This window comes from Molothrus aeneus, chromosome 4, assembly GCF_037042795.1.
Source record: "Molothrus aeneus isolate 106 chromosome 4, BPBGC_Maene_1.0, whole genome shotgun sequence".
Taxonomy (NCBI): domain Eukaryota; kingdom Metazoa; phylum Chordata; class Aves; order Passeriformes; family Icteridae; genus Molothrus; species Molothrus aeneus.
Genome location: NC_089649.1, coordinates 63,242,191 through 63,314,279, shown reverse-complemented (window position 1 = coordinate 63,314,279; position 72,089 = coordinate 63,242,191). Strand labels below are relative to the sequence as shown.

At 42.0% G+C, this 72,089-nt stretch overlaps 2 protein-coding genes across 2 annotated transcripts; both read right to left on the bottom strand.

The window, feature by feature from the left end:
* Nucleotides 1–12,374: 12,374 nt before the first annotated feature.
* Nucleotides 12,375–47,083, bottom strand: CPZ (carboxypeptidase Z). The gene is made up of 11 exons (XM_066549211.1): nt 46,850–47,083; nt 34,529–34,552; nt 33,246–33,620; nt 32,004–32,216; nt 29,762–29,958; nt 28,664–28,825; nt 22,718–22,876; nt 18,600–18,735; nt 17,408–17,547; nt 14,671–14,770; nt 12,375–12,836 (listed from the first exon to the last, which is right to left on the bottom strand). The coding sequence occupies exons 1-11, from the start codon at nt 46,935–46,937 to the stop codon at nt 12,481–12,483; spliced, it is 1,950 nt and encodes a 649-aa protein (XP_066405308.1). The 5' UTR covers nt 46,938–47,083; the 3' UTR covers nt 12,375–12,480.
* A 14,954-nt stretch (nt 47,084–62,037) lies between these two features.
* On the bottom strand, nt 62,038–69,635 carry GPR78 (G protein-coupled receptor 78). Its single transcript, XM_066548677.1, has 3 exons — nt 68,855–69,635; nt 67,987–68,100; nt 62,038–64,154 (listed from the first exon to the last, which is right to left on the bottom strand). The coding sequence occupies exons 1-3, from the start codon at nt 69,520–69,522 to the stop codon at nt 63,917–63,919; spliced, it is 1,020 nt and encodes a 339-aa protein (XP_066404774.1). The 5' UTR covers nt 69,523–69,635; the 3' UTR covers nt 62,038–63,916.
* Between the last annotated feature and the right edge of the window lie 2,454 nt (nt 69,636–72,089).

Below are 72,089 nucleotides of genomic sequence, written 5' to 3'. Positions count from 1 at the left end.
CAAAATTATTCTTGTAAAGAACTTTCTTAATAGGAGACATCAGCTTTGTTCATTGCTACAGAAGTCTGCAGAACATTTGTGAATGTATGGAGTTCTTTACCTGAATATTTTAGTTTAAAACATCACTAGGAAATATGAGAATTCCCACCAGAGGTCCATCCCAAGAGGTTAAAGTGAAATCACAGGAGACACATTTCTATGATCCTGACCTAGGAAGAACATTGTCTAATATAGTCTGTGATGAGAAAATATTTGAAACAGGGACAAATTTCTCATTGACCTCCTCTTACCCCACTAAGCTCACATTCTTCACCTCCACTTCATAACTTTTCATGGACCCAGAAGAACAAGAAGTATTTTCTCCATATGTTTCTGCTCAAAATCTAGTTCCATTTGTGGAGAGGTTAACTTTCCAAATAAGAAGGGACAAGAGTTTTAAACTCCACATTTGTATAAGAAATAATGGGCAAGAGTATAAGCATTCAGATGCTTGCAGGAGTAGAAGGTCTGAAAAAAACCAAATATACTTTCTAGAACACACATTTCATGAGATTTCCAGGGATTCATCAGCTCCCAAAATAAAGTGAAATATTTTTGCCTATATGGAAATGTGTTACTTTATTCTACTTCTGGATGAAATTTTGGGAAGTCATGGAAATTAACATCTGGGAGGAAAAGACAATGTGGGAGGGGAAAAAAAAGCCAAAAATGTTTGTTTCACTCATGCACTAACATCCCATTAAAGGCTCATAAACAAACTTTATTATAACTCTAATTCTAAATTTTATTCAGAATTAGAGTCATAGTAATAATTATTTTGAATTATAGTAAGAATTATTTAGAATTGGTAAGCTAATTCTAAATATTATAAATGACAAATTATAGATTAAATATACTAAAATAAATCTGGGCTTCTACTGAGCACTTGAGAAGAATTTCTAAGCATTAGATATTTCTCTCTCTCTTTTTTCATCTCATTTATCTGCTAAATACCGAAAACATTAATTATGTGGTTATCATAACATGATTATGTAAAAGGAACCAAGATGAGCACTACACTCAATCATGTATAAAATAAACAAACCACAACCTGGCAGATGGCACATTTGGGACCTGACAGTGCCCTGTGAAGTCGTTTGCTGTTTTGAAACTGAAAGAGCAATGTCTGCATGGTCTTTGTCACCAGTTTAGCAACAAACATTTTAAAACTACCTTTTCACTCAAACAGGTACAAGCCTGTTTGTCATGGTCATGCTTCCCAGGCTCTCTGCATAAATTTATGAAGCACTGCCTTCAGATTTGCACTGATTTAACATTCAGGTAACTTCTTCACCTTTAATATGTTTCCTCCCAGTTCCCACCCACTGCTCTGAGGGATAAGGAATCCCATTCCACTCATTTAATATTTCATTGATTGCACTTTAAATCTGCAGCATAGCCATGCACTGCTACTGGGAGGACAAATGGAAACACTGTATTAAGATAATATTGATTCAGTTAACTAGAATAAAATTAAGAAAAGGTCAAATTGGGGCAAAGCTAGTGCAAGGAAACACATCCCTGGCAGTTAAAATGTTATGATTTAGCTTCCCACAGCTGCAGAAAGGGTATGGAAAGAGACTCCAGTGTTCACTAAATGTGCCATTACTGTGGAGTCATCAAACTGCCTCGAGTTGGGTTTTGTCCCCTAGGCAATCATCACAATTAATTGGGTGCGCAATTTATCATAGACTAATTAAGTGGCTTCTACTGCATTTATCACTGCTTGTAAAGTGAAGGAGCTCATTTTGACTTTTTATTTGTAACACTGGCAATGCAGTTTGAAACAAATTATTCATCACTTCTAGATGAGTTTTAGATTCCCAGCAACTGAGCACTCTTGTGCCCAGGAGGGAGCAGCACTTCATCCCAGTATTCTGGGGCAGATGTATTTGCATTTCCAAGAGTATTAGGCTGGTTTCTGCAGTAAAAGTCTTTGATACACATGAATTTGTGGGAGTTTGTGTGTGCATACGTGCTCACATATCTCTGCTTGCCACTTGACTTTCAGTCAATTGCAATCAAAATCTGAGAGATGGAGAAAGATCTCAAAAGGAAGAAATCCTGCTAAGGCTCCTACTGAGAAGGTGACTTCACAGTAAGTTTATCCCTGCTTGGACATGGGGGAATCTTCTTGGGAATTCTACCTTGAGTCACAAACCAATAGGACACCAAGCATCCTTGGTTCCAGTGCTCACAGATTTATGTGTACTCACCACTGCTCCTCTGTGCTGTCACAACTTTCTGCTGCCACCAGGATATTTGCTTTGCTCATACTGATCTGGGAGTCCTTTTACATTTTTCATTTACTTAAAGAAGATAGCAGTTTCAAAGGAAACCCAATTTGAACCAGACTTCATACTTAGAGCTATGTCACTTTTAAAGACAAGGCAGATCAGGGGTAGCTGTATAGTCATGGTGGTGTATAGTTCCTTCTGAAAGGTGTCTTTCACCACAAATCTCTCTCCTGGCTTATTTCTACTGATGTTGCTAGTTAAGATGAGAGCATTCATATTTGTGTGGTTTTTCTGGTGTAACACATCCAACAACTTTGAGCCAGGGTAGGCATCCCAGTCTCAACACCACTGCCTAAGGAAATAGGAACTGAGCCGATATCTTGGCCCACCACTCCAAGGCCAGTGTTGATATAGACAGTCAGATACTTGAAAAGCTCCAGGAATGTGTACAATATCTTTGAGTATTCCAGAGTATATCTGGGTGGAATTGTCTACAGAGAAATAAAATGCATAAAGTGATGAAAGATGGAGGAATTTGACTTCAAATGATTACAATAAAAAATGTGTTCAGTGTTGTTTTTGTAAATGGCATAAGAAACCAATCTATTCTCCAGCAAGACAAGGCAGCTTAGCTACTTCATTTGATTATTAGGGCATCTTAGCAAATACTCCTGAGTCCACATACGACTACTCCCATATGCTCCTGAGGGTTGTGTGGTCTCTTCTCTCAGTCTGCACACTCCAAGGTTAGCTTTACACAGAGAAAATCAAGATTGCAAAAGCATTCCTCAACAGGGAGACATTTCCCTTTTGGTTCTCAGTTCTTCATTGTATTTCCCACCCACTTAACCACAACATTGATTTTTATAAACCAAACTGTCAAGAGCATGCCTGCACCACCCTTTTGCATTTTTAGCATGGATTAAATAGAAGAAAACAGTCTTGTGCTATTCCAGCTTCAAATCTCTGCATTTACATCCCTATTCAAATAGATTATCAGTCATGGTTAAGGGTGGAGGATGTATTTAATGGCTACTATGCCAAGTGGTCATGTGTCACCCAAATTACCTTTAAGTCCAAGTACATGTGGACACTGGAAATTGTCTAGCAAAGCTGCACTGTGTTCTTCAAAGTTTTCATTCCCCCTCACTCTTTGACATGCCACAAGTTTCTCAATTTTGCAGCAGCTGAAGAGCTGGATGGATATTAGCAGCAGCAGGAGGAAAGCAGAGGAGTCCCTGACCTTTACTGAAGATGCATCTTCAAAGAAATGTAAGACTTAAGAGTTATCACATAGTCTAGTATAGCCTGAAAGCTTTCTCACAGTCTTGGGGCCAAGATGCCATACCTGCTTCGTGTCCACCTTTTGCCAAAATCCAGGATCCCATCCCTACTCAAGAAAGCATTCAAACTGACACTCAGTAACAGGCAAATGGCCAGTTCCCACTGGAAAGATTTCTGCATCACAGTTTCTGTCCCTAGACTCAGCAGTGGGGCTTAGCTTCATTTAGGTAGTAAATTATAACATCATCTTAAGAAAGCAAGCATTAAAATATCTGCAAAATATGAAAGTCACTCTCTCAAGGTAGAATTGGAGCAAAGTACTTGACAAGAGTTTAACATGAAAATTGACATTAAATAACTCATGAAGACATCCACTGCTATATAATAGTTTTATGGGTTATTTTAAAGGAGACACTGGTTTTTGTGCATCAGAACCATATGCCTCTACATAAGATCACAAGCTGAGATTTCCACCGGTATGCTTAAACTGCATTTCTTTGTGTAATGGAGAAATTCTGAGACATCCCTGAACAGACAGGTCTTTCTGAGGAATGAATGTGTGGTATCATGCTGCTGTTTCCCATCAATGAAGTGGGCAGAATCTGAATAAAAGGAGGGTGGAGAGAGTAGAAGCAGTGTGGACCTGTCTGGAAGAATATGGGGGTGGCATTACTGGACAGCAACCTATACCTATTGGGAAGTCTCTCCTCTTCCTTTAACCATATTCCACCAGTAGTAAGATACACTGGAGATTGGACTGCTGGGATATGTAGAAAGTTACACTGGTGTTCATGATTGTTCCCACAAACTTAAAGGCTAAGATCTACAGAGCAGATATTTTAGGTCAGATTATTGTCCCTGTATCTAACAGATTCACTTATCTGATTTTTCAGTCTACAATGATCATATTTCTGTGAAGAAAGCTAAGCATCTTCAGGATTCTGTCAAAGAAGAGTTGCAAAAACAGCAACCACTGTACCTCTGCTAAAAGATAACTTGGTTTTGCAAACACTAGCAATGCAATGGAAAGATTGTTTTTTACAGCTCCTTCCCTGTGTCCTTAGAACATTTCTACCTGTCAGTTTTCCGAACAGTTCTTTAGGATCCTCATGAGACATTTAAAGACATACTTCCTAATATGTAAAATTTACAGGATTCAGACTAAGTGCCAGTCAAAAATTATCGTTGTAAGTCACAGAGACTTAGGTTCATTCTCTTATTTCTTTTTTTGAGTGAAACCAGATGGAGCTGTGCTCTCTTGCACGTTCCTGCAATCTTCATACTGGCAATAGGGTTTTGGCAGAAGTTTTATAAACAAACATATATTTCTACATTATAAAGTGATATGAAAAGGACTTGAAATGGTCCTTGGTAGAATTTGCTAGTACCTTTAAAGGATGAGATCCTCAAAATTCACCTCAGTGTCTGTAAAGACTAGAGATTTATCCATTTTGTCAATGAATTTCTCCAATTAGCTACACTCATTACCAAGAGTACCAAGAATTGCAGCAGAAATTGCCACTATTTTGGAAACTTGGGGCCTGGCTAGAGTTGGTATGAAAATGATTCCATCTAAGGTAGTGCATCATTATCTGCATTAACTACAAACTGATCTTAGAGCTAATATCTTGGTTGTGTATATTTGCATTAAAGTCTAGTGAGTTGATGACTTCCACAGGTCTCTTCACATGTCCAGTCTGATAAATTTATTTAATACACTTTAGTAGTTGTAAGAAACCCTTGAAAACAGGGAGAATAACTATGGCATATTTTTTATTTCATCTTTAGAAATGGATGTGTTCAAGGCCATGTTGGTTGGGGCTTTGAAGAATCTGTTCTGTTGGAAGGTGTCCTTGCCCTTGACAGGTGGCTGGAACAAGATGAAATTTAGGGTCCTGTCCAACCCAAACCACTCTAGGATTCTCTGATACTATGATTTATTAAAAAAAAAAAGCAACCTAAGAAATATCAAATAGCTTACCCAGAAGGGCCTAATCACTAGAAAATAGTGATTAGTAAGAGAGAATATGTGGTTCCAAAGCACTTTTTATGGAGGGAAGAGCTGAGGATGTATCAGCTATACTTTAAACAGAGGGATATTGAAGGCTCTGCCTTCTCTAGCTGGGTTTTAAATGCAAATTGACACAGATACTGCAGTCTTTCAGATGAGCAACATGAGTGCTGACTGGACCAAGCCTTTCAGGGGAGGTAGCCAAAGGAAAATCCAGTTTGTGAATCCCAGCAGAGAATGAAATAGGAGCTGTACCCCTGAGCAAGCCATGACTGATGATTTTGAGTAAGCTGACAAGTAGACATTTAAGTGAGTGTTATTAACATCAGAAGAAAGGTATCCTGCATTCTTTTGGTGCACAAATTGGAATAACTGAGCAGGGGCTCTGAGATTTAAAATTTGGACTTGTCCAATTCTTTTGCCTAAGATGAAATAGCCTTCTGGTGAAAAATAGGTTTTCATGAGTCCTCTACACAAATGGGACAAATGTTTTGTTAGTGATTTCAACTGACTGCAGTGATTTATTTCCTATAGACAGATGGGTCTGCATTCAGTTTTTAAAGTTAGTTTCTCTGTTCTCCATTCATATTTTAACATTAGTGAAAAAATAAAAATTTTGTTAAAACAAACTTCTCATTTTCTGATTACCTACTGGAGGGCAGAAGATTTGCCTTGAGCATGGCATTAGTCACAAAACAATGTTGTTTTAGCTGCCATGTCTCTCCTTTTGTTTGATTCCTGGTAGTCCTAACCACTAAGCTTACTGCTGCTTTAACTTGCTCAGATTTTGCCTTTTATTTCATTAGTAATACTGTTACTGAAGGTTTGCACCTTGTGAACTGCCTAAGTCTGGTATTTCACATTAATAAAAACAGAAGAATTAACTAAATCACTTGCATTAATGTACAAGTGCTAATTTTTGGCAGAAAAATTACATATTCATATTTTGGTAATATCAACATTTCATTCAGTTTAACTGATAAAAAATTAATGAAGAAAAATACCTTAGGTTTTGTGACTCTGCTTTTGAAGATGAATTTTGAAGATATTTGATTTGAAACAATTTATTAAGTCTCCGGAAATAATAACCAAATTATATAAAGACAATATGACTTTTTTATTCCTAATGGCTTGAATATGTTTCTGATTGCAATGCAAAATAATAATTAGTATATGACATAATTTATAATCCATAATTGTTTATATACACACTCTATAAAAATATGCTTCCATGTATGTGGACGTGCATCTGTGTTTGTGTATATGAATGCACAAGTGTGTGTGTATAAATTAAGACATGTTCCAAATGAAGATTCTAATTTTTGGAGTTCTGGTTGGCAACATTTCAAATTTAATAAATATAAAAACCCTTTTCCAATATAGAGTTCACTTAGAGGATTGTCTGCATGAGTGAGAAAAAGAGTAAACTGTATTGTGGGTTAATAAAGGCCCATGGCATTTCTTAAAAACCCAGGAGAACTCACATCATGGGCACAGGGATGCAGAGACACGTGGGGACTTCCCTCAGTGCTATCCTAGCCCTGGTACAGGACATGATGACATCCCAGAACTAAGCCCTGGCAAGAGGTTGTTATATTTGTTGACAGACACAACCACTGGCTTTACTCTCCTTCCCAAAAAGAGCTTGTGATGTACCAGCACTACATGGAGGTGGCCACTGGTCTGATCCAGACCAGAATTTCCTGCATTCCACTCTGCTGCTCTGAGTGTCTCAGCCAAAGGAGCAATTTGCAGTTAGTCCAGCAAGAATTTACCCGTGAACACAGTCATATCACCTCAGAAGTGCATTTTTTTCTTCTTTCCCCAGGGAAATAGTGATGTTAGTACTTGGGCTGGTTTGTTTATTTCCCTTGGGTGGCAGTTGTGCCAGTAAAAGTCCTCAGCATCTTCCTGCCCTCAAATGACCCCCATGTCCCTGATCTCCTGATGAGCTGCCCAGACTTCTTATGGTCAATGTGAGCAGGCCTGGGTAACAAGTCTGTGCCACCTGGGTTCTTGTAAGAAAGGCTGATGAGAAGGGATAATAAGCCATAATACAACTATTCATGTCTGATAATCCTCATTAGATGGGTTTTCTTGATAAAGTTATATCATCAGCTCCCTGCAAAACAATCTCTTATCTTTTTCAGCAGCTTTTGCTGATAGGACTGCGAGCAGCTCCTTAGTTGATATCTCACACCTGGTTATGAAATAGGCAAAAAATGTTGTCCTCATCATTATAATATTTTTTATTGAAAACACTGGTGCCTAGAGAAATTCAAACCCCACTTATTGTTCTAGGCAAAGCAGACTTGAATTGGTGAAGATTTTATTGTTCATCAAAAACTGAGTAGCATAGTGAGAAAGCAAACCAAACTAAAACCACCATCCCCACTCCTTTTTCCAGGCTCTCACACTCTGATGTCAGCAGACCTGGACCCAAGATCAAAAATGTCACTAAAGAGCCACTACAGAGAAGCCCTTCTAGTGTTACCTAAGCATGAGGGATGGCTGGAGCCTCCTCACAGAGGTCTGGCTGCCCCACCAAGCAGGTCAATGAGAAGCCCTTTGCCTGCTTCAAAGCTTTGTGCATTCATATACACAACTTGAGACTGCATGATGTCAGAAAAGACAAATGTCAAAGGGAATCTCTCTTCCAAGATGCTGTGAAGACAAAGACAGCAGGGGAAGTATAGTGCAACCTCCCCATCCACTCCTTTTACTCTGTGGAAGCTTCAAAGGTGCATCTTACAGTGAAGGAAAACAGCATGAGAGTACCTCTGACAGGAGCTTTGTAAAGAGGTGTATCAGCTTCAGCTCACATTTCCATCCAAGACACTCAAACAGCTCCAGTCCCTGTTGTTCCTCCTCTCCCAAAGGTTGAATCTGCAGTGCTTCACTGCTGTGGGGTGAATGCCCACCCATGACAGATATCTCCCAGCCTGTCTGCAAGCATCACCTCAGAGACACACAGACCTGTCTCATTTTGATGGATGCTTTTGTAACCTCTAAAGACATCTCTGGCTTGTTTTTGAATTGCAGAGCAATACTAGAGTGATGGACACAGAGAAATGGCACTGGCTTGGCAAACTCTGATCGACAGCTGGTTCACAGTACTTCAGAACAGACTGCAATATTGTTTTGGAGTGCTTCCCTTTAGCTGATAAACTGAGGCATGAAAGGGAGAAAAACTGCATGAACACTGTGAAAAATGATAGCAGGAAGAGCTTCTAATACTCAGTGGTTTTGACACTTAAAGTTCTGTTTTCAGCAGTTTGCTTAGGACACCTTTCTCTTCTTTCCTGTCTTTAGGAAAACAAATACGTTCCTTCCTATATGTGGGAGGCCCAAGACTGGAATACAATTTTCTTACAGGAGATGAAGATGTAAACAGCTGCAAATTTTATGCCTTTGTTTATTATTGATATTTTTGATCTCAGAAGTTTTTATGAATGGAACAAACAGACTGAAATCTTCTTTTGTAGAATGCATGCACACAGCTTTTGATTTAACTGCTGATATTTTTTTAATGTGTTCCTGGCTTTTTTCTGGCATGTGAATGAAAGAGAAATTGCACATATGACATAATCAGAGCTTTCTCTTTGCTCTTTATGCTTGTAATGCTGTTAGTTAGATTTGCATGCTTTGACTTGGGAAGATTCATTGCTGGCAGAGCAGTGAGGTCTGGACAGTTGGCAGGTCAAAACATTTATTAGTGTGATTGTGCAGAAAAGTTTGGCTCCATGGTAGAGAAGATCCCTCTGAAATAAATATGGAGACTGGGAAATTAATTATTAAGGAGGATGTTGCAAAAACATACATCAATACTGTTCAATATGTGGTTGGAAGGTAATTGAAAAAAATTATGTAGACTCTGACTTAAAAGGAGAGGGAGTCTGATGAACACACACTATAATTTCTGACAGCACCGTCTGGCTGCTGAACCTGTCAGGATCCAAAGCAGCACTGGAAAAAAGCCAAGCCCAGTCTCCAAGGTAGGGCTCAAGCATGAAGGAGACTGCCAGAGAGCTTTGGTTATTTCTCACTTCTTCCCTATGTTACTTTCACTTCACTTGTAGGAGGGCATGTTTCATTGAAGCATTTTAATCCCTCTTTCTATTTAAAAAGTATTTAATATTCTCCTAAATTTATGTTCCATTAAACTCTGTATATGAGCCTCTTACAGAGGTGCATGAGGGAGGTGATCACTGTGTTCATTTCCACATATTAGTTACAGAGCTGCCTACAGATGCTTAAATTTCACCATCACTTAAAAATCCTTTGAACCATATTATAGTCATGGAGTGGGTTATTTTGGGTTATGTCTTTTTTTTTCTTCTTTTTTTTTTTTTTAACAAAACTGTCTGATATTAAACACACATTGCTTGATTTAAATAAATATTGGAGACAATTTTTGTAACCCAGTTCAGGATACATATCCAAGCCAATATTTTCTCTCACATATATACAGAACTAAGTCTGTGTTAATCTCAAATATAAATAGAATGGTGATAGTAATTTTGATTGCATTGTGACTTGGCTGGCTTTGACCAATTCTTTCTTTCCCCTTCTTTCCTTTCTTCTTTCCTTTTCTTTCTTTCTTTCTTTCTTTCTTTCTTTCTTTCTTTCTTTCTTTCTTTCTTTCTTTCTTTCTGAAAGAAAGAAAGAAAGAAAGAAAGAAAGAAAGAAAAGAAAAGAAGTAAGGGAAAGAAAGAGGAAGAAAATTCTTCCTCTTTCTTTCCCTTACTTCTTTCCTTTTCTTTTCTTTCTGAAAGCACCAATAAATAAGTCCTAAATCTTACCTACAGTAAAATGGTTTTTTGGACTACTTAGTCATTCTACCAGTCTTTTCCACCTCCAAGGGAACTGAAAACTGAAGAATTGCTATTATGAAAAAGATTAAATAGCTCCAGAAGACTGAAGCACACCTTTTCCCAAGAGCCTCACAGTTACTTCAATGCAGTTTAATACATCCCTTCTATACAGGCTGTTGAGTGTGAACCTGCAGAAGGTTCTGATCTTAACTTTTTCTCTGCTGGACACCTCTTCTTATGATTGAGGTGGGGAGAGAGGCTATTCTTGCTCTCTCTCTTTTCACTGCTATACCATGAGTGGCACAGTACAGCAAACTACTTTTTCAAACATAAAATGTCTTTACAATCTACTCAGAAATCATATTTCCCAAGTTTTGAGTCTCATCTACTTTTTCAACTCAGGACTGCAGAAAGAAGCAGATTTTCTGCACAGTCATCCTGTTTGGCATTTCAGTAAGCTTGGGTTTACTGTGATCACTTGAAAAAATTTCTAAATAGGTCTGTGAGAACCTAGGCAGTACTCAGAGAAAACATCTTTCTAAGCATGCAACAAATTATGTGCTTAATAAACGCAGATAATACTTAGCAATTTAGCATATTGTTCTGATTTTGTTAGCTTCACCACTGTTTTCACAGGAAGCTGGCTTTGAAAAAAATGACCAAAGAAAACAGTAGTAATACCTATTACTGGAAACAAAGTCTGGAAGTGTATCTCCTGTTCAATTTTCTTTGGCATAGTTAGGGTTCAGAGTTCCTTTAACTTGGCAAGCCTGGGCAAGGAACACTTATCCATGTGCATGCAGTACATTCACTCCCATATAATTACTTTTTGTTAATGCTCTGAAATAATTTTCTTTCATTTTAACATAGTCTCCAGTCCTGCAGACATCCAAGCACATGAATAACAGACTCTTAACTTCAATCAGATTACAACTGGGAATAAAGTACTTAGCCATGTGCAGCATCTGGTTGCAGAATTAAGATCATTCATCTCTTGGGTCTTCCTAGGAAGCTACAGAACGAGATAGGTGCATGTGGACTATGGGGCTCATGCAATGGGGCTGCTTTACCTAAGATGAGCAAAAAAAGTTTTTAGAATTCATAGCGCAATCCACACAGCGAATCCAGCAGCTGCTGCAGAAAGTAAATCAGCTCCAACAATCACACCATTCAAGCACTGTGGCATTTAGAGGAGGAAATACAGTCTGTATAGGGAGTTCATTAACAGTCCAGGCTAAAAGGAGGTGTGGGCCTGTGTGTTTCATCAAAATCAAGGACTTTTCTTTAATATATATCACCTTAAAAATACATTACATCTGATATTTGAGAGAGGACAGCATCCTGCAAGACCACTATTCACTGAGCTTTACTCAAGTATCTTGAAAAAAGGTTTGATTTCTTTGATGTCTACAAGTTTCATTAACGTGTACATAGGCTCAAAATAGTGCATGATGTTAAAAACTTCAGTGTAATATGTCACACTTGAACCTAAATTCCTCATTAATTATCTCATGTGTTTTTCTACGTCTACACACATTTACAGTATGTAAAAGCATTTTCCAGTATTTTGCTAAATACATTAAAAGCTTATTTTTAAATTTGTAAAAAAATTTAAAATTTAAAAAAAGACCCTATATTTTGAGCTGTTATTAGAAGAGGTAATGAACTTAATATGCTAAAGTAAAAAGGGAAAAGAAAAGATTTTTCTGAGTGTTTCTGAATGTTGTTTTTAGTATGTTATCATTAATGTATTAAAACATGTACAAAAATGCATTAAAGGATCAGGAATATTTTCCTGCAGGTACTTAGAACCTAATAAATAATGAATGTGATGATTAACTACATGGGCAGAAGTACAGAGCATTACCAAGAAAAAAACTGCATAAAATCTGCCCTTTGAATGGATGTGCACCGTTGTTTTTAATACTTAAAAGCCCACTTGAATATACTCAGTTGTGTGTGAAGAGAAAACAAAAGAAGCAAGCGTGCTTGAATTAATATTATATTTTCAAATGAAACATTTAAATATTGCCAAGAGCACCGCGGGTGTCTGGAAGGGCAGCGGAGCGAGCCGAGAGGAGCGCGGCGCCGTCCCTCAGCGCTGCTTGAGCAGCCACAGAGGTTTGTGCAGGTCCAGGGAGCTGAAGTACGACCACCACCACGGCTTCTCCCTGCCTGCCGCGGTCCCTCCCCGAGCCTCGGCCTGCCCGTGCTGGGCGTGAGGGTCAAAAAGTTCCAGCGGGTCCTGAGGGTCGTAGGCGTCCTCCATGGAGCGCCGGAGCAGCTTGCTGGGCCAGGCCTCGGCGGGCCGCAGCACGAAATCCACACGGCCGGCCTGCTTCATCCTGGTGGGGATGGTGACCCTCTTCATCACCCGGCTGTAGCCCGGCGCCTGGGCGCTGATGATGAACGTCCCCGGAGGCAGGAGCCGCCAGTAGTCACCATCAGCAGCTTGGGAAAGGGACAGGCACAACAAAACCCAGCTCAGTTTTTCGCCTCGCATCCCCTGTAGCTGCACGCACTACCTTAGACGGCAGCTAAGGGGTAGGCCATGGAAGCAGCTCAGATTTTGGAAAATGTTTGAAGGCAAACTCTAGATGACACAAAAGAGACTTTGCCTGTGAAAACTTGGCCCTTGGGAGGTCATGGAGTAAAATTCACATACAAAACGTCGCTACCTGCTGTTTCTATATCACAGGGAAGAGATGCTGCTTTTCTCAAGGGTACAAGGAATAACTCCCAAAGAAATCAATTTAAAACTAAGTGAAACTTAAGAAAACTTGGCCCTTGGGAAGTAATGGAGTAAAATTCACATACAAAATGTCGCTACCTGCTGTTTCTGTATCACAGGGAAGAGATGCTTTCCTTCATGCTGCTTTTCCCAAGGGTACAAGGAATAACTCCCAAAGAAATCAATTTAAAACTAAGTGAAACTTAAGAAAGCGAAATCAGAATCCAGGCTGCAATATATACACATATATATATTTAGAATGTCTAAGGAGCTAAGAAATCCCTCTTTTAATTAAATTACATTCAATTCCTTTGCAGACATTCTTGCATGTAAGACTATGGACTTGGAGCTGCAGCTGGTATAAATTGCCATTAGTGTAAAATGGGTGTAAATTTCCTCCAGCTGAAGGCAGGCAAAAGCAGGGGGCTTTAAAACTGAAAAATTTATTCCACATTTTATATTTCCTTTATTTTGAATGGCAAGTCTCTTAGCTCAGTTAGTGTTGCATTAATACTATTTTCTCATGGAATTTCCTAGTTCTTTTTAACACTAAAATCAAAAACCATTTTAACCATATGACATTTTTAACCCCACCTAACTCAGAGCAAATACTCTCTTTCCTACAGTGTAAACATATTTTTCTTTAATTCTTAATCCTTTAAAGGATTATATATGGAAAGCCATTGTCTGGGAAGAAGTTTGAAAAAGACCCTAATTCATGCCAGAGTCTCCCACTAGCCTCAATAATCTGCATCATCTCCACTATTGTATCCCCTCTAGTACTAGTTTTTTGAAAGCTGGAAAACATCCACTACATTATAAGCCATTCTGGCTTTCCAAATTGATTCAACAACGACCATTAGACCAAAATGTAACCATTCATATCTTCTATTTTGCACTTCTATGGCCTACCCTGTTCTCACTGAAATCAATAATAAAAAGAAAGCATTGATTTCAGTGACAGCCTAAGAGCTCAGAACTTTATGACTGTGAAAAATAACAGTTGTATATGCCCCAATATATGTTTATCAGCGGATGACAGGTATAAAGTGGACATAATTCAATGTTCTAATAATAATAGTTCCAAAAATTGCACATGTTTATGTGTTTCCACATGAACAGGAAAGGTTGTGGACCCTTCAATTTCTGCAATTATTCTAGTTGTGAAAATCAGAGGGGATCCTACTGCACTACTTACAACATGTTCACAATATCTCAACTAACTTATTCCATCAAGGTTCCACATCTCCTCATGCTGAGTTACAGCCTCTGAACAGAGCTGTTGCCATATTTCCCCAAACACTGGCTTTGGTGAACAGCAGACTGCTCCAGGTGAAATTTTTCACATCAAGAACTCCATCATCCCAGAGACAGAACAGACTTAGCAGTCAGCTTAACATGTCTTCTCTCTTGTTATTCCAGAAGAGAACCCCCACCTGAGCCTTCAGTTTTCCATTAAGGTGTCATTTCTACCAAACATGGCAATACTTTTGTAGGTTAAGCTCCCAGTACTTTCAATCTACCCCAGGAAAAATCTTAAACTAAAAATATTACCTGTGGTGACATCATGCTGAATGCCCCTGACTGAAATACGAGCATTTTTTATTGGGTTGCCAAACTTATCAGACACAATTCCTTTTATCCCCCGATGAACCTGGCAAAGCAAAGCAGAGTTAGATGGTAGTCACTGCAATGCCATCTCCTCATCACAAGGAAACCTTTGTAGAGAGGAAACAATTGTCAAAAAGTTCACCCCACTCAGAGGCTTTCAGGAGATAATGCCCCTTCAGATCACATTGCCTCTTTAGGGAGGTCCAAGGGGAGCGAGGGAAAGGAAAATGGAACCAGAGCTTTTTTGGGATAGGTATGTGGCTCTGCTTGGAGAGACCCTTCTCTGCACAAATCACTGGCACCTTGTGGTGTGACCACAGTATTTAAGGACTGTTCTGAATGTCTGCCCTAGACACAGAACCATAAAGAAATGGAAAGTTAAGGCTTTCAAAACCAATCTGGTGCCCTGAACACAATGAGAAGGCATCACTTCAGGTACTTGTGACTCATCATCACTCTGCTGCCTACACTTCACTGCCTGTCAGAATGTCATGACAGCAGTGTGTATGACAGCCATTTCCCCTTCTCTACAAGCACAGAACTGAGATGCTTGAGCTGTTGAGAAATGTGCTTGGTGACAAACTAAAGAGCAATGTGAATTTTTTCATACAAGGAGGTGCAATAACAGCTATACTGGAAGTTCAACAAAATAAAATAAAACAGAAAATAGTTCCAAGTATTTAAACATTAGGCCTATTAAGGTTCTCTTTTTACAACATTCCAAATTTAAAATATTTTGTATTGGGAAATGTATATGACCTTTTTAAATAAAAATAATTCCATTTTTATTTTTTCTCTGAACAGCTTAAGTTGTTCTTTACTTCCCCACCTTCTCTTTTCTCTTTCACTCACTTTCCCTTTCCCATCACCCTTGTCACAAGAGAAGAATAAAAAACCCCACAAAGCATCAAAACAATAGAAAAAGCACATTTGCTTTTCTGTTGGAATATAAAGATACTTAAAAATAACCATTAAAGTATCCAACTTTACAGTAGTTGATTATACAAAGTTTGAAAAAAAGTCTAGTCTAGTGAGACCAGTTTTTAATTTAGGGTGAGACTGTGTTGTCACTGCTCTTGTTAAGCAGCTGTTCCATGACTTAAGCTGACTTAAGCTACTCACTGGAAAGTTTAGGAGTAACTCAATATAAGGATTTGAAAACTATCCCTTATAATAAAGCACTTCAGTTTGCTTTGCAGCATGAACTTGGGGATTTATCATATGGATAGAGAGTAAATATGGTCAGAAGAGTCATCTTGGACTCAAATTCAATTTACAGTGTAGACATACTCAAAGTAGTATGACCTCATCCAGCTTCAATACTAATTTTGCAATTATAACATGACAGGATAAAAATGAAAAAACTGAAATTTCTTTCTCAGTCTTGCTTTGGTTTTCTTTAGTAAATGTACTATTTTTCATTTTTCCTCAAATCGCTGTCACATGAGTGTGGCAGGGTATTTTGATATTGCTTCTGACAGAGAGAAGAGATCAGTGTTTAGGAAAATGAATTCTACTTCTGTGTGTTGAGCCAAGTATATTTGTACACACACCAAACAGCCTGGTATATATCAGAATAAGAAAAGTTTGAATTGGTTATGGCAGACTTAATCCTTATCGTGGGTAATTCAGTCATCCTTATCTGCAAAGTTGTTTTGCTTACTGTCCTGCATTTACTCAAAAAGCTTTTCCAGCACAGACTTCTACAGTATCTCACACTATAAAATCTTTACATCTTGAAGACTTCAATTGTAATATATATGGATTTAACCCAGCTCCATTTGGATTCACTAAAACTCATTTTCATCAGACAGCTGTAAAACGAAATGAGTTTGGTGGTCTGCACTGTAGACTTTATTGAATGATAATACTTACCACAAGTAGCAAGAGGTTGCTTAGAAAGGCCATAAAAACACTCCTAACAATTTTAAATTACTGCATACTCTATCAAAATAAGGCATGACAGAAAGCTAATCTACTAATGGCTGAGAGAAAGATGAGCAACTTCGTTCTGTTTCTGTGCTCACTTACTTATTGTCAGTGAGGTATTTGTTTTTGCTGAGCTTAAACTTATTATTAAAAATGACATTTAAGTGGCACGTTTTAATGCTCAGAGACACACAATTCTTCCTTTAGAAGATTTGGCTTGAGGTTTTTAATAACTACTTTCATAAAGAAATCAAGATGGAAAGTGTGTAAATGGTATTTCTAGCAAGATTTTAGCTGAATCTAAATTTCTTGCTGTGGGACAGTAGAGTTTGGGACACAAACATGGAATATGGAAAGGAAAATTTCAGGAAGCTCTCTGGAGAGCAGATCTTGTTGCTTTAGTTTTCAAAAGGAAAGTTGATTCATACTTTTCTGAATATTAAGGTTTTCTCTAGTGCTAAAATTTTGGACAGTTGATGAATAATGCTGCCCAAAGTATTCACAGATAATGCCCTTTCTCACTATTTTCAAGGCCTTTGCAGTCCTCAATCTCAATCCCTTCTGCAGCATAGATAAAATACCACCTGTGTGTCCTGCCAGATAAACTGAGGCACTGGGGCCTCTGGAGGAGTGGGGTGTTTGATTCAGCATCGTCTCAAGAGTTAACCAGGAAAACAGCAAAGAAATTAATTTGACAAAGAATGAAAAAGAAAAACAGAAAGCAAAAAGGTATGTAAAAGCAGAGCAGTACCATTTCCATGTAATTCAGAAGGGCACCTTTGTTTTCATGCCAGATTGTAAACAGTTCTTCCTCCAAAGGAAACTTTTCACATCCTACCTCCACGGTAACTTCAAAGCAATTTGTGTGAAGGTAATTAAAATCTGCCATACCTACAGGTTTAAAAAGAAAGAGGACAGCTCATGAACAGCCATGTAGCTTTTAGCTGGAGCTTTGCTGCTGCAGTCAGCTGAATGCTGTTCCCATGGGTGTGAGTTATTATACTGTAAAAAGTGCTTGCAAATATACAAAAAGTGTTCAACAAATTCAGAATTCCATAAAAGCTAATGACAATGACACTCCTTTCAGGCAAAAAAACATAATTTTATATTATTATTCACCTGGCCAAGAAGTAGCAATAGAACAATAAAGATTGGTCAATCACAGTAACTGTATAATCAGCTGTATCAGAGGTGATTGCCAAGGGTCACCAGAACAGAAATGACCTTTTGCCATTATTATGTTCAAAATTGTTTCTGTACCAAAGACATTGGATTTAATTTTGGGAAGAAAGTAAGCCAAAGAGATCTAAACCTAATTCTCACACATGCCCTAAAGCATTCCAAATGTCTAGTTTCAACATAATTATTTGGGCATCCAGCTGAGTCCTATTGGAAAACACAAGTGAAGCGCTGCTGAAAATTTATGAACACTGATATTTTATCCATGTCAGTATTGAAGGAATTCTAAAGAAAACAAAATACTATTATTGGGGAAATCAAATTAACAGCAGAAGCACAAATGAACTGGATGTTTTCCCTGAAAAAAGAATTTATTTAAACAGATGAGAAAGCAGCACATGCATTGTCTACAAGATGGATTCAGACTCATGAGGCTAAGGAATGAGAGCATAGAATTAAGAATTTACTTCTACATGTCAGATTTGAAAATAAAAATATTATATTATATGGTATAACAAATTTGACCCTTGCATAACTTGTTAATTTTCCTCAAGTCCCATTGGGGTTGAATGCATCCCATGTTATCTGCATAAAAACATTACTAACATAGATTTTACTACTTAAATCCCCTAAAAATTATGTTTTGCATGGGTAGGACCTTAACCAAACTGAAATGAATAAAACCATTTTGTTCAAACCCTGGTGTCTTATAAAGGTCACATAGAGGTTTTACCTCACTTGATATGATGGTAAAGTGGTTTTACCTCCAGTGAAGCTGTACCACTCAGCACCATTTATAATACCTCCACGTTTCACAAAATTCCCACCACAGCGGAGCTCAGACCGGTCTGAGATGACAGGGTGTGCATCTGCATAGGCTTTAGCCAGCATCTTGAACACCTGTAACAGACATGATTGGAATATGTTTGCTTTTACAAACTGAAAACTTTGCCATTGCTGTTATTAATTATTGCTGTTGTCAGTCCAGACAATGAGCCACCCTGTGTCCTCGAGACTGAAGGAGGGGATGAACTGCTCTACAAGGAAGTTTTGCTTGTTGCTAAGAAATTTTGATTTGTCTTCTTCTCTAGAGTTCTCTTCAATCCAATATATTTATCCAGGGACAACATATTAAATAACAGCGGATTTTTTGTTACTTGGCTTCAATCTACCACCTGGGGCAAGAGCAAAGGACATTTTTGGTTGTACTTCAAGTCCCAGGTTTTAAAGTAGAAATTTAGGCCTTTTTTATGTTTTGTTTTAGTTTTTGATTTTTTTTACCCTTCACCCCAACTAAATCTTCACACTGAACGCTGCTGTTTAAAATAGTCAGTGCCAATTTGCTTTGCACTTATCACTCACACAGGAAAACCTGCCAGTTTGATCTCAGAGAGAGCTCCTTCTGTGTGGGGCAGAAACCATTCCAAAAAGTGAATGATAGGATGTGATGATGCAGGATGTCACCACTGATTTCCAAAGAGTGTTGACACTGATGAAGAGCAGAGCAGTCACCATGCAGAAAGGAACAGTGGCAGAACATGTAGTGAAGACAGAAGAAAGAGCAGTTATCTGAAGAAACCATTTATTTGAATCATGTTCCTGCCCTTCTTCTCCAATAGTTATTCCAACTTTGTATAAAAATCCTCCCTCCCCTTTTTGTCTATTTGGACCTTATCTGCTAAGACTCTCAGATTTCAACACTGAAATTACAGCAGTTATCAGGTGCTACTTGATACTACTATTCATCATCATGAGTTTCATTCCATATTGCTTAAGACAGTGTGTGCAAGAAGTTTGGTGGCTAAAATCCTAGTTTTAGAAGTGATCCTAAAGCTTTATCCTAGTGTTGTCATCAAGGATACAGACCCAAATGACCAAGCATACAACATTGATTGATATTTGTGATTGTTTCTAATAATCACATGGCTGAGCCAATTATGGGATCAGGTAGGTGAGCAAAGAAAGGTGGAAAGACAGTTTAATGTAAGTGTAGACACATTGCTGAAATACTTCTGATGACCAGAAACTAAAAATTTAGACTTAATATACAATGCTTTTGTAACTCCCTAAAGTTTCTATGTGTTTAAATATTGCTCAGACCAGAAAATTGTGTTCTTCAAAGTTTTGCTGAAAAGAAATAGATGTTAATTATATAGGTTAAGAAGAACTTTCACTGCCAATAGTTCAGTGCCAGGCACAATATCTTTAATTTCTACAGGAATTTGGGTCCCAGTTCTGAATGTTCCATGGAAGGTATTTGATAGAAAGTTTAGAAGGTGCCTATGTGAGTTACAAAGACATCTGCAGATGTCCTATTTCCAGTGACCAAGCCTCCTCTTATTTCACACCAAGAGGCATAAGGCTTTTGTCTGGCCAATAGTTCAAGTGAAGGAAGGCCAGTGGTAGTGAGAAGAGGAAAAAAGTTCCTGGATAACAATACATTTGTTATCACTTAGAAGCAAGTGATTTTTAGGTATAATATAGAGGAACAAAAAGGGGAAAAACAGAGGAATCCTTGTGACTTTGGCAGTGTGAGGTTTCACTCAGTAAAGTGAGGTCAGTGCTGTTACCTCAGCCAGCACTTTTACCCCACTGACCATCACAGGTTGGGTTTTTCAGGGGGAGGGAAGGGAATATTTCAGTTCACCAAAAGGAGTGAACTTGACTTGGTGTGGACCTTTGTGCTCTGGTGAGCAGAGTCACCAATTCAGTTTCTTGTTAAAAAAAAATAAGTTAAAACATCCATCTCCACAAACCCCGAAATATGGGAAAGTTTTTAGGTGGGCTGAACCACATGCAAGAATATGAGTGTAAGGACATGGTCCAGCTTTGAGACTCCTTGCTCTCAGCCAGTACTGCCCCAGGATGTGGTGCAGGCCAAAAAGAGACTTGAAATCTGCATCATCTTGGAGCAGAGGAGAGGATCCTTGTGCTTCCATGCATGCACCATGATGGACACAGGGAGGTGGAAGCACAGATGCTTTTTCAAATAGGGAAACGTGGTTTGAATATATTTCCCAAAATTTGATTTTTTTAATATCTGGCTTTCATCTGCTCTGCAGCATTTCACCCTGGTCTGCAAGTTTCCCCTTGCAGAGCAAATGTAGCAGATCAGCATTCAGAACAATGGTTATGGCCAATGTATGGCAGATAACCAAACTGCTGTATTTTGGGATGAAGGTTCCCTGACAACAGCAGCTGTATTCACATTACTTAAATGCAGATCACTTCACTGGTGCAGTTTTATATATATCTGTGAAAAATTTCAAGTGATGCTAACAGGGCTGTTAAAGTTTCTTGTGCTGAGTAATTTGAAAAATCGGTTTTTCACTGAAGACATACCCAGCCCTCCCCTGCATGTTCTAAACTTCCAGATTTGCAGCCAAATTCCCAGATTTCGCAGTGACAGACTATGCAGCAGTCACCTGTATAGGGTTCCCTGTCCTTGTGCTGCAAGCCAGGAGTGCCATTAGGGTTTGTCCAGCTGTGCACTACACTGGGATAGAGACCTTGTCTGTGTGGCTGCATACTTCCACTCAAAATACACGTGCTGTGCCTGAGTGGAAATGATAGAAGTACTGCTGTACTTCCATTCCAGGGGTGAACTGCTTGATAAAGCACACATGGCAATATGCCTTCACCACCTCTGCATAGGATAGCCCTAGCCCAGGCAGTGGGATGTAAAAGCACAATTTGATGATTTCCCCCAGTCCTCAGCAAGAGGTTCTGCAGCTTGCATTAGCACCCAACAGATATTTCTTACACAGGCTTGTTGCTGTGCAGTGCCTGGTTAATTATACTGCTAAATCATTTTCATACACACATAGTCATTAGGCATTGTACAGCTCAGAAGAAATGGATACAGAAAATGTTTAACAACCATACATCTTTAATATGTGTTAGTGAGAACTGCCACTTCAGAAGAAGTCAGCCTAGAGATATGCTCAAAGATAAAGGATGCTTCAAGTCAAAGATCAACTTCTGACTATTTTCAACTGTTCGTTGTTTATATAAAGAACCACTATTCTTCAGAGGCCACAGACATTTTTAGCTCAGCTAGAAGGCTGAAAAGCTAGCTGTTCTCCTGGTGGGCATGTCAGCAATGAATACTAGATTGAGGAAACCAAAGGGAAATAGGAAAGATGGCAAAAAATTTCACAGAAGATTTACAGTGAGTCCCAAATGAGGAACTTTCCAGGGACAAGAGGGGGAAACCAATCCCATTCATCTGACCTGGAATAAATGTTACAAGGCTGCCACCATATGGCAACAAGTCTTTTTTTCCCCTCACTCCTTATGGATTCCACAGGAAAATAACACTGCTGGTCAGGCTTGTTCCTTTTCTTCTGGAAACCACTGGTAAAAATATCACAGCCTACTCCCTTTAAAAATTAAAACCTGGATTTTCCTAATCTGTGCTTTATGAAACCTTATCTGGCCTCACAAAAGATAGGTCAATCTTTCCAGACTAAGCTGATAGAGTATTAACAATCCTATATTTGAAAGTACATTAAGTTAGTGTATAAATTAGAGTCACACAATATTCTGAGTTGGAAGGAATCCACAAGGATCATCAAGTCCAAATCTTAAGTGAAAGGCCTCTGTGGGAATTGAGCACTTGACCTTGGCATTATTAGCATCAGCTCTACCCAAATGAGCTGTATCATGTTGTATACATACATACATATATACATATTTATATATATATACACACACTTGGGTTATGTATATAAATATGTTATTTATACATATTTAATACATAAATGCATACATATACCCACATATGTACATGATCTAAATTAATTAAAGTTTGTTATTTATTAAAAGTAAATGTTTCCATAGTTTCACAAATGGAATCAACATCCTGCAAAAGCAACATTACCTTCTCATCAGGTGTAGGAGAGAACATTTTTTCTTCCATAGGATGCCTTGAATAGTCATAAGGATAGGTCACCACCAGCTCACCCCCATGCAGGCTGGCAGAGAGCACAAATGGGATAGACCTCAACCACTTCATGACTGCTTTTGTCTCAGGTGCCACCTGAAATCCAGGAGAAAAAAAAAAAAAAAAAAAAAAAAAAAAAAAAAAAAGCTGTGACTAGCCATGCAATTCCAAGGGTAAAAAAACACAATTCCAAAGGGATTTGGTCCTCTGCAGGATGAAGCCCCATGGAGAAGAGACTGTGTCAAAAAGAGAATGTTGAAGCTCTTTGGCTCTTCCAGCCTAAAAGATACTGGGGGAAGAAAATCAGTTTTCTCCAGGGAATGGATGATACACATTGTTCACTGTGGAAAAACTGGAACAAAAAAGGGAAAAGAACATTTGACAGAAGAAGAAACTTTTCATTACAGTGACATTTTCAGATGATGATGGCAGTACTTTAGGCTGGAAAACTTGTGGCATTTATCACTACTTACCTAACTCCCTATCTAATTTCATTTCTGAATCAGCAGGATTGACTTTGAATTGATAAACTGGAATAGGGGGACAAATTTGCAATTCTCATCACTTGTTGAAAAGCATTTGCTATCCTTAGGTGCAGGTTAATCTGTAAATAAACGAAAACTAATATGTATAAAGCACAGCAATGCCTGCAGTTTGCCTGCAGTGAACTGTGGCAGATAAGTCACCAAATGCAGGTGTTTTTGACAGTCCCCCCTCAGTAACAGCGGCCAAGGGAGAGGGCAGCAGACTCCAGGAGATGTTCAGGCAGCCGGCATGCAGGAGGCTCCTTCACCCCGTTTCTGAGTGATTTCCGGGACCTGCTCCGGTGTTCGTTCATTCTTAGGGATAACAGTGGCATCTGGTGGCCGGTCCCTGCAAGCCCAGACTGACGCCAGTGCCCTGGAGAGCTGAGGTTCCTTTCCTGGCAGCTGGGGGAAATTACCTGGGGAAAGCCTGAGGAGGGCACAGGCTGCTTATCTGGACCCCGCACCACTGCAGGTATGCGGGTTTCATAAAAATGAGATATACCTGTGATGATGAAGTTAATCCAGCATCTATTTAGGGCTGCTTTAGGGATTGCTTATCAGCCTTTGCTTTGACTCAGCTGTCAGAAAACCAGGCAGCCAGGGCTCCAGAGCACTAGTGACTAACAGTGTGCAGGGAAAAAACATCCAAAACAAACAAGAAAAAAACTACCAAACCAACTGAATAAAGCCCCTAAAGACCTATATACTTGTGTTTCAACAATAGTAATTCCTGTTTTCTTTGGATCAGTCCCTAATCTACTGTTGTTAAAAAACCTTTGGGGATCTACAAACCCAGGTGTGGAGCACAGAAAAACACTGTGAAGGTGCACAATACATGTATTATAGTTCCATCAACGAGGCAGAAAGCCAGGGAAAAAGCCATGTCTAAACATAGCTTTACCTGGAATGATTTAAGAAGATATTGCCCTGTCTGCTCCTGACCAAAGTAGGAGATTACTTCCCTATAGATGCCATGGTTTTTAAATTAGTCCTTCTAGTGTTTGGGTTCCCTTAAAATGCCCTTCTGTAGCTATTGAGATAAATGCTACTCTGTTGATTTCAACTTTGGCATTTTAAAGAGGCAATTTAAAAAATGGGATGTAACAGGTAGTCTGATCAACTAAGGAACACAGAATGCACTTTCCACACCAGAAGCCTAATCAAAGTTTTTTTACATAATATGGAAGATTAAATACAGAGTTTCCAGGAAGGGCATGACATGGAAAAAAAATTATTAAAAATGCAGATAAAGGGCACTCCAAAAGGAAAGGACTTTTAGCAGTCTCTCACACCCACTCACACAATACAGAAGTGGGAGAAGAAAGCAGCCCCCAGGCTTCCTGACAAGAAACATGTCAGTGTCCAAAGAATGCTATCTGCACCAAAGGATTTGTTTTTCTGGCCTTTGTACAGTGCCCTGGGATGAGCTGATCATGACCTTTATCCCAGCAGTGCTTTGGACTGAACCTGCCACTTCCATCTGCACCCTGGAAGTTCATCCTCTGAGCCCATCTCTTCTGAAGAGAAGACCCCAGAGGGCTTGTAAGAGGCTGTGTCACTGCCTGCCCCATGGACTGGGCAGTTTGGGAGTTTCTCAGGGTGGTTGGGCACCTGGAACAAGCTCACACCTTCCAAGTCCATAGCACCAGCCCTTCTGAGGAGGTTGCTGTCCCAAAATCCCATCAGCTCCCTGCCCTTCTGCAGCTGCCCCAGCTCCTGCTGCCCAGCCAGAGAGGCCATGCCTGACACAGCATCAGCCCTGCTTTCAAACTGCAGCCTTGGGCCTTGACAGGATTTCTAAGTTGCTTCTGCAATTCAGTGAACAAGGGTAAAAAACACACAATTTTATTTGAGAGCTCCTGGTTTCAGTCCTTCAGCCTGATCAGCCAACTGGCTAAGCAGATACCTGCATAAGCCCCAAGACAGTGCTGTCTCACAGAGCCAGTGTCTTGCTGAAGTGAATTTTGTGAAAAACCAGGACTTTCAATGACACTATTTTTATGCTAATAACATTTCAGTGACATGAAATTAGTATATTCTGGTTCAGCTCCACTGCATGATAGCAGGTGTTATCTCTGCCACTCTGGCCTTTGACTTTTCCTTTAATGTGGGTTTTGTGGAGTGTAATTTTTTTTTCCACCAGAGCTTTTGCTTTTAAGTTAGATGAGATAAATTTTAAAGTATCCATCTCACAAGAACAATTCAGAGCACAACTAGAAAACAGGGAAATTATTTCTGCATGAGCACAGAGAAGAGCTACTACCCTTTCTAAACCCGAATCTCATTTCTTCAATTATACTGCAATTAGTCACTGTCTCCATGGCTTTCAAAGATTTTTTTTCTCCCTTTAAAAAGCAGCCAGACTAATTTTCTTAAAGAGTATGCCAGCCTCCACTGGCATAGACTTCCGAATTCTGTTTGAACCAAGACAATTGAGCTATACTTGAGATGTAGCCTGAGGTCTGTCTGTCTGAGCCCTCAGACCACTTATTACAATCATTCATAAAAGAGGGGAACAAAACACTCTGAATGATGCCAGGCTTTTGGGGAGCAGGAGCCCTGGCTGAGAGCTCACTTTCTGCTTCCTGATCTTTACACAATGCCCTGCAGCACTCAGGTAATTACTTTAATAAGGCAGGTAACAAACACTGTTAAGTAAATGAAAGAGGAGAGGCTGGTGTTGAAACATTCAACCTAATGCTCCTGCATGCACAAAGCACCACTGAAAGAGCCATGGGCTCATCTGCCTGACAAAACTGAAGGTCAAAACTGAAGGGACAGCTGATTTGGCAGTCCCATGGTACCATCAGCAGAGGAGACACAGGGCTGGGAGAGCACTTTCTGCCAGGTTTGTGAACCATAGGAAACTACAGTCAGAAAGGAGATTTTGTGGTGCCACTAAGGCCACAGGCCTGGTTCCCTCATATGTTCTGTAAAGCATGTGGATTTGGAGATGTTTTTAGTGTAGTTTATGTGAGGACCAGCTTTGGGGCCAGGAGAGCACCTAGAAGTTCCCTGAGTTTTGGTATTCTGAAGGGTACCTTGGATGACCATCTTATTTCTTCTTTAAAAACAAAAGCTTTTCAGGAGAAGTGACGTATTTGTAACCCCAGGTCCACACCCACTGAAGCAGAGGTGGGGTGGTGGTGTGCCAAGGTTGTCCCTCCCTTGTCTGTGACAGATAACCCAGGGTGATGCTGCAGCTGGGGCAGAGCTGTGGTGGTAGCTGTGAGAGCAATGTTGGGCTGCCTCCACCCTTCCCTCTGTAAGCTGCTACGATGTTACACAGTGTTAAAGAAAGATAAATACATGGTTGTAAAGATGGCTTCTGCAAGTGGCTGCCTGCCACTACCACCTCTCTCACAGGTCAGCAGAAGAACCAGGGCAGAAGCAGGACTTGGAGAGGGAGGAGGTTAGAGCTGGAAATGCAGAGTTACAGGGAGAAGGTCACAGTTTGCACCTGGCACTGGCAAAAAAATGGGGGTCAAAGACAGGTTTGTCCTTCCTCAGTGCTGCCTAGGTCCTCAACCCATCACCTCTGTACAGAGAGAGAGAGGGAGCACATGGCTGAAGAAAGATCTCCATCCTTTCCTTCCCATGTTGGAGCAGGGGAAGGTACTCCCTCAGATGGAAGGAGTACCACAGATAAAGTGGGATGAACTGACCACAGCTCCCATTTCCAGTTCCTCTGCACCACAGTGGGGAAGCAGGTATGTGCAAAATTAAGCCTAGGAAGATGGCAAAGGTGGGGGCAAAGTGTTTTTAAGATTTCTCATTATTCTACTCTGATTTGACTCATAATAAATAAAATAGATATGAATAATTTTCCTCAAGTTGAGTCTGGTTTGCTTCTGATGTTAATTAGTGACTAATCTCTCCCTGTCTTTATCTTGACCAATGACCTTTCAGTTATATTTTCTGTCCCCTGTCCATCTGAGGAGGAGAGTGATAGAGTGGCTTTGGTGGGCACCTGGCATCCCACTAGGGAAACTCACCACAGGGATAAATCAAAATCTCTCTGAATTTTTTTCTAAAATCCCTTTTTTTCCCTCTCAGTTATTTTCATTTGGCCTCAGGGTCTGTTCCACAGCTCTCAACCTTTCTTTACCATCTGAGGCTCTGAACTCCACTTACATTTACACAGCTTGCTGTTATCTGTTATTATTCAGTCATAAATTGAAAACTTCTAAGCTTGTGCCAGAAATTCAGTGCCATAATCTGCAGAAATTCAATGCCATAATCTGGAATCTGTGATTACATGCAAAAATAAACTACTTGAGCTTAATTAGGGCAGAAATTAGTGGTCTAATACACTGCATTACTGAGCCTCTTACAGCCTTGGGTCTTCATCTGCACATTATCTTGATGAAGTGAGGTGCTTTTATCTAGATTTTAGTACTGTGAAATGGGGTACCAGAACACTGGGGTAGCATCAGGGATGCCTTTGGGATTCAGACCTGGCTTTACATAAGACCACCTGCAGCAGAGTAGGAACATGGAGTATGATCTCTCAAATCTTCTGCTGACACCAGATGAAGCAATCCTGTTCCCCACCTGTCTGAGGCTTTGTGCCAGCAATAAATATTGAATCAGAATATAATTAGTTTAAAAGTAGAAGAAAAGCAGAGCTCCCAATATCTGAACTACTGATTTAGCTTCCCGTGATTCTTCTTTCAAGGGCAGCTAAGGTCCACTTAGAGTTGTGCTGGGGGCTGCTGGTCTGCCAGCAACACAGGTAGGGCTGAGCTTTGCACTCCTGACATAACATCACACAGAGCTTAGTGATGATGACTGTGAGGCCCTGTAGTGCTGCCTCCATCCTGCTCTGACCTCTGCAGCAGCAACTTTCCCTCCCAGCACCTCTGCAGCTCAACTGGCTGTTTCCACTGCTCCATATGGTTACAGTCATTTATAAACATCCTCTCTTAATGGAAGATGACACCACACAGCTTTACATGCAGCCTTGGTACATTTTCTGTGGCAGAAACTCCTATTGCATCAGATCTGTGCAGGGCTTGGTGTAATGAGAACCAAATCCACAAAGGCTTTAACAGGCACCACAGTTTAAAGCACTAATGATGAATTATTACACACTTGTGACCCCCTCATAACAGTCATTATTCTTAATCTAAACCAGCAAAGTTCAAATTGTCCACAAATTTTCCAAATTATTTGTGACACCTGCCTCTTTGGCCAGACCTACACCATGATTTTCATGCCAATTCTGAGTCTGTCCACTTCAGTCCTACTTATAAAATCTGATTACAAGCAAATAACTTGAGAACAAGCAATCTCAGTCTCTTAACTCCTGAGTTGCTCTGCAGTAGAAATGATTTATAAAATGTGTAATTCATACCTTACCCCACCAGTAGGACTGTGGAATGGGGATGTGGTCCAGACGGGCCCCACGAATCCCAGCTCTTCTGTAAGCCTCAGATGTCAAATCTGGGAAATTTCTGTTCAGGTCCAAGTTCTGAGCTGTCTGTCGGCCGATGACCCATCCATTGTAACCAGCCCCCTATTTTGTCACACAGAAGCCAATTTCAGAATAACTCCCTGTCTCAAAATAGCACTTTGTGGAAATTGATTAATCAAAGGGAAGTTTTAAAAGAAATAAACTGAAAATGTCTGTACTGTTAAAAAACCCACGCTTATTAATTAATCACATTTTGTCCCCATGAATATTAATGCACTAACTAGCATTCAGGAAGTGTTTCACTCACCAGTGATGTGACTCATGAGAGGAACACAGGAGCCTCTTGCTCAGAGCAGCATGCAGAGTCGGTTAGAGGAGAAAAAGAAAATACAGCTGATGCCCCAAGACAGGATGAGGCAGAGTGCAATAACCCCAGACTCATACAATGGACAGAGCTCACCACATGAGCAAAAACAGAGAAAAAAGGTCTAATTTCATGCTAGTGGTGGTAGAGAAAACAGAGAGGGGGAAATGAGAATGTCAGGTAACAAATAATAGAAACTTAGTTTTCACAGGTCTCCATCAGACATGAGCTGATCTCTGAAAACTGCCATCCATTTTGAAACTTTGACAGTACAGAAAACATTCACATTTCATTATGCCTACAGATTTAAAAGAGGGGGAACATGAGTATGTTATTAGACTGCATTTCCTTATAAAACAATGTAAGTCATTATAGTGAGTCAGGCATTTTGTTCTAGAACTGATAGCAGAGAGTGCTAAGTGTGTGAAAAAGTAACACAGTCATTCCTACATCATCACATGCAGGCAGCAAAACTGACAAATATGGCTCTGATTTCCTCTTAGTTCTGTTCACATCATCTTTGGAAAGCAATGCACCACCAATGCTACCTGGGATTCTGGCAGTCAATTATTAGTGTTCCCCCTTTACATGACATCCCCTCCCAGTTTGTTCTTTCCCATGGAGAATTATAGAAACACGAAGGTCTGAACATCTCCTTATAATAAAACTTTTACCTCTTCTGCAGCCAGTTCATAGCCATCAGGATTGAGTGAGGGCAGGAGATGAATTCTGGTGTTGTTGATCAGGGCCTGGATGCGAGGGTTCCCAAGAAGATATTCTGAGCACAGATACTGTGCAAGGTATATCAGCAGCTCCTTCCCCACAACTTCATTTCCGTGCATGTTGCCAATGTACTTAAATTCTGGCTTGACTGTGGAATGTCAAATAATGAGATGCTATAATTTGATTATACATGAGTGGCTTCCAAAATCAGACTAATCCAGTTTGCTTACTGATTAGTCAAAGTTTTATTTACGCTAAATACATGCACAGGTTCCTGCAAATAGCACAGCAGTTCTAGGTGAGTTTCTCGTCATTAAACATCAGTTCAGCAACAGTTTAAGTAGTGTGAAATAAAGTTAACTCCAAACTATTAGGATTCCATACCATAAGAGGTGATCATTGCTCTCAGCTTTTGCTAGAGTCATCATTAATTGTGTGCAAAGGATGCTGAAAACAAAAACATCAAGCCATGGCTGGGGAGGAACAAAACACAACCCTGGCACTCTGACCTACCTTGGGGGGCTTCAATGCCTTATTTTGTCACAGATCCTAGAAACCACCTGCAGATATGTAATATATTACCCCTTTATTTAGGAAAGAAGTTGGGTTATGCATAAAAAGGGGCTTTCAGGCTAAATAGCCCTGGAATAAGCCCATTAGAAACACATAACTTTGCAATTCCCTGTAGTTATTCTCTCAATTTCCATCCTTCCTTAGAGACTAATGGAAAGTAGAAAATAGGTGCACTTTGGAGACACCCTTTCCTGTCTATCCCTTCATCTTTGTCTTTGATCCTGGCCAGCCATGAGCACTAGACACTGGAGGGAGCCTGGCACAGAGCTATTATGCCACTTGCTCAGGCTGGTAAAATCTCCAGCTCTGGACCTATTTCTACCTCCTTTTATGGTGTCCCGAGCAGCATAAAGCAATAGATTTAGAGAAAAATGCTAGGAAATGTGTTAAACTACCATCTTTTATCATGCCATATCACAGTTTTCATTTAAAAGTCTGATTCATAGGCTTTGTGTTTTCCTAGAAAATGGAGTACAAGATTAAAAAGACACCTGCAACTTATTATCTTTGAAAAAGAGACAAAGGGTGATAGGCCAGGAAAATGTAACATAGATCTTTGCTCTGTTAATGACATCTACTGGGACCTGATTAAGTTTAAAGGCACCTCAAAATACCTCTAGACCACACAGGGCAGCACAGCTGAGAGTAAACAAAGTGACCAGTCTTTTCTGTCCTCTCTGAGTCCCCTCTGTGGGCAGCACAGCACACAGAGGACACAGCAGTCTGACCTGAGACCATAATCTCAATAAAGTATTAGGTCAGATGTAGTTCAGTTCAGCCACACTGCTGAGGCTATGCTGATGCTGGAACTCTTCTGATGAGAAGCAATCTGAGGCTCTCAGCAATGGCCATAGCAATCCACCAAATCTAGACAAGTATAATTTTTGACCTGGGAGCTGGTAACTGGAAAACAATACCTAATTCTGCCCTACAAAGTTATCTGCTTTGTGAAGAATTTAAAACACTTAAAAATCTGGCCCTTGCTCTCTTAGTGACGAAACTACAAAATAGAGATTTGTAGAGTTCCCCTCTACAGAAAATTCGTGAGGACTCATGTCCTAATTTATATATTAGCACCTATAAATGGTATAATAACATCTGTTCAGGGGCTATGATAACATAAATTCCAGTTATCACCAACTGACAGGTATAGTACTGACTGAATCTCTGTTCAGGTGGATTGTTTTCTGTGCTGAATCATCCCTTTTTAGTGTCAATGTCCTTCTCTATCTGAGGTCTTCTCAGAAGATTTGTGTACTTTAGGATGTGTAGGAGAGTGAGGAAGTGGTAGATGATAGGGAGGGCAAGTCAATGTATCCCAAATTTGTGCATTGGGCACAAATAAATAACAGTGATATCACTGCAACCAAATACACAGTGATACAAGGAACAGCATTACCAAGTATGGTCCTGCACAGAGAGAGCCCATAACAGTAAGAAATTACTGCTGGGTTGTAATTGCTACAAGGAATCATCAGCTATGGGTGCAACTCAGGAACCCAAGGGAGGAGAAATATTTTGGAGTCAAGGCTTTTTACAATTTAGGAGATGTCCCAGTAACAGGGCCTGTTTTCACTTGGATAATCTGCTCTCCCCTGCAGCAGCACTGATCAAACTCACGCAGTTCGTGGTGTCCAGGCTTGGTTGAAAACTCAATCACAAAAAGATCCTTCCCCTCAAAGCTGCGGCCGATGCTGTAAGTGGTGGCAATGTGGGAGCACCTCGAGGCTGTCTTCTTCAGCGTGCTCACCATTTGGGAATAGGAGTGGTGTTTGAACTGAATAAAAGTTGCTGGCAAGTCTGAAGGCAAATCTTCCTCAGCATCTACTTCTCCTGCAATGAAAAATCATAACAGTGTTTAAAACCATAGTGCTCAGAGGATTGTAAGGAAACCTGCACTTTTTCTCAAATTATCTTTATAAGTAAAAGAATCATAGAAAATAAAGCTGCAATCAAAACCTTAAATGTATGTGGTACATCCTATACTTTATTGTGACATGTTTTTTTTTTTTAAATTCCACTAATGCATATGCACACTAACAAATATTTGTGCAATCTCCAGTTAAATTTGACCTTTGGCATGCTAGCTCACTTCAGTAACAAATTGTGCAGATTTTTCCCTTTAAATTTGGTGAATCTTTTTTTTTATGAGATTCATCTATCTTCAGCTATCTATATCTTCATCCAAACAAAAATCTGTGACAATCATTAATGAGAATATTTTAATGAGCCGTTAAGCTTGACAGGTAGTCATAGATTTATAAGTGCACTAAAGTTTCAGTTTTTAAGTAAAATATTTCAAATATATAGACAGCTATCACACAGGACAGGGATTATCTAAATGCATCCAAATATCTTGCTCTGACCTGCCTGTCCTGATGCTCTTTTTAAATGAGGGGGAGAAATAGATACTTCTTCAGCACAGTTTAATTAAGTCTTTAAAAGAGGTTGAGCAAAATTAATGACACATTAGAGGTCTCTACAAAGACAGCAGGCTGACACGACAAGCGAAGAGGTTGTGTGCCATGGATAAGTCAAGCTGAGTGAGACAAGACCCTCTCCATGCAGACAAGGTGTGCCAGCAGACCCTTCCTTCCTTCCTTCCTTCCTTCCTTCCTTCCTTCCTTCCTTCCTTCCTTCCTTCCTTCCTTCCTTCCTTCCTTCCTTCCTTCCTTCCTTCCTTCCTTCCTTCCTTCCTTCCTTCCTTCCTTCCTTCCTTCCTTCCTTCCTTCCTTCCTTCCTTCCTTCCTTCCTTCCTTCCTTCCTTCCTTCCTTCCTTCCTTCCTTCCTTCCTTCCTTCCTTCCCTCCCTCCCTGTCTCCCTCCCTGTCTCCCTCCCTGTCTCCCTCCCTGTCTCCCTCACCTCTCAGCTTGGCCAGTGGGTCGAAGCATCCCTCTTCCTCCCCAGCGAAGAAGCGGTCACAGTCCAAGAAGTAGGGCCAGGCCATGTCTATTGCATCAAAGGCAGGGAGGCAATTCTTTTTGAGGTTTTCACAGACGTGCCTGCAGGGCTTTATGACTTTGTCCTTTTCACACTGTGGGGCCAGCACTGAACAGCCCAGGAGCCTCAGGTCGGGGTTGCATTCCCCCTGGAGCAGGTTGTGCAGCACGCTGATGAGCAGGTACTCGGAGCTGTACTCAATCACTTCTCGAGACTTCTGATCCAGAAAGTTGGGATACACCATTTGAGTGTAGGCAACATCAGTACAAGAACTCAGGGCAATATCCACGCACTTTGCTATGAAAAGGAGGTGAACACAGGAAAAATAACTTTCTTCACTGATATTCTGAGTAGACAAAGAGAACATAACAAATACCGTGTCAAATGAACTTATTTCTTTAGCTGTCAAGTAGGCTGGGAATAGTTTGCAAACTGAACTGCATGTTTAAAACCACTTATAGAAAGATGATGAGAAGCATGCTTAGTTCTGGAGATATAAGTTGAGCTTAGAAATTTGACCAGAGAATCACTAAGAGAAAGGTGGGAATCTGCTGGTGAGAAAAACTTAGATTCCTGAATAAAAGTGTATTTGTGATATGACTCTCTCCCCGCCCTTGAATAGTCATATGGATTCCCTGAGTAGGTGTGACATCCTATAGGTTTTCTTCTTTAGTGGGGAATGTACCATGAAGTTACCTCTTTTCTCTGCTTGGCCCCACAAAATTTGTAGAGTTTAATATCTCTGAAATTACAGACCCTCCACGAAGTTTGATTGAAATTGCCCAGAAATAAAAAGTCATTCTGGTGCTTAACTCACAGGCAAGCAGACCCATAATATGATTACATGTATATTCTCATAAACCCAAAACATTTTAATGAATCAGGTTAGGAGGTCTTAGGAAAGATAAGTGTTGATAAAACCCTCAATCCATTTAGAAGTGGAAAAGAGTAATAGAAAGACATATCTTCATAAAATTACTGGCTGTTAAAGTAATGGGTCTACATTTGAGTGTCCTTCTCTTGGTAATGATTCTGGCTGGTAAGAAACACTGTTGTCACAGCAGCAAAATACTGCACTGCATGAAAGAGCACATTTTTCTTGTGAGCAAGCCCACCGTAGCACCAAAATGAGTATACTTATCAGGAAATTATGAAGGAATACTTATGGTTTTGAGGTTCTCCAAGAACAGCAAGACACTTCATACCTTTCTGTACAGTTTGACATTGACCTGTAAATTAAGAGGAAAAGAAAAATCATTACAGAGTGGGTACACATTGTTCCTCCTTTGTGTTAAGAGTTGTCTGATCTGGTATCTGCTGCAGCTCAGACTGAGCCATACCAGCCATACCAGGAACAAGCACATATTCCCAGCAGGCACATATCACAGAATCACAAAATAGGCTGAGTTGAGAAACCCCATTGCCCCTCATCCACACACAGTTAGGTGCCTAGGAAATTTCACTAATCAAAACCTAGGTATTTTTTAATCTGGTTAGTCTAAAAATCCATATGAGTCCTGTACATATCAAGGTGTTTTATCAATCTCCTCTAAAAGATATGTTTGTCCCTTGTAATGCCGTGGATACCTTTCATGTTAAAGCAATTCAGCCTTTGGTAGATATGAGGGGACTTCATTCATTCCTCATCCTACTTAATTGTATCTCTAGCAGTTGGGTTTTGTCACACTTTTAATAATATCTTAAAGCTAATTATTTCCCTCCCCAACTACTCTCACAGGAAAGCTTTTCCAAAAGATCACTCTTCTAACGACCAGAAATTGCCTTTTAATTTCCTGTTTAAAAGTATTTGTGGCCAGTTTATTTCCATTGTTGTTGTGCCAGCATTGTCCTTTAGCTTAAGTAGCTCTCTCATTCCCTGGTGCATTCCTTCACACTGTGTTAGCAAAGAGCCAACAGATCTCCTCTGCCTTCTGTTTACTGGGTCAAATAAATGATGCTCTCTTGATTTTGAAGGAGCATGGTTTGGTGACCATCAATTGGTCATCAGTTGCTTCTTTTGCTCCTGTAGCCAATAATTCTGTCCTGTCCTTCTCCAATACTGGCAGCTAAAGAAACATTTCTGCCAAGGTATTTGAGCTGGTTTCACCAGTGCCTCATAGGAGCTAAATCACTCTGTGCCAGCCTGAACACCACCAGGTTCACCCTTCTTGAGGTGTACTGGGGATCTCTTCTGTTGCTATTTCTTCTTGCTCTCACTGGGGGGACGGGCATCCCAGCTTCTTGGTCAGTAAATTGAGCATTTATCCTCACAAGACCAAATTAATTACGTTTTCCTTTTTTCCTGCTAAAGAGGTTAAACTTCTACTCCCGGCATATTTGTTTAAACGTAATCATCTGCATATGTGTTGCTAATGAGTTGATCATTCTTAAGCCAAAATAAAGTCATTGTAATGAGAACAAAATTAACCCTGGGATTTTATATTGGAGGGAGACATTTAATTGGAAATCAGTCTGGTTCTATATTATGGATTGTAATTGAACCACATTACCTCATAAAATAAATGAGGCATCAGAACTAGCAGAAGTAGCCCATCCCCAACACCAACAAGTTCTGTTAAGCAGCAAGCTAGAAAAAAATTATATCCATACAAACTCCTTTCCTGGCTCAGTACATTATGATAATTGCATTAAATAATACCTGGTTCATCAACAGTGATGAATCCATTATAGGATTTCATTGTTTCCCCTAGCTAGACACAATCCCCTCTGTGAGTTACTTATTAAGGTCAAGGCATTTCTAAAAAAGCTTCATCTCAGCAGATACTGCATACAGTGCTACATCTGGGGATAATCAAGGAATAGCATTTCGTACAATGCCAGTTCAGAGAGAGAAAGAAATGATCTCTTGTTCCAGCAATTAATCCTGCTAATAAAATTGGATGTTACTGCCCCCTGAATCTGGATGGTCTTATATACTAACATCAACACACTCACATTTGAGAGACCTTGGACATAAGTCTGGAGCCAGCCAAACATTCCTTACAGAGGGGAAAATGTAGTGTGGGGAGGACTGGCTTGAGTTTAGCCACGTCCCAACGAGGAGAGTAACAGTGACACTATCTCCATTTATCACCAGGGTTATTAGCAATGAATCCCCTTTGTTACCTTGAGGGGTGGATGAGAAATATTTGACACCTTTTTTTTTCCTCTTCTGAGCAGAAAATTAATGTATTGTAGCTATTATTTTAGACTAGAGGGTTGTATGTGCTGAGCACAGTTCTTTGTGGGGTATTTGGGGAGTATGAATGGTCTTTCTACAGCTGCTCACATTTCCTCAAAGGTAAGAGGTATTTCCCCCTCTGCTGGCTCCAGGACCAACCTACAAATGTCCTGTTAGTTTCTGTCTCTGACCTGCAATGATCAAATAATGAAACTGAGGCACACACAGTCTCCCCAAATACTTTGACTGTGCAGGAGTGCTATTAGCCATCAGTCAGTTTGAGATGTGGCATAGCCCTGTTCTCAATGCATCTCAGAATTCTGCCTATTCAGCTGGGGCAAAAAGGTGTTCTGGCAACACACTGGAGCAAGCAGAGGAAACCAAAGGGAAAATGCAGCAGGCAGGGTCTGGAGGTGGTGCTGCCTCTGCCTGCCCCAGCTCCCCAAGCAGCAGCAGACTTACTGCCTTCAGCTGATGCCTCTTTCTGCCCAGCTGGCCAGGAGAGGCATCAGGAAGCAATGGATAGCTGATGGAAGAGATGTGAAATTCCACTGATATGCTGTCCCAGGGTTCACCTGAGGACTGGCTCCTTTTGTGAACAGGAGGAGATGGTAGCACAGGAAAGGGAAAGACAGCTCTGGTTTCAGACTGTGCTACATGTCATCCACACTTTGATATTTTTATTATATCTATATAGGGAGAGGAAATCTATTAAGCAACATGGCCAGTGCTCATTAACAAAGATGCTGACTGAAGAGGATAAATCTATTTTTTAGATGAGGTACCAAATCCATATAAATCTTTTCCATTGCAACTGAAATCATTCATCTCAGTATGTAATAAGCAGAGGTAATTCTGCAACACCTCTGCTTAGTGGGTAAAGCTTTTCCACTACCTGTGATCCAGGATCCCCCTTACAAACTCAAAGCTACCAAGACTCACTCACTGATTAGCAAAAGCAGCTCCTTGCTGCTGGATCCTAAACCTGGATGTGTCACCCTGTTCTTCTAAGTTCTTCTAAGCTTTCAGATGTTCTTGTAATGAACTTTCTCATACACTTTTCTCTAAATAATTATTGTTTTGCATTCTTTTCTGGAGAAGGAGAAATTTGATGGACTGATGGTTTGTCCAGTGTCATTGGAGAGGTGGCACTGTCATCCTCCAAGCCACTGTCACTTTTGAAAATCTATAAATGCTGGAGTCAGAAATTAAACGTCCTTCTTTTTACTTTGGAGATTCCAGTGTCCGCGTAGTTTTGTTTCGTGTCCTATAGTGACATGGATCTAAACCTACATCTAGATCTAAGCTAAAATTAGATTTAAGCCTCACACTATTGCAGCATACTGTGGCATTTTCTCTCTGTCTCTCCTTATTAAAGACATCCCCATCTCCATGATGGGGAGAGGTGGCCATTGTTCTGGCCACCTCTCCCCATCATGCAAGCTGCTGTATGACCCATGTATACATATAAACATGACCCATGTATATATATAAACACCCAGGACTGAAACAGCTTGAGATTGCAGGTCACCAGGAGTCAGTATACATAAATCAAGAGAGAAAAGGTCTGGTTTATACCAAACCTTGCTTTATAGCCAGCCTTAAATATGTGTGCTGATGTGGTGTTTGGACCTTCCCAGTGTTTCCTAACACCAATGCTTACATATGTTTTGGAGGGTGCAGCTCTGCAGGGGCCAAGGATAATTCTGCAGAATGTGTGCTTACATAAATAAGTGTGGATACACGTAGCTGGGCCAGAGCCTGCCTGCCTGGAGAGCCAGCAGCAGGAAGCTCCCAAGGCCAGCTCCAGGGTGCAGCTGTACGATCTGTTCCTGCAACCTTGCACCCACTGGCCTGGGTCTGCACAGAGAAATCACCAGAAAATCCCCATCCCTGCCCATGACAGCTCATTTTCTCTAAGCTCTGGCAATGCCAGAAGAGTTCAGCCACTCCTTTCTTCATTTTCATAAGAGAAATGACAGGGGCTGATATACAAAGAGTTTCTCAGGTTTCCCAATTCACTTGGCAGGCTTCAATTGCTGCTTCTTCTGTGCTTGAAAGAATCCAAAATTTTTCAATTTTTTTGTGTAAAGGTTTCCCTGGGCTCAAAGGAAGACAGTGTCACCTCCTCTCAAAGTCCCATCCACCGACAGGTTGGTACAGAGGGACCTTTTTCTTCCTGACCCAGAACAGCCTTTTCAATTTTTTATGTTTATTTTTGTACTCTAACTATTCCACTAGAGCTACAAAAGTCCTTTCAGTAGCACAGCTTCTATTTAAGATTATGGATAAAATAGCTTATTGAAGAGGAGAAAAGCCATTTCAAGCTTTCTGAGCTCTCTCTATAAAATACGCTTCTGGTTTTAATTTGCAAAGGCAAGCTTGAAAATCTACAATGCAGCACATACATATTTTACTGCCAAGCTTACATTTTTTCCCCTTGATGACTCAGCACCAAAGGAAGAAAGCTGCTGTGATTAACCCTAACCCAGACAACAGAGCTCAACAGCTACTTCTAGTACCCCATGGGCTGGCCAGTTGCCTTTTCAAGAGCAAAGCCAACAGGAGACTTGTGCAATTGATGATCTGGAATAAGCCCAAGGGCAAGTTTTAATCTGAAATATCTAAGTCATCCAGTGAGGCAGATGGGTGGGGGGGGGGGGTGTTGGTCAGTACAGATCAAAATAGATCAGATAATTTATATTGTAAAGACCAGCATACACCCTCACAGCTTTCTGGACTTCTTATAAATCTTTTATAAACTAGAAGAACATATGTATTCATTTTAGTCTGTTTATAGTGAACGCCTCCACTTTACACTTCCAAACAAAGCAGTTCAGTTCCTTATCACATTACTATTACTCTCCTGGCTGTTTCACATGGTTCATCAAGTCAGTCTTTCAGTGATATTCTGCCTTTTTCACTAAAGAGACAAAACTTAGTATCAGTAGAAAGATACAAACACGGGAAAAGCACTCAAATGGCAAAGCATAACCTTCCAGAGCAGCTCCTAGCTACAGCAAAAAGACCAAGGGCAGGACAAGATCCATTATATAACACTTAAATGGATCAGAAACATCAGGAGAAGGGTGTGGAAGAAGTGGAGATGTAAGGGGGACTAGGGGCAGAGTAATGAGAGAGCTGAGCAGCTCAGGCAGGGGGAAAATGATTGAGCAGAAAGCCCAGAAGAGAGGGCAGCCACACACCCAAGGCACACATGCAGAGGCAGAAGTGAGGAAGATTCCCAGCCACAGAGAAGAAATTCCAGGAAAGCTGGAGGAGAGAGGAGTGCTTGAAATAAGCAGCCACGTGGTTCACTCCATTTTCTGAGTACATCAAATGTTTTGTGAGAAGAGGACTGAATAGATGTTATTAACCCTCCAGTAATTGCAGTAACTGCCTGGGGGAGGGATGTGTTCAAAACAGGCAGAAGCAGTACCTAAGAGCTCTGTGCAGCCCTCCTTTAACCCTGCTGCCTCATTTGAAGAAGCCTGAAAGCACCTGAAAGAGATTAATGCCTCCTCTGCCTTTATTTTGCAGAGCAAGATCACAGCAGGAAGATCCAAGCCAGTGTTCATTGCCTATCACCCTCCTTTCTAACCCACCTGCTGCCTGGCATTTGGTTAAACATCCATTTTTATTGAATTACTGAAGGTGTGCCCACAGCTGACACTGCAATGACACTGCAATCAGCTCTTTTGGGATTGTTTCTCTCTCAGGACTGCTCTGGAGCCAGTGAGAAGGTGCTGCAGCTTTTCCATGGGTGATGTAAGGTCACAGCCTGCAGACCACAGGTCAAAATCTGTGCAGATGCACACCAAGACCTGCCACATGGCAAGGGCACAAAGACAGCCTTAGTGGGCACCCTTGTTTCTAGTTCAGATGTAACTTAAACATGTCTGCAGTTGTAGGTGGTGCCTAAAAGAACTGATGAAGAGTATTTCTATCTGTCTGTCTGTCTCCACCACTGCCTCGGTGCCTCTAGTGACTCTGATATCACCCCAGCTGTGTCTCTGGCTGGTAAGTGCTGCTCCAAGGAGTCCTTCAGGAGTTGAAAATCCTGAATATAAACACAGTTCCCTAACCAAAACCTACTAAATGCCTTTTTCTGACCTCAGTTGAGATATTTTCCAAGTTGCAAGGGAAAAATTACCCACTGGGAGAACAAAATGCAACAAAGGTGATGACAACAAAGTGGGCCAGCAGTTGCCAAATTGGTTGAAGGTTTAGTCAGCTTCACATGTGACAGGGCTGCTGCTGAACAAGGATTTCCTGTGCACCAGGATGGTCTGGAGACACAGGGAAATCATCTCTCAGGGTCTGGTCAGTGAAGGAAGAGGAAAAAAGCTCAAATCTGGGGGATGAGGCATTAAAATCAGCTGGGGTAAGAAAGTGGAATAGGTCAGGAATTCTCTACAACTATCATCTAAAGGATCAATTTTTTTTTGCCAGGTTGCCTGGTGAAGGATGAAAACACCTATCAATCAGGTAATCTGGGTCTGTGATGCCCCCATAGCTTTACTTTGTGACCATGCACTCCTTACAGCTCAGTTCCCATGGTTTAAGGATGCAGTACTCTCCAAGTGCTTTGGCCAACAACCTACCACAGTTAAAAGCTTTCCTTTAAGCAAGCCCAACTCTGTTGAATGCCATGGGACAAAGGATCATGTCTGAAAAATTGAGGGCTTTATCTTTTCTGCCACAATCTTTCCAAAACATTTGCCAGAATATCATCCCATCCTCTTTAAACAGTGAATCCATCCCCCTAGATCAACTCTGTCTTTTCTTTAGTTTAGAAGTATGAGGACTATTATAATTAACACCACATTTGATTCTTCTGTAAGTAGAGTTTTAACCAAATGTGGTACTTTTATGTTACAAAAGATTGACAGTTAATTTAACAACCTTGACTTAAATCTGTGCCTTAATATCATATTGTCTCTTAGATAAATGTATCCTATTATAACCCTAAAAATTGGGTGTCAATTATATCAGTGGAGTTACAAGAGTATAAATTAAGGGATTGAAATTTCAGCTTTATTTTTTAAGTGGACAAAGTAACCTCAAGTCCTAAATTCCACTGATCTGTGACAGATGCATCCAGCTGTGAGGATTCAGCAGTGATAAAAGCCCTGGGTCATAAAAGCCCAGCAAAGAGACCAGGACGTGGCCCACCAGCCTCAAACACCATGTCACAACATGATAGGTAACTTCTGATGGTACCTCCATGCCCAGCCCTGCATCAGGCAATAACACATGACATTCATCCAGCATTTGGCCCAGGCTTCAGAAGGGATTGGCTCTCACAAGGCACCAGCAGCCCAAAGGGGACCATGGCAGCTGTCAGCCAGCGAGCATCCTCAAACACTGTGACTGTGTGAAGGGAGAGGTATTGTCTAGAAATGTTATAGGAGATCAACCATTAGTGTTATTAAGTCTTGCTAAAAGCCTAGCTGTGACTAAGAGCAGTGGGGTTTTGTTCAAGTTTTGACTATGTATGCACACCCCCACACATTAAAGATGTCTGTACAAGTATTCTGAAGAAAACTTTGCCTTCAGATTAAAATCATGTATAAATCATTTCAGCAGTATAAGGAGATACCTGTGTATTTTATTTTCAATATAAACTTTTCCCTCATAAGTGTCTGTTTCTGATCCCATTTCCTATGTTAAAAGGAGCTGAAGGCCAGTGTTGCTAAAATAATAATTGTGTAGAAATCCTAGAGCCACTGGCAGGAATTCAGCAGAGCTCACATGATTCAGTGATGACAACTGGCTTCACAAAGAGCAGGAATTTCTCATCTTGTGAGTGAGCGTGATGTAGATGCTAGTTGTGCATTTTTTTGTTTTGACACAACTTGGACACATCCATCTCAGGTCCAGCCAGTGAGATTCCTGCAGCCTGGGCTTTCCCACACGTGGCAGCACAGTCCTGTGGCCATGCTCCATGTCAGCACCTGCCAGTGCCAGCCACAGCAGGATAAGGGACCACCCCACCGGGGCAGGGGGAAGACCCCAGCCCACTGCCAGGTCACTCAGTGCAAGCACAGGAGCAGCAGCAGCTGGAGAGGCTCTGCCTCTGTGTGTGCACAGGTTTCAGCAGGAAACCAACATGAGAAACATCCACAGCAGGTGAACGAATTTGCTCAGGTCTCATGGACTGGGGCCAGTGTGAAGGTCATAGGAGGAAATAACTTCCCCATTTTTTTTTGCCTTTTGCTTAGCAAAAGCTGTGGCACATTGCGGAGTTTGGAGCTGCAAAGAAGAGAGGAAAGGTATAACATCTCTATGTGAACACACTTTTTCTGTCAGTCTTATTTAGTGTTATAGCTCAGAGAAGAGCCAGTGGCACAAAATCTGTCCTGGGCTCCAGAATATATACTGTAATTGTCCCCTGCTCCCTGCCCTGGTGGTTTCTCCCTCCTCATCTCTCTTCCTTGTACCTCCCCACTCTCTCATGTCCACTGGCTAGAAGAGGCCAGAGATCCTCAGGATGGGACAATGTCTGTCTCAGGAGAAAGCCAAAATGATGAAAACAACAAGGTGTTTGGAAGAGGAGGAGACCCACAAGTGACAGGTGTGCCAACCTGTCACACTGGCTGAGAGAGCACTCTGGCTGCTCTCCTACCTCCACAGCTTCAGGTTAAACAGCGCCACTCCTCTGGACAGGAGAGTAGGAGGCTCAGGGGGACCTTCTCCTTCTCTACAACTGCCTGGAGAGGGGTTGTAGTGAGGCTGGGGTCAGTCTCCTCCCAGGTAACAAGTGAAAGGACGGGAGGAAACAGCCTCATGTTGCTCTAGGGGAAGTTTAGGTTGGATATTAGGAAAGATTTCTTCACAGAAAGGTCGTCAATCTTTGTAGCAGGCTGCCCAGGAGACTGGTTGAGTCAGCATCCCTGGAAGGATTTAGAAGATGTGTAAATGTGCTGCCCAGGGACCTGGTGTGGCGCTGAACCTGGCAGTGCTGGGCTCATGGTTTAACTCGAGGATCACAGCGGCCGTTTCCAGTAGCAATTCCATGGCTCCATCTGCCAGGCTGTGCCCCTGCCCGAACACCCTTCAGGCGCTGGGGCAGGGCGGGGGAGGGCGGCAGAAGGCCCGGGCGGGCGGCAGAAGGCCCCGGCGGGCGGCAGAAGGCGCGGGCGGGCGGCAGAAGGCCCGGGAGGGCGGCAGAAGGCCCGGGCGGGCGGCAGAAGGCGGGGCGGGCGGCAGAAGGCCCCGGCGGGCGGCAGAAGGCGCGGGCGGGCGGCAGAAGGCCCGGGCGGGCGGCAAAAGGCCCGGACGGGCGGCAGAAGGCGCGGGCGGGCGGCAGAAGGCCCCGGCGGGCGGCAGAAGGCGCGGGCGGGCGGCAGAAGGCCCCGGCGGGCGGCAGAAGGCTCGGGCGGGCGGCAGAAGGCTCGGGCGGGCGGCAGAAGGCTCGGGCGGGCGGCAAAAGGCTCGGGCGGGCGGCAGAAGGCTCGGGCGGGCGGCAGAAGGCGCGGGCAGCCCCGCTGGCCCTGAGGCGGGCCCGGCCGGTGCCGCCTCAGCCGTGCGGACGGGCCGAGCAGGGGCCGCACGGGGGCACCACAGGCGGCGGCGGGGCCCAGCCCGGGGCCGGGGCCGAACCGGGTTGGGCTCCCCGCACACCCTCTGAGAGCCGGGGCTTCGCAACCCCACTGCAACACCCCTGTACCCCTGGAATTCCACAGAAAAGCGCTCCCTGAATACAAGTAACAGGAACGGAAAGGAATTGCTGCTTTTAGCATCACTATGGATAAAGGGTTTTTCGCTGTTTTGCCCCATTCTGGAAGTGTTCAAGGCCAGGCTGGATGAGGGCTGGAGCAATCTGATCTAGTGGGAGATGTCTCTGTTCAAGGCAGGGGGGCTGGAGCGAGATGACTTTTAAGGTCCCATCCAACCCAAACCATTCTATCATTCTATTATACAGCCTCAGCCTGACCTCAGTGGCATCACAATTGTAGAGTTGTCCCTAGCTGCCAGGAAAGTCACCTATTTGAAGATATATCACTTCAGTCTGCCTCTGTGGGTTTTTAGTTTTGTTGTCAATATTTATAAAGCACTTCATTTAACTAATTACCACTGGACTACATCAGTCAGTAGCAGAGATGCACAACTTGGATAAAGAGGAACCTGTTTTATTAGCTCCCTCTGAAAATGTTTGGCCATTTCCATGCTAAACTGTATTTTTCTCACCCAAACTATAGGCTAAGAAGCTGGTTAAACTCATAAGGGTCTGACAATGGGACCTCATAGCATCTCATCTGAGAGAGACAGAGCTTACTGACTGCCCAGGAATACAGGACACAGCCATGGAGAAGGCATCTGGCCTCTCTCAGTGCCACAGCTCCCAAATGCTGACTAAAAAGCTCACCACACAGTGTATGATGCCTCTGTCATATTGTGGAGCTGGATGACAGTAATCATTTCCTTATTTTTCTTAACAGAAAAGCACAAAGCATTTTCAAAGGATCTTGGTATTGTAAATCATGTTCCATTTTGGCTTCTTATAAAGAAAAAAAAAAGCAAAATGAGTCACTGCAGAACAAATACCACCAGGAAGCCTGCAGAAAGCAACTTCAGCCTTGCTGGGAGTCAGACAGTTGTACTGGCTCCTGCTGCTCTTTCCTGCAAGAGCAGCTCCAGGCTGGTCTCCTCTTAGAGGGCACTACAGGTCTGGCCACTGGGATACAGCAAGACCTACACAATGGATCCCAAAACAGGAGAGAAAATCCCACTGCTACAGCTGAAGATACAGCCTATGCCCTGAATGCTGAGAGGAGACCCCTGCAAGGTCCATTTGTGAACGTGTGTATCAATGCAGGCCCCTTTCTTTTCATGTGGCCTGACATGATCTTATCCCCCCCTTTAGAAAAGAAAGACCCTGGAGAAATCTGTCAGGTTTCTCAATGTCCAAGCTGCCTCTTTATTGTCTGACCCAACAGCCCTGCAGTAGGCAGTGTGTCCCCTCCATGCCACACAATGTGGTGCCATTGACAGCTCTATTTTGCTTCCTCTAGCCATCCCTCCAGCAGCATTTTCAGCTGCCTTTCTGCAAGCCCTGCCCTAAAGGCACCACAGCTGCCAACACACACAGAACACTCTCAGAATCACCCCTCAATGATCCATACATTTGTGGTTGCTGGGATTAATATTCCATGGCAAGACCCTGATCAGCTGGAACTGGAGCATAATCATACCTCACAGAGAAAGGTCATGCTGCAAACCACACAGCCTCTTCCTGTAATTGGCTGTAAATAGTCTACAACTCTTCTCTTTGTGCAGCTTTATCCAAAAATAAAATCCCTTTAGGCTGTGGTAGACCTCACTTTGATGTTCATGGGAACAGCACTCTCAAATTATATGCAGTACATGGCACATGGACTGTACTGTACAGCAGTTCAATGCCAGTGACAGTCTATGGCTTATATTTAAGCACTGAAATACAGTTGAATTTCCTTGAGTAGCATTAAGGTCAGTTTCAGGTTACCTTATCTCTTCCTGTAATCCCATAAAATAAATATTTTTCTGACTCATTTTGAGTTTAGAGTCTCTGAAAATAGTTTTCCTGGAATAATCCTTGTCACTACACTGAAATTCATGTCTCCACTGTCCCCACATAATTAAGCACACTTGATAAAAAACATGTATTTTTAAAAGGCACTGTTAATATATTTTATTAGCCAAGTTGTTACTGAATCAAAACTTTCAATTAATTTAGCAGCATGTTCGTGTTTAACCTTTATTCTAAAGGATAAATCTGCTTTTCCAGCCTATCAACTCAAACAAATTCCATATTGCTTATAGCAAGCTAAAACACACCCTACAGCTGTCAGATCCTAATAAATCTCATACTTTGGACTTGAAATAAATGACCTAAAGCTAAATGTAAGGAAAAGCATTTTTTTTCCTTAAGCAGAAAAGCATACAGGGGGTCAAAAGGTCACCTTCTTGCAATCTGACTACCACATTCCTAGAAGGCAAGGCCAGAGATGAGGTGAACCTTCTACATTCCCCATAAGAGTGAGGGGGATCCTTACAACTGGGAGCTACACAGATTGACAGAAAGACACCTCTGTGACAGCCTAAAGACAGTGATGACGAATCTTTATCAGCCTTGACATCACAGCCTTGTTTTTCTGTTGCACAGCCACCCACTTCCCACCTTCTCATCCATGCTTCCCAGTTTCACCACCAGCAGTATGCAGATTTCCAAAGAGTTGATCCCCCTCATCTCTAGGGGAGAGTGACAGCTCCTATCTCCCTCCCCTTGGAGCTGGAACTCTTTACATATCTCCAGGAGAAGGCAGAAGAGAAGAAGGAGGACTTTAGGGGTGGTTAGCCTTACCTAGGGTCTCCTGGCCGGTTTCACAGCGGGGTGCTGGCTTGGTGGCTCTAAGCAGCCCAGCGAGGAGGAGCAGGAGCCTCAGGACCATGCTGGAGCCCCTTGCACAGCAGCACAGTGATGTGGCACTCAGTGCCTGATGGAGTGACTCCTCTGCCGAGCCTCAGCGCGGCTCTGGCTCTCGGAGCTGCAGAGGAAATCAGTGCACTGCAAGGGCATGCCCACGTCTCACAGTGTGTGCAGTCCAGGCGTCAGATTTCAGCTGCATTTCAGCTTGGAAAGCAAAAGGCTTTGAGACACAGAGGGAGGAGGAATGAGCTCCCCCTCCCCTCTGCCTCCAGACCGTCTCCGTCCTGCAGGCTGGTTTACAATTCCATAAACAGTTTGAGCAAAGGGGGGATCCTGCAGGGTTGTGCCCCCTGGGTCCCTTTGGTCTTCATGCAACACTTTTCCGAAAGGACAAGGGACATTCATGAATGTGTGTCTCTCTGAAGCCGAGAGAACTGTCTGGAGAGAGCAGGGGGAAGAGACGAAAAAGCAAACAACTGAAAGCAACTCTCCTCAAACTGTGGTATTTCATCACATACTTAACTGCAAGTTTAGAACAAACATGACAGTGAAAGGACTCTGAGCTGCATCCTTCCAGCACACAGAGAATGGGAACACACAGAACAGCCACCAGGATCCCCCTCTGCATGCTCCTCCTGGGCATTTTACTTAAGATCGAGTTGTCTGGAGGGATTCCAGTGTTTTCTGTCTATTCTTAAAAAAATAATAACTTCACAAACGACTAGAAGAGATTCCAGGACAGCATTATAAGGTTTAAACTGGACAGTAAATCTACATTAGGTTGATAGTAAATTGATCTTTTAATTTTCTTGTTTGGTTGGTTTTGGTGGGGTTTTTTCAGTATATTTTAAAGAAATATGTATTGTATGTTTTAATTTCTGTGCAACAGGTATGGTGGAGAAGCGTACCTTAATTAAGATGGAAATTCCTCATTTCTTACCTACACATCAGAAAACATCCCATATCACAGAAAAAAGGGATTTTTTTCCTCAAAAATCTAGACCTAAACAGACCAAAGCATCCTATCTTTTTCAGGCAGTGCGTGTTCCTTTGAGAACATATACCTGCTTATACAGAAGAGCAGAGAATTTGTCCTTGCAGGCAGAGCATGCTGGCTCCTGCTGCTCAGTGTTGGAGATCAGTAGGGAGTTATGGTGCTGTATGATAATGTAATCAAATGAACCCCCCATAGGGAAACCACTAAAGAGGCTGACAGGGCAGGAGAATGCTGTGTGTGTCTCAAAAAGTAATTGATGTCTCATCTCATTTGAAAGGGATGCATTGAGAAGCTCAGCAGTCAAGTATGTCCTCTGCTTCCAGGCTCGGCAAGGCAGGTTGGCTTTTTATCTTCAGGATTTCCCTCTAGATCTGGAGACTGCAGAGTCTGCCCTGTCTAAACTGACTAAACAGTACCAAAGCCTATCAGGGTTTAAAGAACACACTTCCAAGGACAAGAATACTATTTACCTGCCTTATTTTTTGTCCTGATCACACAGCAGTATGGCTGGACCCTCAAGGGAAAAAAAAAAAAAAAAAAACAAAAAAAAAAACCAAAAAACAAGAAAGCACTGGAAGTGTGGCCTCCAAGGGAAGGAATACCTTCTGCCTAGTTCCCCAACAACTGGCTGCTCTAAGTACCAGTCTGCCACACTTGTACCTGATGTGCTCAGGTACAGCTGAGGGTGTGTTAAAGCCTGAGGCTTGCTGTGTGCCCAGCCTGTGCAATTTGTGTTAAAGGGGAAAAAGAAGCTGCTCAGAACTAAAAGGGATATGGCTCAATTTTTTACAACAACAAAAGGCAGCAGAGGTTATACCTACAAACAAGCCAACCATCAGCCCTTGGAAATGTTCATGCCTGTACTGCAGTTTTCTGCAGCCCTTGAGAGTGTGAGGGGAGGGGGAGTGTGAGGGGAGATCCTGTCACATGCATCCCAATGCTTGTGGTGGTGAACTCTGCTGCAGAACTAATCCTGTACTATCTATAGTCCTGTCAGCTTTTCACTTCTTTTTTGTTGGCATGTTTTCCTGCCTGTATTTTCTCTGTTTGCTACCCTCCAGCATAGGCACTATGTCCTTGTGAGTGATTTCTCACCTCCACTGCACTTCAGTCACCATTGCCAATGTAGATGCCACGTACTTTGGGACCATGTGTTTTAAAATGTGGTCAGTGTCATTATTATTGGATATTAGAAGTGAATTCAGACCATGTAAAACTTATGGTGGGAAGGAGTAAAAGGTGGATCAGGGAGGCCAAGAGCAGGAAGATCAGAGGAGGAGATTAAAAGGCATGGCTGCATGCAGGTTGGCTGTGGGGCTGTACACTTGTCTGAGTCCTGGGCCTGATCACTGAAATCCAGTCTATTTCATATTCAATCCTTAACTTTTTTTTTCTCCTACTATGCAATCTCCCTCTCTGACCTAGGTATGCAAGCTGAATGGTCAAAATGCCAGCAAGCTGAGAGACTGAGGTGTAAGCTGCAAGATCTAGGTGTCAGCCTCTGGAGAGACCAGGAGGGTTTATATTTCCCAAGTGAACACAATCCTGTGTCCATGTGTAGGTTGCCAGCAAACTTCAGTCTGGATTAGCAGGCAAGTAGGAAAGGACTCATCTGAAAAGACTCGAGGTGTGTTCAGTGGCTGGGTAAAGGGCCCAGGGTGCAGACATGACCTGAGAGCTTGTGCTGATGTTTGAGGAGTCTGTGAGTGTGAGCCTGCCTGTGAAGCCAGTGGGAGCATTTGTGCTTTCACCAGTGAGCCTCCAAACTGAGCAGCCACAGAGGGACAGCAGGACTGGGCTCTGTGCACTTATGTGAGTGCTGGTGGCAAACCAGCTTGTCTGGAGTCATGTGTGTGTGCTTGCCACTGTGGGACTCACCCTCATTTGTGGTATGAACTTGCACATGTCCCCATTGCCTGGATGACACCAGAAACGTCACATCCTTCACAAGCTCCACTGCATCAACTAAATAAAGCTGTCAGTAGCTGGCAAGCTCCAAGCTTCTTTGTTTTTCAGCTTTCAGAGACTATTGACATTCAATCAGGGTGTCTATTTGATACCAGGATAAAAAATTTAGAGCATAAGTAGGATAGATGGGGCCTAAGAATGACATTCAGGTAATTAAAAACAAAGTAAATTTATTAGTTTGTCACCACCATCTATAATTTTTTTCATGCTTTCATGCCCTAAGGTACAGAAAACAGAAGGTTTGGAAGGGATATTTCACTTTTAGCTTAGATTGCCTGTTCTTTTCTTCCTTTCCAAGGGATTTGATCCCAGTGTGTCTTTCTGTGAAGGTTTGGCATGTTTGTCACCACTAGGTTCCCCTGTAGACCTGCACCTTTCTGAGGGGAGCAGTAGTTCAGATACTGTTCTTACCACTTATACAATATTTCCAGCCTTCCAGCATTTCTAACTTGTGTGGGTTTTTTTCAGCCCATTGTAAGCAGTTTGTGTATATCATTTGCCCTTCTCATATTTTTGTTGTGGGACTAGCAGGAATTGCACAGCTGCATGACCAAACCTAAAAGCATTAAAAGCACCTAGGACAGGGATGGTTGGGAATAGAGGGATTTCTTGACCTCTCTGTTTTCTTTGCTGTGTTTAGTAAATCTTCTCATCTTAGGAAATTGAAAACAAGTTCTGACTTAGGGTTAAATATACTATTTTCACCCCAATTCTAAAAGAATCTTAAAAATGAACCAGTGAATCCCAGACTGTTAAGCAGATGTAACAACAACACCGGGGTTCCATCATTTGCATTTGAATCACTGCAATCAATAAAGGTTGATAATTTCACTAGCTGCTGTTGCTGACTGTGTTTTCCTGATCTGACCTTTCTGTTAGCCTGCAGTCCACAGTACAGCAGCAATCCAGAAATCCTCAGACTGGACTAAATACCAAAAATGGTTTATGTCCTTGGCAGGTACTCAAAGTGGGATTAAATACAGTACATTTAACTTGCTTGCATTCTCATGATTCTTATTCTTGTAAGATAAATTTAGCAGAGGAATATCTTAGATTTAGACAGGCTTTCATTACCTGTTTCTTTTTTATTTTGACTCTGTTGAGAGGAGGTTGAACATTAAACAGAAGCAGTGTTGTCTAGATAACTTTTCAGAAGGACAAACAGAGACCAGATGAAAATGCTACTTCATGGCTTGTTATTCTCTCCCTTACTAGGTGCTAGTGAAGCTGGCAGAAAGTGTTTGGCAGCACATCACATCTGCTCCAGCACAAAGTCAGCAGCTGTGGTTTCAGGACTTTACAGCGGTTTAAATTAATCCAGGAGATATTTTAATTGCACAGAGGCAACCAATTGCATTCTGTGGGTTTTGTTTATTTTTGGTTTTTTTCCTCCCTGTTTCAGTTTCTGAAAAACAGGGCAGAGAAGAGGAACTGGTCTCAGGACAGACAGGGAGTAAATCAGCAAATTCCTACAAAGCTATAGCAATATTTCAAAAAATCCAACCCTGTTCTACCTGTCTTTGCAAGACCTTATCTCCCTATGAACGGATTGAGCTTCATGTAACAGCAGAGAACTGGAAAAGGCCCACAAGGGCTTCTCTTTCAGCTTCTAGATGCTAAGTTAAAAAAGGAAAACAAATTTTTTCTCCAAACAAAGATTTCTAATTCAAATTAACATGCATCTGGATAAGAGAGATGGCTAATTTCTTCTAAAGATACACAGGCTATTCTGAGCTTTGCACTTAAGCAGATATTTTGGGATATTTCTTTGTGCCTTCTGGCACCATCTACATTATACTTGGGGAGCTTTTAACTTTCTCATTGAGAGTTTTTTCAGTGGTACCTTTTATCTCAACTTTCAATTTGTTCCCCTTATGACCCACAGGATTAAAAACTTCAGTTTAGAAACTGCCACACATAAACATTAAGTGCTGGAAATTTGATTGAGAGACTACAAAGAAAAGACCAGAAGAACAAGTTCTCCTGTTTTCCTACACATTGTACTCTAAAATTTTAACCTAGAATGGATCATGGACTGCAACTGCCTACATGTCTCAAATACTTCAAAATTCCCTGTAGACTCTACCAGTTATTTTTTATCATTATTGATCAAGTACATATTTGTACCAAGTCACTAAGGGAGAAAGAATAATGCTCCAATAAACCTCAGTGTGAACCAGTTTCACCATACTAAAAAAATTAAATTTCCTGCAATTTTTTTTTAAATTTTATTTTGACATGTCTTGCCAATTTCTTTCCCCCAGTTTTTCCCTCATAAGCTGGAAACAAAAGCAAGCAATGAGTGGGTGGGTTTACTTCCCTCACTTAATATTATAGTCACAGACACATCTTTCCTTCCTGATTACATATAATACATGTTAAAAAATGCAGCTCTTGAAAAATATTTAAATTATTTAAATTCAATACAAGTACTGTCAGTGATAATTAAATTCTGGTTTTATCTTCTGACTTGTCACAGATTAACTAAGTCACTGACCCACAAAATTAGTTGCTTATACCACATCCAGGTGATTCACTGAGCTGATCCTATCATAATGCAGAAGAACACAATTAAAACTGGAGAAGACCCTACCATCCCCAAAAGATTCAACTGGCTACATACCTTTCCTTTAGCCTACCCTTCATGTGGTCTCTGTGCTCGTTTCAGTTAATCAGTAAGAAATGAAGCTGCTCAGAAAGTTTCTTTTGATGACAGGAGAAAATGATATCTAGTTAAAATTCATCCATGATCAAAGGCACCAATGATACAAAAGACTGGAAAGGAACCTGGCACCAGATGGTAGAACGAGACCACAAAGGGACAACAGTAATAAATATGATTCTATATCCAGCAGAACATGTGCAAAATAGCATGCACTGATCACCAGATCCTGCTATAAGCACACAATATTATTTAAATTTAATCATTAAAGAGATAGGGCTGACATAAGGACCTTGTTATCCTCTCAAAGGGCTGACATAAGGACCCTGTTATCCTGCCTCTTATTACTCCCACATGTAAAGTAGCAAAGCAGGATTGCTGCTGAGGGGTTACTGGTGATGCATTTTGCTGTTTTTGTTCAAGATGAGGCCCAAAGGTGACTCTGCCTGACTCCCATAAAGCAAGAAAAATAATACAAATATGTTTGTGAATCATAGAACTGAATATATAACAGCTACAAGGAAAAATGTGAGCTCAAAAAAGATCTGTGCTGAGAACTAAAGATCTTTCTTTTCTTCTGATCACAGATGGAGTATTAAAAATTAATGTAAGTTCTACCAGAAAAGAACTTGACAGTCCTATTTTGAGACTCATTTCACTTCATCTCTTCTCCCTGTCTCACAGAACATTAATGCCAAAACATTCAAAAGAAGTTCTCTGGGGCTTGCTTTTCACATTCACAGAGGTGCTGGGAAGCGTTTTGAAAAAGTGATTTGGAGTGCTGTAGTTTGTAGATACCCGATGGGGGAAATACTTAAGAGACCCTGATGCTTTTAAAGAAGATCCTTGGCATTTTCCAAAGAAAAATGAAGTTCCTCCAAGGCTGGCACTCCCCAGAAAACAGGTAGTTCATCTCAGATAGTAAGAACCAGTAGCCATTTCAGATGATACTGACATGACAGCTCTGAGGATTTTAACTTATCTTTCAGAAATACACTTCTGAGACATGAGTCTGACTTAACACCAGGAGAAAAATGGTGTTAAATAAGTCAATATAAAATGTTTAAAAATATATTTAAGCAGTTTAAAATTACATAGCAGTATACTGAGAATCTGTATCACGCTAAATATCTGTGCCATGATGATGTGTCTTAATATTTGTTTTTTTTATAACATGGTTCCAACTCTTCAGAGTGGCATAGCCTATAAAAAATAAACAGAGAATATTTTAAAAGATAAGGGGTTTTAGTTAAAATTTTATTTTCTGCATTTATTCAAAGAATTTGCAAAACATCTATTAGAGTATCAAAACATCTACCAGTGGAAACTTCAGACCAAATATAAAACCATCATTTTTTTTCCCAAGAAAATCATTGGAAGACAATATCTCTAGCCAGTGGTATTCAGGCATGCTCCACTCATCATGTTCAGATTAAAGATGTGCTGAATTGCCCACGGGCACTAAAGGTACTGGATAGAGATATCAGAGGGGCAGAGACCAGGCTGGAGGCTGTCGTGGAGCTCATGCAGGACCCCATACTGCCAGGATTTTCAGCAGCACAATACCCAGCCCCACAGAGCCATCACAAACAGCCTGCTGACCCCAGTGCTGTTATCTCAGCTTCATCTACATGGGCATAACTCATGCCAGACCCACGTGCAGCATCCTGGCTCTCCAAGCCTTTTGTAAGAAACTCATTGGTTTCTAGATTTCTATTGCAAATGTAGGTTGCACAGAGTCCTGTGTGGGGAGGGCAGGGTGGTGGTGCTGTGTCACTTTCAGGGCTGCTCCTGGCTTGTCCCAGGGTCCAGCAGAGAGCTACAGAGTCCTGCAAGCACTGCCATGTGCCATCCTTCAGTCAGGCTATTGTGCATTCAATGACATGAGAAGCATGAGTATTCCCATTTTGGGAAAAGCATGAACAAATTGGAAAGGATTTGCAGAGAGTTAACAAAGTGGATGGGGGCTTAAGCATTGACTCATCATGAGAAATAATTTGAGCTGTTGAATTTGGTTTTTTCTTGGCCAAATAATGAATAATTTGATAGTCAGGAGTCTGAAAAAATAAATTGAGTAAAGCAGGCCAAGACACAGTTATGAAGGGTCAAGAGAATCACCACAGGGCAGTAGGGAGAGTAAAAAAAACAGTTAGAAGGTCTTAATTACTAGCCACAAGCTGAACTGTGAGAACAATACCATGGGCTAAACTCTGGGAACAGCTCCATCAGTTAGTCTAAAACTCCTCTCTACTTTTCTAAAAACCCAGCATTCTGGAATAAAACCTCTGCCAGGGTAAAGTAATCCAATGCTACTGATATCATCATGTTTCCCTGGTTAAAGAGCTGACCCAGAACTGATAAATTTTGAACAAGTGTGAGAAATGCCTTTTTATCCACATATCAAACTGAACTCTATGGAAGAGATTTCTTCAGTCTACAAGGCTTCAGGACAAGACCTTTAGCAGCTCCAAGACTGTCATTGGCCATTCTAGTCACACCATTAACAACCTGAGCTACTGTGACACTGAGATCCCTATGAAAACTGGGAATTTGTATTTTTCTAACTTCCCTCAACCATTCATATCACTAAGTTATCTTTTACTATCATTAGAGAACAAAAAAGAACTAGTGTCTCATTAAAAACACTAACTTTGTGGTCAAAATTTTTAATAGTAAGGACCTTCCTTTAAAGCACTGCTAAGCAGGACAAATTTGGAGAACAGATATCCCAAGAAATTCCTGAGTTTTTCCATTTCCTTGCAGATTATTTTGCTAGACAGAGCTTGAATCTCAACTTCTTTTTCCCTGGAGCAAACTGCATGGTACCAGAAGGCAAGTCCAACTTCTGTGAGGAACCCAGGGTCTCAGAGTAAACTATTTACATACTCCAGCTTTTGTTGGTCCTGTTCTGCTTCCAGCAGCCACCCCCAGGGCTCATCAAATCAATGTCATGGCAGTGGGGGAAATTACAAAGCTGAAGGTCCTGAGATCCATTTATCTGGGTTTTTTGCAGGTTCATATCGTGATATGAAAATCAACTGAAAATCCAAAGGTGGCTGACACTCAAGGGCTGAACCTGAGAGCTTCAGATTTGGTCATAGAGGCTCTGAAATGCCAGGGCAATTACAGACGTTCAGCCATTGCAGAAAGAGCCTGGAGAAACCCACTATGCATCCACATGGGGTAGGTTGCATTTCCATCCAATCTTCCCTTCATTATGCTTATTAGGACAGTAGGTGGGAAGATTTATGGAAGCTCTAACAATACGAATTTTATTTTTATGAGGAATTCATGCTGAATACCTTGATTCAGCCATAAATGGATATCTGGTAATTTTATCTGAAATTGAGAATGTGACAGTAGTCATATTATTACTCTATGTACCACTGACTGCAGAAATTGGTAGGCTGTAATCCCAAGGGACAAAGTAGATTCAGTAAGATTCTTGGGTTTATTCCTTTATCAGCTTGCTTTCTTGAGCACAAAAAAGTGAGGGGCACAGCTTTCTTCCTAGTTTGTTTAATATGCATTTTGCAATCCTGCTCAGCTGTCCAAAATTAAAAACTGAAAAGGCTGTCAGTGGAAAACTGATTAAAGACAACAAAAAAAACCCCACAGAAAACCAAAACCACAGGAAAAAGAAAAAAAAAAAAGAAAAGAAAAAGTGAGAGTACCATCACAATAGCCCAAGAGAATGATGCATCAAGGAAAGAAGGGTCTGAAGATGAAGAACAGCTTGCCTTTCAGCTGACATGAGAAACCAGAGGGCAGGTAGAAACTTTACAAGCTGAGGAAGGTGGAGGAAGCATGGGAATTGACTGAGCTTCCAGCAGTAGATAAGGGAAGACAGGCTGGCAGAGATGCAAAGAGCAAATGCTGTTCATGTCTCTGTTCAGCTCTAAGGCCAGAGATTAAAATAATGGAGTAGGAGGTAATTTATGAATAGGAAGAATAAACAGGGGGTTTAAGAAGGAAGGAACATACCCTGGGTTTGAATCATTTTTTAGATGTCCCTGTGTTCCTTTGGATCTGGAAGAAAGGAGCTTACAAGGTGCTCAGCAGAGAGGGGAAAGCAGGAATGTGCACAGCAGCCTGAGGAAGCTCAGGGAGAAAAGGGCTCAGGGGTGTAAGAGGCTGTCAGAGCACTGCAGTGCAGGCTCCTCCACAGCCACACCATCTCTGTTTTCAGTCTGCTTCACATCTTTTTTGTCACTTTTAGAAAAATGTACACCTTAGATTACTTTTCCCTTCAGTGCTGTTAAGGTGGTTCACTAGGGTATACAAGAATCAAACTATTTTTTTTACTTTAATGTGATTCATTCAGTGAGCAGACTTTATAACTGAGGTGATCTTACATGACCTTCTCAAAGGATTTCTGCAAATTTAGACTTGGAGTCTATTGATGAAAAGCTTCAAGAAAAATCTTGGTTTACCTCCAGTGGAAGTCAGTAAAGTCAGGACCTTCCCCTGAACTTATTTTCTGATTCAGGTAACTTATTTTCTGCCCACAAAATGTTTGGGATGTTATACACAGATGGGATATAAGCAGCTCTCAGAAGAGAGGCAGAGTCATCCTCCCTCCTTTGTGATAAATGCCCTACCCACTGAACTTCACCATCCTCTACATGGAGTCTGCTCTCTCTCATACACAGCAGCTCAAATTTCTACCAAAATTCCAGCCTGGCCAAAGTGGTGTTCTCCAAGAAGAGAGACATCCCAGCCTGAGCTGTCACACCCAGAGAAGAACACTGACACTCCATCTCGAAAAGTTCAAAAGGGAGCTGTAACTTCAACATGCAGCTGTGTTTTATGAGTGAGGGGTGTCTGCCACTCCCCTCTTTGCATGGTGCTGGCACAGCAAGCTCCTCAGGATGAGAGGAGGAGGAACATCCTATTCGTGATCCTAAATATCTTTCTCCCAAAAATTCATCTCCACTGTCAGCTCTGAGGTATGCTTACCATTATGACAAGCACATTTTTAAGAAACTTTCACCAAAAGATCAACAGACAGATTCAGGATGAATTTACTTGTCTTTCATTCTTAGGTATCTTCTAAACCACATTTCATGCAATTTGATCCTTTCCTGGCTGTGTGGTCTTTCATCTGTCTGTGCCTCAGGTGTCCTGAGATGAGCAGTTTTAATACTTATCTGGCTTCCAGCAAGGTATTAAGAATAAAAGGATAATGAAGTATTCAGACTTCTGGGTGAGAAGCCCAAAAGATATTTTAAATGCCTAAAGCAGGCTTCATTAACAATGATAACAATAAGGGTCTGATTAGCTGAAAAGCCAGATTTGAAGCTGAAAGCCAGTCTGAGCTAAGAACTGCAAGGAGTGATCAGCAGCCTTTTGTAACACAAAGGCCACATGTCATCAATCAACATTTTGTTTTCCCATGATAAAAGACAAATATGAAACATAAGACCTAAAACATGTTTAAATATTTCCATGGATGCACACACACAAACCACACAAACCCAATCTCCAGTCCCATGCCATGGAGCAAGGGCACTGAGCAGTTAAATGGGTTTCAGAGAACATTCTGAAAATGTGCATCAGAGCTGACAGCTGCAAGAAAAGAGAAGAGAGAGGTTGGATATGTAATGACAGGAATTATAAGAGTGAAAAGAAGGTGGTAATGAGTCTGCCACTTATGGTCAGGCTTCATTGAAGTACAATTTGAGTGCTACACCTTGGCTGGAAAAAAAATCAAATTGGGAAAGTGGGTTAAGTAAAAGCACTCTAGTGTTAGGCATGAGGAGCTTTCTTGGAAAGTGTTTGAAGATTTCAATCCATTTGGTAAAGGAAAGGAAACTTGGAAACTTAAAGATATATTGGATAATTTGCTCCAAATTTGCTGGATACAAACCTGTATATGACACAGAAAGATGCAGTGAGATGCATGAAACATGCACTACAAAACTTAGGTTCTGTCCCAAAGGAGATATTTTTGGGGTTTTTTGGCATCTTTATTGTCAACAGTGGACTGCTCAACAATTTGCAGTCTTGTGATAATGGATTGGACCCTGAAATGAAGGTGCTTCACTTATGGCTAAAGGCATCTAGTTGAAAAGTGATGTCAGTGGACTGGAATGATTTGTAGTTCTCAACACTCAAAGCTACCTTTAAAACCATATGGATCCTCTGACATCCAACATACCTGCTTTGCAATATGTTTCATTTGCATAGAGAATGTATGAGAAGCCTGGCTGGGAGCAGCTCGTGGTTCATGCATTGCTCACTTACAGAAAAGAGCAGAAGCACCAAGTTTGCATCACGCACCCTCTGTCCTGGCAAGGAAAATCTGACATTAAAGGGAGAAGAATCAGGGATATGCAGAAATGGGACCAGTCACTTGGCCTGTTTCCCATTCATAAGCCACAGGGAAAAGCAGCTCCAGCTCAGAGAAGGAGCTGCCTGCATATACTGTGCCAGGTGACATTTTGCTCCCCCAGGCTTCTGCTACTGAAAGATATCCATATATTTACAGCCTTTCTTAAGGTCATCTCTGCTGTGTCTCCAGCTGAGCCATTAAATATTAATTGGACTACTTTCCAAAAATAAAAACCACAATCTCTGATTTACTTGTGTAATTAACACTTCCCACAAACCAGGTGTCCTCCTGAACCAGACTGAACAAGCCATTTGCTCTTCACAATACTGAAATATGCTATGTGCTTTTGAGACAGACACACAGTTGCTTGTTCATTCCATCTGCACAAGGGCAGGTAATTATTTGGGGGGAAAAACCACCTCAAATACGACAGAAAATATGCCCTCTAAGTGATGTAATCAAACTTTCCCACTCACACTAGATCTCTTCAGTTTGTGTTTTGTGTTTGATTTTTTTAAGCATTTCACATAGAGGGACTTGAATATCTTGTTATAGGTATTTTTTTTTTCAATGCTGCACAATGCTGCTAAATTTATCAAAGAGCTCATATTTTAGCCTGCAGTTATAAAAGAGCATGATCAGTCTCTGGTCATAACCAAGCACTTGCATTAAGAAACTTGGATTGTCACTTGAAATCATAGAGCCATTTAAGTTGGAAATTACTTTTGAGCTCATGGACTGCAGCTGTAAACAGATTTAACCATGTAACAAGCCTAACATTGCAATTAGCTCTGAAATTTAAGTTCAAGACCAGCATTACTCACGTTAAGACAAGGTAAATATGTATTCAGTAATCACTGAGCTGCACAGATTATTTGCAGAAGTTTATTAGATGCTGATTTACCCAGATGAGTTGCATGTCTGCTTTTCAGTGAGGCTAAGGAATTTGTGGAGAGAAAATTCACAGAATTCAAGGTCCTCAATGCTCAGCTGCCATCTAAACTCAGAGACACTAAAGTTCTCATCCAAGAAAACTAGTTTTGTAGTGAAGCACATCCATCCTGTCAGGATTTAGCAGACTGGGAGCCAGATCATACCTAAACCTTTTGGGAATCTGTAGACTAAGCACTACTTTGACTTTATTGCCTCAGAAACTCAGTGTGTCGGTCTCAGAGCTTACATGGAAAAAAAAAAAAGCTTTATTTTCTTTTTGAAGAGGTGACCCTCTTTTTCATAAATGAATATCAGAGCACTCACCTATTAAAATGAGGCACACAGACTCCATTTCCTCCTCTGAAAAGGCAGATTCAAAATGCCATCCTGGATCTTACCTGAGAATATCCAAATCATCAGGCTTGGAAATATTTTGGTGAACGTGTGTTAACAATTAAAATTTAGTGTCTCCTCATTTGCATGGACTGATTAAAGGTTTTTTGTGCTGCACAGTTTATACCCTGCCTACCGTTAGGTGGAGGATGTCATTCAGGGGAGGTGCAGTTCTCAGCTCCAGTCTTTGCAGACAAAATACAAGTTTGGAGAAGAGGAGAGGACTTTGTGACTTTGAACTGCAGCCAGGAGCTGAAAACCCACAGCCCAGGAAATTTCTGGGGGCCCTAGTGCTTTGAGAAATTTTCTTGTACACTCTTAAGAACTTGCCATCCTTTCCTCTCAGCCACAAGTGGGTGAGACAGCACCTCCTGCTAAGGAAATCACAGTTTCAGGCAGTTCCTGCTCACCTCTGTGGCATTTCCACCTCCCCAACACACCTACTGAGTATTTGCCAATCTCTTGTCTCTTAGCAAAGGTGCCCCAGGCCCTTGGGCAGGAAATCCAGATGAAGTTTCCTAGAGCACCACCTTTGAGTTGGCAAGAGTGTGTCAATGGCAAGAGGCCATTTTGGATATCACACTTCAGCTTTGTTGGAAATCTTCTGCTCCAAACAAAACCCTGCTGTCAGGACTGTGTACCCCCTGTTTTACCTAAAATATCAGTGTGTCAGTAAGAGGGAATCCACAACCTGTGCTGAATGTTCCCATCATGTAAGATATATGCAGCACTAAATCCTTGGATACGTTTTGTGGCATTCCAGAGCAGTGGGCACTGAGTGTGGTTTCCTCCAGCTCCTCCTGCCTCTGAATAACCCCCAGCATGGAGAATGGAGCACAAACCTCATGAGTTCTGCCTGTGTCAGGAAGGCAAGGGAATGAAAGTGAGACCTCTCACTGAATGTTTCCAGCTTTGTTAGAAAAGTAGAGCAAGATCTTTTCTGGTGGGAGTGGGTGGTGAGAAGAAGAGAGAAAGGACAAATTTACCTGTATACTGCACAGGGGGAGATGCCTTTTGGTGGTGCTAAACAAGGCTGTTGAACTTCACTGCAAACCAGGACTGAGAGCACTACAGCTCTCCTTGCCCTTGCTCAGTTTCTGGACTGCAGCACTGCAGATCTTGGCTTCCTGATTCCATGTGGAAATTAAATCTAAAAGATGTTCTGTAACACCTAGTGCAGGCTCAAATATTTTTTTCCCCATCTAGATCTGAGTACCTCCAGAAATACTCAATGTTTCGTGAGATAGAGAGGTATTGTAAAGTGTACACCCTCAACTGGCATATGTAAGCATCATTAATTAACCTAATAGCAGAGGTAGCATTTTAACTAGGTTTTGTTTTGTACCTTAAAAATGTGGCTTATAGCTTATTAGCTTTAGAAGTTTATTACTCTAATAGCTTAAAAGTTTATTATTATTTTTCTCCTTTACCATTTTCTCTAATAATAATAATGCTTTATTTCATTTGCAGGTATTGAAGGTGACAATTTAATACACTTAACTGTATGTAGCATATTCTTTTGCCAAAGTGAGAACCATTTTGTTTAGGAAACCAAGGGTAAGCTAACAACTGTAGGTATCATTAAGCTCATGTTTATTCATGGACAGCTACTGTAGGCTATTAAAACTTTTTGGCACAAAACTGACTAAAAAATTACTGAAAATTTAGCATCACTCCCACTCCCCACAGAGTTATCAGGTCCTTATGTTACAGCTGAAATGAGAGACTGAAACATCAGGTTTTTCTAGCAGCATGGAAGAGGGGGAGGCATGAGGAGACAGGAAGACATTTAAACTGAAAAGATTCCACAGACAACTTTTTTTTTTTTTCTGAAATACTGTATTTACACAAAATTGAAGAGAGTACAAATACTTTACTAAGAAGACAAAACCATTATAGTACATTCAATTTAAACACAGGCAGAACTATAGAGGCAAAGCACAGAGGCCTTTGGGGGAAGAAAAGAAAAAAAAAAAAAAAAAAAGAGCATCTTAAAGGCCCCAGAGATTAAAAGCAGGAGGTAAGAGAACATTGTATTTGTTAGGCAGCATCATCTTTCCTTGACTTCAGTGGGATTGAACAAGACACTCTCCTTCCTCACTGTGGATGGTGGGAAAAACCCTCTCAATGTGCTGACAGCTCAACACTGATTTTGCAAAACAGTTGAGTGTGTACTTAATTCTCAGCATAGAAATAGAACTGTTAGCTTCAAAGAAAATTATATTTGTGCCAATTTACATGCTTATATGCTTAGTTTGACCAGAAATAGCCTTCTCACTGCTTTATAGGGTCAAGTGCATTGTTACATAAAAAATAAGAGTACTTTACTGTCATCTTTCTTTTTATTTCTCTTAAAATATACTTTAGAATTGCTTTACTTTTTCCCTTACGTACTCAATTAGAAAATAGTAGTTTATTGAATGCCTTAGAATTCTTAAATTTTAATAAATGTCTTACATAATCAAAGGAATATTGTTCAAAAATAATTCCCACATTTTTCCAAAACCTGTTTAAATTTAAAAAGAAATAAAAGAGAAAAATACATATGCTAACAAAGCAGCTTTGTGTTTCTGGGCATTTGGCAGCAGGTCTGTTATAATATTTCTGACATCTCTTGTTTTCAGTTAAAATCACCAGATTAATTGATCATTATTAAAGAAAAGATTGTACAGTATTATGACAATCCACCATATATAGCCAATGCATGAAATATTTTACACATTATATATCCTTTAAAAAGGATTAATATATTTTAGCTTTTCCTTTGAAAACAGATAGCTTCTGAAGTAATATATCTTAAACACAATGGTATCTGTCACTTCTACTGTTTTTTTTTTTTTTTCTGAATAAAAAGCTTGCTTGAATAGGACTACTAGCTCAGTGGTGGAACTACAGTGCTATTTAACTAAATTCCATACATGTCTTTGTTACTCTTGCTGCAATTATTGTAATCACATACCACTGAAGTGCTAAATATTAGTAACTCAGATATGTGGACTTTGGTTATGCTTGATAGAATACTGGCATATCAAATATATATATGTACCACTTCCTAAAGGCTATGTTACAATCATGATGCCTAGTAATAAATAATAATAATAATAATAATAACAATCTCAGATTCAAAGTGCTGACTCACTTGAGGCACCAATACAATAAATCAATCAATTAAAATATCTATTTTTGATGTTCAAAACCAACAGCACATCCTGGGCTGCACGTGCAGCACGGAGGACTCTGAACCTGTCCTTCCAACGTGGGGATTCCTGTGCTCCCAGAGGAGGACTCTGAACCTGTCCTTCCAGTGTGGGGATTCCTGTGCTCCCAGAGAAGGACTCTGAACCTGTCCTTCCAACATGGGGATTCCTGTGCTCCCAGAAGACACTGGAATGTCATGTCTGATATGGAACACTCCAAGACATACCAAGTCTTCACACATGAAACATTAAAAGCTGTCTGTCTAAGCTCCTTGAAAGGCTCTCTCAAAACCCCTCAAGCCAACTCTGTTCACTGGGGACAAGGCTTTGCCATGAATTGTGCTTGGCTGCAGACCAGGGAAGAGCCTTTTGATGAAAGTCCACGATGCAATGTGTCACATGAATGCAGCCTTCACACCCTGGAGACACTGTCACCACTGTCAGCAGGAGAGGAGAGAGGCAGTTTTCCAGCAGCAGCAGACACCTGTCTCCCTGGAAAGGGAGTGCTTTCCTGTTGTCAGTTTGTTCTGTGCAAGCAGTAATCGTTTTCAGTGTCGAGAGAACTGTTGTACCCTGATGAGGGATACAGGTCCCTCTTCAGTATCCTGTTGACGATGTTGATCAGAACTTTTTTGTACTGTTGACGTAAAAGTGAGTAAACAAATGGATCTGATGCAGCCTTACTGTAGGTGAGGCACTTGCTTATAATTCCCCAGTAGTAATTTATGGTAACAAAAGGAATGAGCTCTATCAACCTGTTAAACATTAAAGAGAAATGGAAACACTTGAGTGTTATATTCACACTGAGCCCAGTGCTCAACTCATGTTTCATGAAACATTCAAGTACCATTTATTTTCTTCAGTACACAGTCCCTGCAGGAGAAGGATCGTGTACTTACTCCTCACATTCAATAGGGGCAAAGAGAGCTTTCCTAGCAGGGCCACTGGGAGACAAAATCGATTCCTACTATGGAAAGAGGGAAAAACAGTTTTCAGTGGTAATGCTTCTGTGCAGAGGAGATAAGAGAGTGCTGCAGTTTACTGCTCACTTTCTGAATTTACTGATCTGTGCTGGTAAGTGTTCAAAATTGTGGTGACGTAATTGACTACCTCTCTCCCACAGCAAGCTTGAGATAGACACATGTGATGGGGCACCCAGACTCAGTGACCTCAGTTTCCTGAGTACAGCTGTCTAGTGACACTTGAGACATTTGGACATGACCCCACTGGCATCAGGCTGCTGCTCCTGGAAGGTCCTGTGGCATATCTGCCAGCCTAGGATAAGGACTTGGATGCCATGCAGCATCTCAAATGACACCAGCAATGTGGTCTAGGTCACTGAATCCATCCCCTCAGACCAGACCAGAGCACCTTTGTGAATTAACACGGATGCAAAGTGGATTTATGTCAGACCATTGCAGTATGAAAAACAACCTGGCAGTATCTCAGGGAGGTCTGGCTGGCACCTGCAGTCCCACAGTATGCTGAGCAGCACACCCACAACTTCTTAGCCATGGAATTTTTTGTGTGCATTTGGCTGACTTCTAGATTGGCCAAAGAAAACAAGGAGACAACACTTTTATCATCATTATATGACCAGTCAGCTCCATCCAGACCTGTGTCTCCTGGTCTGTGCTTCACGGATGATTAGTGGCCTCAGCACCTCAGCAGAGAGGGAGGCATTAATCATGGGGGCAGAAACCACAACTAAGTTAAACAATTTTTCCACAGAAGGGAGGGCAATCCTTCAGACTATTCCAGCAAATGTCTCACCCAGTTCATCTGCAAATCCTCCAGGAAGGTGGAAAGAACTGGGTGAGGGACTTCTATTTTGTGTATGTCTTTTGTAAAACCTTTTGCAGGAGCAAGAGTATTCTACTTTGCTCTATTCATCCCAGAAGAAAAGAAAATGTTCTGGGAGATAAAATAGCCATTTTCTGTACTCTAAGACATCACTGTTTGAAGATGTAAGATGAGAAGCTTTCTCAAGGCTTGAAGAACCTTCTGTCCTCTTTCTAAAATGCAGAGCTCCTGACTTTCAGGGTGTTGACTTTTGAAGCTGTTCCAGTCCCTCCTCATATAAAATCTGACTTATCATCATTTGGACTGAACATTGCTACAAATGACAGGAAAAATCCTTATTTATATGACCAAAAGTAAAATCATTTTTATGGCAAGTGCATTAAGAAAAACAAATTACTTCTGTTTGAAGTTGCTCAGAAAAAGTTCCAGTGAATTCAAAATAAGTAGTAAAGGAAGATACAAAATACGAGAAAAAATGTACAATAAATGACACTTGCTACATGATTGCTTAGGTTTATCCCATCCTGCATATCATCCTAATACAAGAAATATAAAATTGATATTTACACAACTGATGTTCTTATAAAGACACTAAATAAGAGGAGTAAGATATCTTTTAGTCTTGAACATAGATGTATTGCTATGTTCCCATTAATGCATTATGGATCCTAACTTAATTGCACTGAGGCCAACAGAAGAAAAATTACACAGATTTTAATAAGATAAAGGATCTGGCCAAAACAAGTCAGAAATATCCATCTGAATGCATCTTAGTATGATTTTCATGTTTTCAGTGCTGTTACAAAAGAGATTAAATTCATCTGTCGTCTCTTAGTGAACAGACGAATATATTGCTAATGAGCCTAATCTCATTCAAATTTCTAAAGTGAGGAGGAAATACTGAGCTCACAATGCAACCTGAGTCACCAGGCCAAGAGCAAGACAACAGGGAGGATGGCTTTTACATTGCCTCCCCAGAGAATGCTTCAGTGCCACCCCCCTAAAAACCAGAATGGAGGAAGAACAGAGAATCAGGTATGGCAGCAATTCCTCACCTTTCATGAAGTGGTGTCTTGGCACTCTCTTGTCTTTGAGACAAGAAGCCTTTTAGGATGTCTTACCCAAAACCTTCCCATTCTGCTGTCACTGAACCAGCTCAGTCCCTGTGACAGACAGAAGCTGGACCTTGACACACATTTCCATAAACCAGCCCTCAGCCTTCTCTGTAGTGATTCACTGGGTACCAGTTTGTCACACATAGAAAATGCACCATCTCACATTTGCCAAATGCAAGGTCTGAAGAAGGAAGTAACTTTTATTGTAGAAGTTTTTGAGAAATACCTCCACCCTGAAAAATGTGGCCACGTTTGGAATTTGCTGAGCTTCGTAATGGTCAGATGGGAAGATGGCAAAATCCACTTTGCTCAACATAATTACATCCTGATTATGGTAAAAGTGAATAGAACATGACTCAAAATGTACTGAACAATGATGAACTGACCTTCTAACTATGTGATGTAATGTTAATATTTGTAATAATCCTTTCAACTGCAGAAAAAAAGATGTAGTTATCCAGGCAATCAAGAAGAGATCCCTTTCAACAGGTAAATGGGAACTGAAATAAATGTCACTTTAAAAATGTTAAAAATATTGTCTGTTTAGTACACTGGCCATAACCTGCCCCCTGCTCCTCTCAGAAAAGGGCAGTGGCTCTGATCATGAATGGCCTGTGTGTGTGTGTCTGTAAGATCAGAGCACCGAAGCTGGCCAGTTTCTGTGAGCTGCTGTGGCTGCAGCTTGGTAACAACCTTGAAGAAGCCCTCACCAGAGGGTTTTGCACACTAGTGCACCTCCCTCAACACAGGTCAGCACTCTTCAAGGCTGCCTAGAACACACTGTGAAAGTGGGAAATATATTTAAAAATCATTTGTGAAAGATGTAGCCCATTGCAGTTTAGAGATGAAAGGTTAAATCTGGCATGCTGCAACTCAATGTAGTTACACTGACTTCCAGCTCACTGGTTTACACAAGGTTTAAAAAAAAATAAAATCATCTATTGTATGAAGACTACACAAGTAGATAACAACAATGATGCATGGGCACTTCAAAAGGTGCAAACCACCAGGATGGATACTTATAATTCTGCCCAGCTGAGGAACATGGTGTTTCCTATACATTTAAGGAGTCTAATTATTGCTTTTCCTGGGAGATAACTTTTACACCTCATCACAAGTCTGTGCTGCACCATTAGCAATATATTTACAGGCCTTAATGTTTCCAGACTGAAATCTTATCTGACAAATTATCAGGCTGGACAAATTTAAATTATATCAACTCAGCTTCCAACATCAGCAAGCTTGGCCTTATGCCTAAAAAAAAAACAAAAACAAAAACAAAAACCTAAGCTAATCAGAAAAGTCTGTCTGTTTTCCTCTCTATTGCGAGGGTTGTGCTAATAAGGAAGGGTGGCAAGTCTTTTAAACTGCTTTTATCTCCCCCTGGCATGTAATTAATTCCCGGTACTTGTCCTAAAAGCCGCTTGCTTTTGGCAGAGGTGCCCAGACCTGGCTGTGATGAGGGGAGGAGAGCCAGGTCCTGCCGGAGCTGTCCCCTGGGACTGGGTGTGCGGACAGGAGCAGCGTGTTTGTGTTTGTGTCCTTTGGTCCTCAAGACCAGTCCCGGGGGTCCGTTTTGTTCTGGCCCCCAAAATTAGCTGTAGAACCCCTGGGCATCACAAGACATCCTGATCCCACAAAGTCCCCCACCCCTACAGGGAATACTAACCTGGTGATAATGTAAGGACCAAAACAGATCACGAACGACCCTATAAAAATACTGATTTTCTTGGTAGCCCGCTGCCTCCTCCTTTTCTGCTCGTTCAGACAGCGCTGCTTCACACTACGGAGGGAAAAGAGCAGTAAGGGTGTTAAGGCAAGAAGGGAGGAGGTGAAAAGTGAGCCCAAGGAAGAGGGGAAGAGCCCTCTCCACGCCCGAAAGCGCCCGGGAAGGGAAGGGAAGGGAAGGGAAGGGAAGGGAAGGGAAGGGAAGGGAAGGGAAGGGAAGGGAAGGGAAGGGAAGGGAAGGGAAGGGAAGGGAAGGGAAGGGAAGGGAAGGGAAGGGAAGGGAAGGGAAGGGAAGGGAAGGGAAGGGAAGGGAAGGGAAGGGAAGGGAAGGGAAGGGAGAGGAAGGCAGCCCCGGAGGAGAGGAGGGCAGACCGGTCCGGGGGAAGGGCAGCCCCGAGGAAGAGGAGGGCAGCCCCGAGGGGAGGAGGGCAGCCCCGAGGGGAGGAGGGAAGCCCCGAGGGGAGGAAGGAAGCCCCGAGGAAGAGGAGGGCAGCCTCCCGGGGGAGAGGAAGGCTCTCCTCTCGGGGAGAGGAGGGCAGCCCGGAGGGACGATCCCACTCTAAGCAATGCCTCCCGCTTGAAGGGAGCTCAGGCAAGTGGCATAACCCGGAGAGCCCGACTAGCGTTCAAACAGAGAAGGCTACAAATGCACAAGTCACCGTTCCTGGCACTGTCAGCAGCGTCTGAAACTAGAGGCAGGAGCGCTCGCCATGCGGCCGGGGCAGGCAGGAAAGGGTGCTGGGGAGGCGGGATATCGCTTCTGCCCGGGGTAACTACCGGGGGATGCGGGTCCGAGCGCGCACCATTACCTGGGGTGGATATCCACCAGCAAAACCAGAGTCTGCATGGTAATAATGTCTATCCGCTTGCAGTGGAACCGGGCAACTTTCAACACCTTTAAATAGGTGAAACACAAGATCACCAGAGACAGCATGAAACTGGTGGAGTGAAAGACAATGGTGAACACTGTAAACCTTCTCCTCTCCGTCTCTTCCTTCAGGTGTAAGGTGCAAGAGGCGTAAACGCTGTTGTAATCTACCCATGAGTAAAACAAGGATACCAAGGGGAACGTGAGGGAGTGGAGCCACGAGTAGCCCATCAGTATCACAGCGTCCTTATATCGCATCTTGCTGGTGTAGCTTAGGGGGAACACCACGGCAATCCATTTGTCGATGCTGAGCGCTGCCATGCTCAGCATTGTGTTGGAAGTCAGGAAAGTTTCCAGGAAACCCACCGCCTTGCAGACGCAGCCCCCGAGGGGTTGCTGGTTTCTCAGGATGCCCAGCAGGGTAAAAGGCATGTTCAGAACGGTGAGGAGCAGGTTGCAGAAGGATAAGTTCACCAGGAAAACCCCGGCGACCTGCTTGCGGATCTCCGTACTGTAGACGAAGCATAGCAGCACCAGGAGGTTGGAGAGCAGAGAGACAACCAGCACCAGCACGAGGAGCAGCGCCAGCAGCACGCCTGCCAAGTCCATCTCTCAGCGGGTCGCCTGGAGCGGGCGAGGGCAGGAGGAAGGGGGCACCCGCGCCGGCACCGCAGCCTCGCCTGCCGCCCACCGCGGCCGCCCGCGCATGGTGCCGGCGGCGGGGCAGGGGCCGGGGGCAGCGCCGGGGGCAGCGCCGGGGGCAGCGGGAAGGGCCGGGCCGGGCAGGGGAGTCGAGAGAGGGGCGAGGGGAACGCGACTGGGCGGCTGGACGGGGCAGAGGGGGCAGGACAGGGACAGCGGGGCCGGGGCTCTCTGACAGCAGAGTCAGGCAGCGGGGGGGAGCGGGGTCCGGGGGAGCGTGGCCGGAGCCGAGGGTAGATGCTGCGGGGAACGCAGCGACCGGATCGGGAGATAGGGGGAGGGGGGGTACCCGAGAATCAGAGCTGGAATAGGGGCCCCGAGGCGCCCGGAGCCGGGGGGAGCGGGGCCGGAGGCGCGGTGCTGCCGAGCGCTGTCCGCGGTGCTGAAGCGGCGCTGCCCCGACGGCCGCCCCGCTCTCCCTCAAGCCGCCGAGCGCGGCCCCCGCAGCGCCCGAGCCCGCGCCCCCTCCGTGCCCCGCCGCCGCTCCGCTCCGCCGGGCGCACGGCCTCCGCAGGCTCTGAGCATCTTCCCCGTGCCCAGCCCCTCAAATACTCCAGCCGCGGAGCCTCCCGCAGCGACTCATGCGCAGACGAGCGGCTGCGAGGCACAGGCTCAGCCAGGGATCGCGGCGTCGGGCTGATCCACTCCCGGATCGCTGGCGAGAGCAGCAGGAAGCCCAACTTTCCGCTAGCGTGCAGCTCAGGAAAGATCAGACCTGGAGATGAGTTACTGGGATGAGTCTGATCCCTGTGCTGTGCTCAGGCACACCCTGAGTGCGCCAGCTGTATCTGGTGCTCCTGAAACCTGTTCAAAATCTGGCGTCTGTGCCCCTTGGCAGGCTTTCCCCCTTCCACCTAAGGGATTGCTTGCCCTTTCCCCCCTGCAATGCTTGCTGTGATTGCCCTCTGGGTATTCACACCGGCACACTGCTGACCAGTGAGGGATGTTTCTCATTTAGAGACTCCACTTTGAGTGCTTGGACTCACGAGCTGGTTGAACAAGTACCCACATTAGGGTGATGCTGGCACACTCTGTGGAAAACTAAAGTCTTTCCCTTTACCATTTTCCAATCACACTGATAACACCGTAGTGTGGTCGTCAGAAAGGTTTTATCTGTTATCAGATTCTGGAAAAAGCTGAAAAGACAGACAAGAAAGAGAACAGAAATTCCCCCTTGCAGCTGTCAGAAACGTAGATCACATGGCTAATTCCCAAAATGCTGTGAATCTTTATCTTAGATTAAAAAAAAAAAAAAAAAAAAGAGAGAGAGGGAGAAAAGAGACTAAGTTTTAGTGCATCAAAATACTGGTAGAGAAAAAAGCTGCCATGTCTAATCACTGTCACATTTTACAGTTGATCGCCAGAACTGACACAAAGAAAAAGGAGAAGAAAAGGTAGATTTCCTACTATCCAAAATTACTGTTAATATCCTAAGGAAATACTGTATTGTGTATATTGTCCCTTTAGTGTAGCCTTGTCACGCAAGTGTGACCACTGTGTGAATAACTGTACATAAAACTGCTTGAAAGAGCTTGAAGGTAATGTAGGTTTTGTTGGGCTTTTTTCCCCCAAGAGTAGTTAAAGTTTTGGATCAGGCCCTAATTGAAAAGCTTGCTATGGTAAATTATATGTCTTAAGGAAAGAGCAAAGCAGCAAGACATGAGATGTGTTATTTGGAAGCGAACCAGTGCAGTACTATTCCTCAGGATGGAAAGAAAGTGAATGTTTTCTTTGATGAGAAAGCTGCCATTTCAAAGTTTAAAAAGTGCAGATACATTTGACAGGGCTTATGCTTGATGAAAAAAAATCCAATATATATCTGTGTAAGCATTTAAGGGAAAATAAATCTATAAAAGCATGACAATGCCAGTTTCCTCAGCGTTCAGTTGTTGCACTTCTATCATCAGAGAGCCAACACTGTTTGGGAAGGGTTGGGAAGAAATGAACCATCATTGGAGAACCTGGCTGTATCCTTGCAGAGCAAAGGTTCTGCAATTACTGCCTCCCCCACAGCAGCAATTCTTACAGTTCCTACTAGTCAGAACCCATACATGACCTACCTTTCATTTAACAGTTTCACAAGGTTATGGGGTTTTATGTTAGCCATCTGGGAATAGAGGCTGTCTGAGTAGTGGCATCACTCTTGGGGCTATTTTATATCATCACAGTGATAACCTGGATGTGCTGTTCCCTTACTGGGATAGCTACCTGAGGAGCTGTTTCCTCTTGGATGCAGACAGAGGACAACTTCTGTCTCTTTCTTTCTCTCTCTCTTCTACATGCATATATAATTTCTCCCATATGGCCTTTTCAAATGAAGAACAAATCGTTTCTCAAAACTGATGTAGGAAGAATACATTTTAATAGGACAAGAAAATAAAAAGGTGGCAAAAAGATGGGAGGAAAATTGTTCTGATTTTTCAGATGTACAGTGAGTTTTACATTACCCTGCAACAATATTCTGGGCTCCAAGA

Bases quoted from the DNA above. Each gene is read 5' to 3' on its own strand.
- CPZ (XM_066549211.1), bottom strand. From the start codon at position 46,937: ATGGTCCTGAGGCTCCTGCTCCTCCTCGCTGGGCTGCTTAGAGCCACC. The intron at 29,959-32,003 runs GTGAGTTTGATC...GACATTCCACAG, and splicing joins GCCTGGACACCACGAACTGC to TCAAGCCAGAATTTAAGTAC. The intron at 12,837-14,670 runs GTAATATTTTTA...CCCTTTCCCAAG, and splicing joins TCAGCATGATGTCACCACAG to CTGCTGATGGTGACTACTGG.
- GPR78 (XM_066548677.1), bottom strand. From the start codon at position 69,522: ATGGACTTGGCAGGCGTGCTGCTGGCGCTGCTCCTCGTGCTGGTGCTG. The intron at 68,101-68,854 runs GTAATGGTGCGC...TTCCCTCCGTAG, and splicing joins CTGGTGGATATCCACCCCAG to TGTGAAGCAGCGCTGTCTGA. The intron at 64,155-67,986 runs GTTAGTATTCCC...AATGTTTAACAG, and splicing joins GGTCCTTACATTATCACCAG to GTTGATAGAGCTCATTCCTT.